Consider the following 72,089-nt stretch of genomic DNA (forward strand, 5'->3'; position numbering starts at 1 on the left):
TTGACGAATGACGGAGGACATGGCTTTGTGGTAGGGCATCATTGCCTTGAGGAATTTGCGCTTGATCCAATTGTCATCCGTGTCCTTACTTCCATGATCCCGGAGTGAGACCGCGAGTTTGGTTACCCTCCGATAAAGCTCACGAGGTTCTTCATCTTCTTTCATTGCAAACTCATCGGCTTCATCTTGCACCACTTCATAGTTGGAGCGTTGAATGCTTGCGCTTCCCCGGTAGAGGGAAACAACTTGGTGCCAAGCATCTTTGGCCATGGAGTAGGGCCGGAGATGAGGAAGATCTTCGGGTGGGATTGCTTCTTGGATGATGAAGAGAGCATTCTCATTGAATTGATTATCCACAGCTTCTCTAGGAGTGAAGTTGCTTCGGTCATGCGGATAGAAACCTTCTTCAATGATTCTCCAAAGGTTAGTGTTCACATGATTTAAATGACGCTTAAAGCGATAGACCCAAGAATCAAATTCCACATTCTTCTCAATCTTAGGGGCCGGGCCGGCATGATTCAAATGAGTGGAAGGAAGCGGTCCACCATAGACAAGTGGGGGTTCCACATGGGCAAAGATGTCGGTGCCATTTTTACCACTAGAAGAAGGAGCTTTCTCGCTAGTAGCTTCCCCCTTGTCGGAGGTAGCATCCGTCACCTTGTTAGCGGGATCACCCACATTCAATGGTGCGGTGGAAAGTTTAAGCCCTTCTATGAATTTATTAAACATGCTTTCGACCTCGGTCGTCATGGAGGTTTTCAATGTGTCCAACGCCACATTGAATTCCTCACGAGAGACCGCGGTTCCCCCATCTCCCGTAGACGAGACCAGATTCGCACCGGAGTGCTCCTCCACACCGTCTACGACGTCAACCATACTCTTCGGACGGTAAAGTCCTTAATAAAGAGACGAGGCTCTGATACCAATTGAAAGGATCGATATAGTTGACTAGAGGGGGGTGAATAGGCAACTAACAATTTTTAACTTTTCTTTACCAAATTAAACTTTGCATCAAAGTAGGTTGTCTAGATATGCAACTAGGTGGGCAACCTATATGATGCAACAACAACAAGCATACAAGCTAGAAAGGTATATAACACAAATAAGCTTGCACAAGTAAAGGGATGAAATAACCAAGAGTGGAGCCGGTGAAGACGAGGATGTGTTACCGAAGTTCCTTCCTTTGAAGGGAAGTATGTCTCCGTTGGAGCGGTGTGGAGGCACAATGCTCCCCAAGAAGCCACTTGGGCCACCGTATTCTCCCCACGCCCTCACACAATGCGAGATGCCGTGATTCCACTATTGGTGCCCTTGGAGGCGGCAACCGGACCTTTACAAACAAGGTTGGGGCTATCTCCACAACTTAATTGGAGGCTCCCAACGAAACTGCGGAGCTTCACCACAATGGAATGTGGCTCCGAGGTGACCTCAACCGTCTAGGGTGCTCAAACACCCAAGAGTAAAAAAAATCCACACAAGAAAGTATGGGGGAAGCGAATATCCTTTGGTGGAAGTGTAGATCTAGGTCTCCTCCTTCAATCCCTAGCAAATCAACAAGTTTGAGTGGCTAGAGAGAGAGATCGGGCAAAGAGAGCTTGAGTAGCATTAATGGTGGAGTGGGAGAGGTAAGAGGTGAATGTGGTAGGTGGAAGAAGCACCCTTATATAGCAACCCTAAAAATCCAACCGTTATTGCGTTTTCTGTACTGCAGCGGTACAACCGCTCCTTGTCCCGGTACAACCGGGACTCATGGTTGACGTGCAGAACCCTACCAAGCGGTACAACCGGGCGACCAGGCGGTAGTACCGGTTTAAGAGGTCAACCGGACCAACCGCCCAGCCACCGCTCAACTACCACATAGAAACAGTAGAGAATCATCCCTGAGTGCGGTAGTCGAGCGGTACAGGACTGGTGCAACCGCTTGGCCTTGAGCGCTCGGGGCGGCTAAGTCTTGAGCGGTAGAACCGCTCCGGACACCGGTGGTACCAGTACGATCGGACCAACCGGGCCACCACCGCCCGAGTACCGCATCAAAACAGAAGTCTGACCGGTACTTGGGCGATACTTGGCCGAAACAACCGTCCTAGTCTTTGCTGAGCATGGTGGCGGTACCACCGCCCGGAAGCAGCGGTACAACCGCTCGAACAAAGCTGGTGAGCGCCAAGAACCAACGGTACAACCGCTCCGGAGAGCGGTACAACCGCTGGGAAGCCACATGAAGCAGTAGGATAAGAAGGGAAGAGCTCTCTCTCGCAACTAAGGAAGGCAAGAGAGGGGTGAGATAAGTGTACGTGAGAAGATTCCCCCAACTCTTTCCAATGTGGATTCCCTCTTGATAGTACGGGTTCCCTACGACCAAGGAGATAAAAAGCGTAGAAAACTCCGTCTTCGATCTTTTCCTTCCAGAGATAATAGCAATCCGATGAAAGCCTAACCACCGACAGCCTGAAGCACTTAGCACACGATTAGACCAACAAAGGGTTGTCATCATCATCCAAAACACTAAGTAGGGAAATGCCCTAACAACTGCGTCATTAGAAACGTTTAATCACCGATCCCACATGTGCGAAAGAATTTAGTGTGTGCTGCATCGCACACGATTACACTTTGCAAGGCCTCTAGATCATGGCTCCATATCCCCGACGGTTTCCGGGTCGTGTGGGAAGGACCCCCTATCGCCCACACTCACTTGGCGACAGTTCATATAATTGTAATGATTGATCATCTTCCTGAGCGCTGTGAATTTCTCCTTCGAGAGTAGGGGCAACTTCCAATATGTTGGCAAGACGGGCATCGGTAATCACCAAGTTGACTTGAGTGATTTCTTTATAAAGCTCAGGAGGCAAGGAATCCATTAGAGCATTTAGGTTGGCTGGTTTGCGGCTGAGGGTGTCAGCCACCACATTAGCTTTGCCCGGGTGATAATTTATACTGAGGTTGTAGTCCTTAACCAACTCGAGCCATCTTCGTTGTTGAAGGTTCAAATCGGGCTGAGTGAATATATACTTGAGACTCTTGTGGCCAGTAAATATCTGGCACTTCTTTCCAATCAGATAGTGTCTCCAGTTCTTCAAAGCGTACACCACCGCGGCCAATTCCAAATCATGAGTGGGGTAATTTCCTTCATGTGGCCGTAGTTGTCGGGATGTATAAGCCACAACCTTGCCATCTTGCATAAGTACACATCCAAGACCTTTTCTGGAGGCGTCACAGTAGACATCAAAACTGCGGTAGATGTCTGGGAGAGTCAATACTGGTGCTGACGTCAGCCTGATTTTTAGCTCATTGAAACTCCGTTCGCAGTCCTCAGTCCATTCAAACTTCTTATCCTTCTTTAAGAGCTTGGTCATTGACTTGGCAATCTTGGAGAATCCTTCAATAAAACGGCGATAATATACGGCTAGTCCAAGGAAACTCCGGATTTCTGAGGCTGTCGTGGGTGCGGACCAATCAAGCACATCTTTCACCTTGCTTGGATCCACGAATATTCCTTCTGCCGAGAGTACATGCCCGAGAAATCCAACTTGCTGGAGCCAAAACTCACATTTGCTGAACTTGGCATAAAGCTGATGGTCGCGGAGCCTTTGCTAAACTGCTCGGAGGTGGTCCTTGTGTTCGTCTTTGCTTTTTGAGTAAATGAGGATGTCATCAATGAACACCACCACAAATTTGTCTAAGAAATCCATAAACACCTTGTTCATCATATGCATGAAGAAGGCCGGGGCGTTGGTGATGCCCAAGGACATAACGGTATACTCATAAAGACCGTACCGAGTGGTGAACGCGGTCTTGGGAATATCCTCCTTCTTTATTTTGAGCTGATGATATCCGGTCCTCAAGTCAGTTTTGGAGAATACTTTGGCCCCACTGAGTTGATCAAATAAATCATCAATCCTTGGCAGTGGATAATTGTTTTTGATGGTGACGTCATTCAGCTGTCGGTAGTCTATGCACATTCGTAGACTGCCGTCCTTTTTGTCCACGAATATCGCTGGTGATCCCCATGGTGAAGAGCTTGGGCGGATGTATCCTTTCTGCAGCATCTCATCCAGCTGTTTCTTCAATACCACCAATTTTGATGAAGGCATCCGATAGTATTTCTTGTGTATCGGTGCGGTTCCAGGCACCAAGTCAAATGCAAAATCTAGTTCTCTGTCTGGCGGCATGCCTGGTAGTTCTTCAGGAAATACATCTGGATACTCACTGACCACTGGAATTAGTTCCACCTCTTCTGCCATGGCTGTGAAAATCATATCCTTCTTGGGTATGCTTTTGCGGGCATAAAAACTTGTGGTGCGACCTTCCGTATTTCTCATGGTAACTTCTTTGGTCGCACAGTTGATGCATACTTGGTATTGGGTTAACCAATTCATGCCCAGAATAATATCCAATTTGCTAGAATCGATGATTATCAGAGATGTTGGAAACTTGATGCCCTTGATGTCAATTTCCAAATTGCGGCAGACCAGATTGCTTCTGAGAGGGATCCCGGGGATTGTACCGGCATGTGTTTTCCCAAAATCGAGCAAGAAAATTTGTTTTGGGCAGCAAAACTCCGCGAAATAAAAGAGTGGGAAGCCCCAGAGTCAAATAAAATTATGGCGGGTATGTCATTAACAAGAAACATACCAATGACGACTTCTGGGTCCTCTGGGGCTTCGTCTGCGGAGATATGATGGATTTGCCCTTGGATGGTACTTGGGGTGGAATACGGCTCGATGTAGTTGACTTGCGGATGGAATGGAGTTGTTTGTTTGTAGTTCTTGGGGCACTGTCTGGTGTAACGTCCTGTTTGCCCACAGCTGAAACAGGAATTGTTGTGCTGACAATCTTCGCGCACCGGGCTGGTCACAACATTCTTGACTTGGGTGGTGGTCTTGTTGACATTTTGCTGCCAGTTCGGTTTGTACTCAACCTGAGTCTGTTGCCAAGTACGAGCCTTCTGCACCGGTTGCATATCCTTCTTAGGCTCGAATTTGCGCTTGTGGTCATTAATAGCTGGCTTGTTATCGTGTATGAGCTTGTGTTCCCTTTCTGCGATGAGGGCCTTGTTCACCAGAGTTTGGAAGTCCAGAAAATCAAACATGCTAAGAGTGCACCTGAGATGCTAATTCAGTCCTCCAAGAAATCTGTCGACTTTCCGTTCTTCTGTGTCCACATCGTAGAGAGAATAGCGGGCCAAATGGTTGAATTTATTCAGGTACTCGCTGACTGTCATGCTTCCTTGAGTGAGGGTGAGGAATTCGCGCTGCTTGATTTTCATAATCCCGGTGGGAATATGATACTTGCGGAAATGATCCTTGAATTTAGTCCAAGTAATTTCCTCGTCCGCGGGCCACATGGCCTTAGCATTATCCCACCATATAGCGGCAGCTCCTTCGAGATAATGCGTTGCGAAGGGAACTTTGTCTCCCTCTTCAGTGCGAGCAATTTCCAGTTTCTTCTCAATACTCCTTAACCAATCATCGGTGTCTAATGGATCAATAACTTGGCTAAAGCTGGTAGGCTTGGTTCGCTGAAAATCTGATAGCTTGGAGCGATGACCATTCTGATTTCCATTCTGCCCAACCATAACTTGCACACTTTTCAATATTTCCAGCAGATCATTGCTCCTTCTTTCTTCAAACATTCACAGGTTTTGCTCAGTGGAAGGCGGATGTGGCGATGGAGACGGAGGTGGCTGGTATGGCTCGGGGGAATGTCCTGCCTGCCTTGCGGAGCGACGGACAGGGACATCCTCACAATCATGGCTGCTGCTGCCTCCCCGCGTCATCCTATTATTTATTTTCCCAATACATTGCAACCGTGATGAGAAAAATCCAACATGGGCGGAAAGCCATTGACAAATCCCGGAAGAAAACAACGAAAGAAAACCAAAGCGAATAAAAGGTTCCAACATAATTATACATAGACTCAACATGAAAGTAAACATCACAACGGGTCTACTACCCTCATACATGAAACTAAGCATCATGACACGTGCGATTACACCCATACATCATACTCATGATGAAAGCGATACTCTAACGGTCTACTGCTCGGATGGTGCTGCTGCGGGCTTCTCTCCTGAGCCGGACCCAGATCCTGAACTGATAGTAGAGACCTCCGGGTTAAGAGAGACGCGACGGCGCTGCCTCGAGGGCTCTCCCTCAGGGGCAGGCGCGGGATGGGAGCTAAGCATAGGAGCTGCAGGAGTAGCAACAAGGGAAGCCCACGCAACAGGAGCACTGCGAGGGGTCACTGCCAGAGGGTTACCGGTACCCTGCAAAGTCACTGGAGGAACTGGAGGAGCGAAACCAACAGTAGGGAGAGGGTTCCTATTATGAGCAGCGGCGAGAGCTGTCCGGGCGCGGGTAAGCTCCCGAGCTAACTCGTAGTTTAGGAGATAACTGGCAGTGATATAACGAGAAAGGTGGCTAGTGGGACGATCGCACGCCGGATTAATCAAAGGATAGCGGATACGCCCATTCTCGTGCAGAGATGGGTAGTAAAAGAGACCTGGGTGGGTGTGCATGTGAACCTCGTTGTACCGCAAATCTACAAGAGCCTCGATAGCAGCGAACTAGACCGCGTGAGATGGCGTAGAAGCGAGACCACCCTTAGTAGAACAAGTATAACCGACGGAAGGGGAACTGTGGTGTAGAGTGACCTCAGCATAATACTCATACAATGCACCGGCCAGATGCTCCCGATACACCCAATACTCTGGATCAGCACCCTCTGGGTAGAGTCGTCGCCACATGTTTTGAAGCAGGTGCGGCGATGTGTACGGAGCTGGCTCAGGATGGTACAAGATCGGTACTAGAGTGTCAGGACCGGATTTTCGGGATATTAATTTCCCAGAAAACGGTCTTTGTGCTCACCAGCCCCAGGATTACTGTTAGCTGATGAGGCACCAACTTGATACAAGAATTCCAAGCAAAGTACAAAATATGTAGTACAAGACCATTGTGGCCTAGGAGTACAACACTTGGTTTCTAGTGGTTGATGGCGGAAGCGGTTTGTGGTACATCTGCGTCTATGGGACTCCATTTCCCACAAGAACAGCTGACCAGGATAACTCCTATCTTTGCGAGGCTGCTATCACCTTTACATGGGTTCCGGCCTGTCGTTGCAATGCTCTCTCCACGCAAGGAATCTGGCCAAGACAATAGGCAGGGACAAGCCAGTGAGTACGTTTGAATGTACTCGCAAACATTAAGAACACGGGTATAATATAGCAAGGGATAATCATGCTCTGAAATATTTATGATGATAACGTCTGTCACGAAATAAATGAAATCCGTGATGCACGCATGCGGGTAAAATATGAACATGTAATACGGGAGTAGGAATAGAATGCACTGATTGAGTGTCTGAAATGACTCCTCGAAAGGGTGCAAATAATTATATAACAAGCATGCCGCGGTCGGGCGTCTGAGCGACACCACATAAAGGGCTTATAAAGAATAATTAAATAACAAGCATGCCGCAGTCGGGAGTCTGAGCGACACCACATAAAGGGCTTATAAAGGATAAATAAATAACAAGCATGCCGCAGTCGGGCGTCTGAGCGACACCACATAAAGGGCTTATATAAGAATAATCACAGTGAATATCCAGGAGGTAGAACCGTCCCAGGGATACTCAATAATTCAAAATAAAGTAACTGGTTAGTCCACAATAATAATAATCATCATCCTCATATGTCATAGGTCATAATCAAAGTTCTAGTCTAGCCGTTTCTCCATCCGAAGACCGTCACTAGATTCTAGTTTAGCCGTTTCTCCATCCGAAAACCGTCACTAGACTCTAGTTTAGCCGTTTCTCCATCCGAAAACACCCATGCCCCCGGACCAAGTGGCATGCCTACCGGATGCATCCGGTATCTTCCACCATGGCCTCTATGTATGGTGTGTGCTTTGGTAAGGGGTTGCCAACTTACTAAACCATACCCTACCTGTGGCAGGGACTAGTGGTAGTACAAAACAAGTAGGGGAAGTGACTGAACAAGACTCGACCTACGACCGACTCAGGTGGTCCAAGTATTCTCCGAATGATTAGCATAATCAGAATGTTTCCATTAACAGACAGAATCACCGCTCATCAAACCCCATCATGCCACACCGGACACACTCATCCCGACGAGGAACTAGGGACAAGCTCGTGCCTACCCAAGACCACGACTTTCCCGGCTTCCTGCCGGTATGCATGAAAAGTTCACGAGGGTGATTACTATTACCAGCATATCCATTCCACCAGTAAAGCATTTCCAATATGCACTCATGCGCGTGACTTTATCGTTACATAAAAATAACGTATGCTCCAAGTCAAAATGGTGTTGTAACCGTACCAAAACACCACACAAAAATATTATGCCAGAGTTCGGAATGCTTGCCTTCAAGAGTATGCAAAGGGTGCACTTTTTGAAAGTTTTCTTCTCTCTCCATATCCTATTTTGAAAAATATTCAAATAACAAATATTTCAAAAACAGTACAAAAAATTGTCTCAAATATTTTTGAAATAAATCTTAAAATAAACTAGATGAAATTTGAGAGAGGTAGGAAAAAGAATCAACTCATTTGGAGTTTTATTTTTAAAGATATAGCCAGTCAAAGTTCTGTTTTTAATAAAACCAGAAAAAGAAAACGTTTCGATACAGAATACGCTTTCGAAGCAGAGGAAACGTACTCGGCCATTTACGTGACCACTTAAGCCAGCGTGGGTGGCGCGGGGGTCACTGACAGTGGGTCCAGAGGGCCCACTGGTCAGGTTTGACCATTCCCCTCTCTCCCTCCTCTTCCTCTGTCCGAACAGGGCGGGGCTCCGGCGATCGCCGTCGACGAACAGCGGCTCCTTGAGCGCACCTGAGGGCAGGGATGGACCCGCCAGACTGGGGCGGTCCTCTCGGTGGTCGCTGGGTCGACGGTGGTGGGAGGAGTCGCCGGCGGCGAGCTCCGCGGCGGAGGGGGCTACGGGAGTGAAGGGGGTTTTGGGCTCCGGTGGTTTCCGATCGAGGCTGTGGCGCTGGGCAGCTCCGCAAGAACAAGGGGAAGTGAGTGGTGGCGCTGGATGGGCGAGGGAGTGCCTGGTTGTGATGAATGGCACCGGAAGGCGGCTAGGGGAGCTCTAGGGGGGAGGCATGAGGTCGCCTGAGCGCTCGGAGGGGCTCGAGGTTTCCTTTTATAGGCGTTCGAGGCTGGTCCTGCGGCGGCCGTGGATAAGAACGCCGGTGACCATCGTTCTGTAGCCGCAGGGCGACGTGGCGGTGACGAGCGCGTGCTAACGGCCTCCAGGATAAGCTCGAGCTGTTCACAGGGGCAGCTGGCGCGCGCGGGTGGCTTGGGCGGCGCCGACCATGGCAGGAGCTCACTGCCGACGCCGGCGTCCCGCCAAAGGCCCTGACGGCGGCGCTGTAGGGCGCCAGGGGCGGCTTGGCTGGTACTGGCGAGTGGGCGAGTGTAGTGCGCGGCTCTACAGGCGAGCAAGGGCCAGGGGCGGGACGCGGCGAGGGCGGCAGTGCAAAACGTGCGCTCTGGGCGCGCCCAGAGCACGCACGGGACGTGCTCGACGAAATGCCAGGGCAGCCTAGAGTGCGAGAGGGAAGCTGGCATTTAACAGAACTAGGTTAGGAGTAGCTAGGGTCTTAGTGGACAAGGTTGCTGGGTCAGTGGATCAAGTACATAGTGCATACTAAAACTCATGTCAAAACTGACTGTGCACACCAAGTGTTCGACAGAATGCCAAGTGCATTTAGGCAACTCTTGGAGTGGCCAAAATCTCCAGATCAGGGTCTCTCTAGATGTAGATGATGATGGCAAGATCATATGGGCAAAACCAGAAACTTGCTAGTGCAAGTTTTGCAAAACTACAGTTTTGGACAGAAAGAAAAAGGTCTCATTGCATGCACTTAAAATCCTCCAATGGGTCCACTCTCCTGGACTTAAGGGTTTTGTAGGGAGGGCTACAAGCAGGAGAAAGCTCATGGGCACTAGAGCAAAATAAAATAGGGTTGCAGTACAAATCACCAAACTGGACCAGAATGAAAAAGAGGTTGATTCACTCAAATTTCTCAAAGAACAACACTGGGTTTTTGCATGAAGTTGAATTATATGCATCTACTGACATCTCCAAACACTTGGAATAATTTTTAAAGAAATATTTAAATAGGTTGTAGTGCAAAAATGCCTACTGGACTAGATTTGAAAAGTTGATGTAGAGCTCAAAATCTCCAATAACCAAAATATATTTTTGCATAAAAGTGATGTGGAGACATCACATGACATCCCCAAATTTTGGTGGAAATTTTAAATGCATTTGTCAAATGGTTGTAGTGCAAAACAGGCTCCAAATCTATGAAAGATCATTTCAAAAGAGTAAAGCTCAAGAAAAGGCAAACCTTGCAATTAAATCCACTGATAAAGAATTGTTCCATAGAGAGAACATACAAGTCCAATAATACTTTTTTTTGGAAAGTTTTCCACTTGAGGTACAAACCCACAATATCAAAAGGGTAAATCTTGACAAATGGAAAAGTTTAATTTCCTGGCAAAAATTTTAATTAATAAAACAAGGTAAAAATTTTGGGGTGTCACAACACTACCCCCCTTAAGAAAAATCTCGTCCTCGAGATTTGTTAAAAGCTGTTTTGAACAAACATTGCTCTTACCAAAAGCAATCATTCTACTGTGCAATAAAAAAATGTGGCTACAGTGAGCGGGCAATTAGTGGTGTAAAACCATAGTGCGGTCTACTGGCGTTGCGTGGAAAAATCCATGGTCGGGAAAAACGAGATATTTCTACGTTGATATAGTAATTCGGAATAAATTCTAAATTACTAAAACACGTTGGTCGTACCCGAGAGCACAGTGCTCTCTCTGGCTGACAGGTGGACCTGGGGCCCACTGTCGGCCTCTTCTTCTACCTCTGGTTCTCTCTTCTCTCTCGCATGCTCTCCCGCGCTTCCTCCACCGACGACGCCTAGCGCGTAGGGCATCTAGGCCGTACTGCGGTAGTGCGCGGCGTGCTAGCTGCCGGTGCAGCGTGCACTCACCTCGCGGGCCAGTGCACTGTCGGCACTGCTCGCGGACTCGCCTCCGAACACCGGCGATCGAGCGACGAGTGGCGCTGGTGGACCTCGCCCACCGTACACCGATCTCGAGCTATAAAACGATCGCGGTGCTCCTCTCTTCTTCCTCACACCTGGCCTCGCTTCTACTTCTCCTTCCTTCTCCTCCAGTGCTGTTAGAGGAGCTCGAGACGGGGCTCTAATGGCGGAGGCGATGCCGGACTGGTTCGTGGTCCTGGTGTGTGGACGTTTGGCGACGCTGCTGGGGTTATCCGTGCTCTTGTGCGCGATGATCCTGGATGATCGTCATGATGCTGCCGCTCGAGTGTTAGCTCTTCGCGGTGGCGGCGATCACGAGGATTAGGCGCGGCATCGAGTGCTAACTGTTGTCGGTGCACTGGGGCGACTCGCGCCCGAATGATTTCTCACAAACCTCTCTTACTGAGACTGTGGTGTCCTCGAGTGTGCGCAAAAATGTGTGCGAGGATTTGTAATTGGCGCACGAGGTCGAGTGGTTGTAGTTGTGAGTCTGCTGTTATGGTGCTGCGCGAATAAAAATCTATGCCGTGAAGATATATGCGCTGCAGCCACTCGGGGAAAGAAATCTCATTACAAAATTTATCGTGAGTGAAAATTAGTTAAAACAAAATTAACAGCAGTAAAACTGCTCACCTAATTGAAAACCAAATATCCGGTCCGCCGCACAAATTTTTGGATACCACGTACAAGTTACAGCACAAAAATAAATACTGGGATAATAAACACAGCGGTGACGTTTACAAGGAAAACGACAAAAGGACAGGGTCTTGAGAAAATGCCTCTGGTACTGGGGCACACTCCTCTTCTATCGGGGGAGCGGGTTGACCAGTCGATGAATGCGCCTCTCCTGGTCAGGCCTCAGTGGTCTGCCAATAGCGATCCGAGGATTTAAATCAGCGAGGCTCTGGAGATAACCCATTACTCGCTGAGTCAAAAGCTCCTGAGCGATAACGTACTGGGCAAGGTTGGCCAGTACTGGATCTCTCTCAATTCGTCCATCGGGAAAAGATGCTACTTCTCCGGGTGCTGCACGACTCGGAAAATAATAATATCCTCGTTCGCTGGCATAGGGTACCGCAAATCAAAGACGAGCGAGCGCTTCGTACGCAGCAGCTTCTATGGCCATATGCGGAGTCGGCATGGATTTTCCCACGAAGGATACCTCCGTTGGGTCTTGGTTTGGGTTTGAGGGAGGGATGTGCACCACTGCCCAATATTTCGAGGTGGAAGGGGTGATCCTCGATTTGAGCAACTCGTACTGGGGTGGATGGATGGCACTCATGGTACTACAGGTAAAGTCCCACAATAATTTAACAAAACTACCCGGGGTTGCGTCTGGGGTTCTCAGATAAATACTGGGGGTCGGCATGGCAAAGAAATGGCTGTGAGTGTTGCGCACAAGGTGAGGGGTACTAGGCAAGGTCACGAGGTGGCCTTTTATATAGCATTGGGGCTGGGTTATCTACCGTGGTGAAGGGTAACTGGTTGTCGATCATGTTCTTGGGTCAAAGCCACAGATATACATATCTCATAAAAGTGACGCATTACTGTGGGTGCCGTTGAGGTTGGTCTTGGTAGCCGCGCCCGAAATCTAAAAAAAATGCAACTGTACGCCAACGTACATATGCATAGCTACTACTCCAAAAATAGGGGCGCTCAAGCAGACAGCATTTAATAATAGCGATACAGGACCACACAGTTACAAAGCGTAGGAATACTAAGGTCGACATTACTTGAGCGACTTAGTCCACCTCGTTAATGTCTAAGTGGGCTGGCCTGGCGGATGCCGAGGTTTCTCCACGGGTTTCACCATCGGGATTTGCTGGTTGAGGTTGAGGGGCTGCAGGGTCGGGGTAGTGGTGGTGACCATCGCGGGGGTTGCTGGCCACAATCCCATTGGAACGGGTTCCCAAAAGGCGACGAAGCGCTTCTGGGGACACCAAGGCACCCCGGTTGATGGCTGGGGCAGACCTCAAGGGATCGATTGGGTGTCCGAACAGCACGACTGGGTTGTCGGTGTTGGGCTCCACTTCTCCTCTCGCCAGGGCTCGGCGAACCAGTTCTCCACGAGCTGCGATCAGATCAAGGGTGACCTGATCGAACAGTTGCTCTAGTGCGCTTACATAGCGCACCAGATGCAATAGTGCAGGATCTGTCTCGTGATCTCCGTTGGCAACCTGGGGCGGCCTACCATACCCGTCACGACTGGGGTAGTAGTAGAACGAGCGACATTTAACTCTGGGCGACAAGTGCCGGAGTTGAACTATAGCTTCTCGAGCTGCCAGTTGGATGGCTTGTGGCTCAAAGGAAGTTGTCCTTCCAGTGAACCTGTAGGGGCGTTCTGGCGACAGACCCCTACCATAGATGTGCACAGTGGCCCAGTACTGATGGCTCTCACCGTACATGGGTCCTTGGTACACAACATATTCAGGAGGCTCTTCTAATGGGTAGGCACGGCGGGTGAGATTTGCGAGCTCGGTCACAAAACCTCCAAGGTTGGTTGCTGTGGTCTCATTGTGAACAATGGGGCCAGGCATCAAGGCTTGGTTTTGGGAAAGAGGCTGTGCTGTGCTGGGTTGAGGCTAGCGTGCCCTTTTTATAGGAAAAGGGGACGGAGTCTTCCTTCGCACGCCTGCGAGTGAGACGTGTTAGGTGTTGGTCACTGGCGCGCGATCGACGGGCTAGGCGGATAGGTTGGGCACCGTCTGCCGAAAGGCGTCCGGTCACTGTGGGGCTACCTTACGCGAGAAGCTCGGCCGGGATTAGGTTAAGGTCTGGTGGTTTGGTTAACCTAGGTTTATTTACCTGGCTAAGATAGGATTAGCCAATGGTCAGCCTGGCTCTGGTACCAAGTCTGTCAGGACCGGATTTTTGGGATATTAATTTCCCAGAAAACGGTCTTTGTGCTCACCAGCCCCAGGATTACTGTTAGCTGATGAGGCACCAACTTGATACAAGAATTCCAAGCAAAGTACAAAATATGTAGTACAAGACCATTGTGGCCTAGGAGTACAACACTTGGTTTCTAGTGGTTGATGGCGGAAGCGGTTTGTGGTACATCTGCGTCTATGGGACTCCATTTCCCACAAGAACAGCTGACCAGGATAACTCCTATCTTTGCGAGGCTGCTATCACCTTTACATGGGTTCCGGGCTGGCGTTGCAATGCTCTCTCCACGCAAGGAATCTGGCCAAGACAATAGCCAGGGACAAGCCAGTGAGTACGTTTGAATGTACTCGCAAACATTAAGAACACGGGTATAATATAGCAAGGGATAATCATGCTCCGAAATATTTATGATGATAACGTTTGTCACGAAATAAACGAAATCCGTGATGCACGCATGCGGGTAAAATATGAACATGTAATACGGGAGTAGGAATAGAATGCACTGATTGAGTGTCTGAAATGACTCCTCGAAAGGGTGCAAATAATTATATAACAAGCATGCCGCAGTCGGGCGTCTGAGCGACACCACATAAAGGGCTTATAAAGAATAATTAAATAACAAGCATGCCGCAGTCGGGCGTCTGAGCGACACCACATAAAGGGCTTATAAAGGATAAATAAATAACAAGCATGCCGCAGTCGGGCGTATGAGCGACGCCACATAAAGGGCTTATATAAGAATAATCACAGTGAATATCCAGGAGGTAGAACCGTCCCAGGGATACTCAATAATTCAAAATAAAGTAACTGGTTAGTCCACAATAATAATAATCATAATCCTCATATGTCATAGGTCATAATCAAAGTTCTAGTCTAGCCGTTTCTCCATCCGAAGACCGTCACTAGATTCTAGTTTAGCCGTTTCTCCATTCGAAAACCGTCACTAGACTCTAGTTTAGCCGTTTCTCCATCCGAAAACCGTCACTAGACCCATCTCAGACTGAAGTCCTTACCCATGAACATGGCTATCCAAATAGACATGACCTCTGCAGAGGGTGTACTCTTTACCCACGAGTAACGGATTTATTTAGCCCATCGGGGCTAATTCCACCTACGGCCTTTTAATTGAAAACACGCCTGACCTGCACACACCAGCTTAACTTACCGGTGTCTAGAATCACCCACGACACCTGTCAAGCAAAACTCTAAGTGGGGAGGCTACAACCTCGACGTAGCATGGGATAAAATTTATATCGCGCGCTCTAAGGGGTGCCCCCCTCTCGGTCCCAACCGGAAACACCCATGCCCCCGGACCAAGTGGCATGCCTACCGGATGCATCCGGTATCTTCCACCATGGCCTCTATGTATGGTGTGTGCTTTGGTAAGGGGTTGCCAACTTACTAAACCATACCCTACCTGTGGCAGGGACTAGTGGTAGTACAAAACAAGTAGGGGAAGTGACTGAACAAGACTCGACCTACGACCGACTCAGGTGGTCCAAGTATTCTCCGAATGATTAGCATAATCAGAATGTTTCCATTAACAGACAGAATCACCGCTCATCAAACCCCATCATGCCACACCGGACACACTCATCCCGACGAGGAACTAGGGACAAGCTCGTGCCTACCCAAGACCACGACTTTCCCGGCTTCCTGCCGGTATGCATGAAAAGTTCACGAGGGTGATTACTATTACCAGCATATCCATTCCACCAGTAAAGCATTTCCAATATGCACTCATGCGCGTGACTTTATCGTTACATAAAAATAACGTATGCTCCAAGTCAAAATGGTGTTGTAACCGTACCAAAACACCACACAAAAATATTATGCCAGAGTTCGGAATGCTTGCCTTCAAGAGTATGCAAAGGGTGCACTTTTTGAAAGTTTTCTTCTCTCTCCATATCCTATTTTGAAAAATATTCAAATAACAAATATTTCAAAAACAGTACAAAAAATTGTCTCAAATATTTTTGAAATAAATCTTAAAATAAACTAGATGAAATTTGAGAGAGGTAGGAAAAAGAATCAACTCATTTGGAGTTTTATTTTTAAAGATATAGCCAGTCAAAGTTCTGTTTTTAATAAAACCAGAAAAAGAAAACGTTTCGATACAGAATACGCTTTCGAAGCAGAGGAAACGTACTCGGCCATTTACGTGACCACTTAAGCCAGCGTGGGTGGCGCGGGGGTCACTGACAGTGGGTCCAGAGGGCCCACTGGTCAGGTTTGACCATTCCCCTCTCTCCCTCCTCTTCCTCTGTCCGAACAGGGCGGGGCTCCGGCGATCGCCGTCGACGAACAGCGGCTCCTTGAGGGCACCTGAGGGCAGGGATGGACCCGCCAGACTGGGGCGGTCCTCTCGGTGGTCGCTGGGTCGACGGTGGTGGGAGGAGTCGCCGGCGGCGAGCTCCGCGGCGGAGGGGGCTACGGGAGTGAAGGGGGTTTTGGGCTCCGGTGGTTTCCGATCGAGGCTGTGGCACTGGGCAGCTCCGCAAGAACAAGGGGAAGTGAGTGGTGGCGCTGGATGGGCGAGGGAGTGCCTGGTTGCGACGAATGGCACCGGAAGGCAGCGGCGGCCGAACTCTAGGGGGGAGGTGGGGGAGATGGCCTCTTCCGGTCAATCCACGGCTAGGGGAGCTCTAGGGGGGAGGCCTGAGGTCGCCTGAGTGCTCGGAGGGGCTCGAGGTTTCCTTTTATAGGCGTTCGAGGCTGGTCCTGCGGCGGCCGTGGATAAGAACGCCGGCGACCGTCGTTCTGTAGCCGCAGGGCGACGTGGCGGCGACGAGCGCGTGCTGACGGGCTCCAGGATAAGCTCGAGCTGTTCACAGGGGCAGCTGGCGCGCGCGGGTGGCTTGGGCGGCGCTGACCATGGCAGGAGCTCACTGCCGACGCCGACGTGCCGCCAAAGGCCCTGACGGCGGTGCTGTAGGGCGCCAGGGGCGGCTTGGCTGGTACTGGCGAGTGGCCGAGTGTAGTGCGCGGCTCTACAGGCGAGCAAGGGCCAGGGGCGGGACGCGGCGAGGGCGGCAGTGCGACGCGGCGGCTCGGTGCGCGTGCGTGCAAAACGTGCGCTCTGGGCACGCCCAGAGCACGCACGGGACGTGCTCGACGAAATGCCAGGGCAGCCTAGAGTGCGAGAGGGAAGCTGGCATTTAACAGAACTAGGTTAGGAGTAGCTAGGGTCTTAGTGGACAAGGTTGCTGGGTCAGTGGATCAAGTACATAGTGCATACTAAAACTCATGTCAAAACTGACTGTGCACACCAAGTGTTCGACAGAATGCCAAGTGCATTTAGGCAACTCTTGGAGTGGCCAAAATCTCCAGATCAGGGTCTCTCTAGATGTAGATGATGATGGCAAGATCATATGGGCAAAACCAGAAACTTGCTAGTGCAAGTTTTGCAAAACTATAGTTTTGGACAAAAAGAAAAAGGTCTCATTGCATGCACTTAAAATCCTCCAATGGGTCCACTCTCCTGGACTTAAGGGTTTTGTAGGGAGGGCTACAAGCAGGAGAAAGCTCATGGGCACTAGAGCAAAATAAAATAGGGTTGCAGTACAAATCACCAAACTGGACCAGAATGAAAAAGAGGTTGATTCACTCAAATTTCTCAAAGAACAACACTTGGTTTTTGCATGAAGTTGAATTATATCCATCTACTGACATCTCCAAACACTTGGAAGAATTTTTAAAGAAATATTTAAATAGGTTGTAGTGCAAAAATGCCTACTGGACTAGATTTGAAAAGTTGATGTAGAGCTCAAAATCTCCAATAACCAAAAGATATTTTTGCATAAAAGTGATGTGGAGACATCACATGACATCCCCAAATTTTGGTGGAAATTTTAAATGCATTTGTCAAATGGTTGTAGTGCAAAACAGGCTCCAAATCTATGAAAGATCATTTCAAAAGAGTAAAGCTCAAGAAAAGGCAAACCTTGCAATTAAATCCACTGATAAAGAATTGTTCCATAGAGAGAACATACAAGTCCAATAATACTTTTTTTGGAAAGTTTTCCACTTGAGGTACAAACCCACAATATCAAAAGGGTAAATCTTGACAAATGGAAAAGTTTAATTTCCTGGCAAAAAATTTAATTAATAAAACAAGGTAAATTTTTTGGGGTGTCACATAGAGCCATCTACACTCACAAACCATACGGTTAGTAATAACAACAGATAAACATGCATGCAATGTAGCAACCAATTTCTAAGACTACTGGCACTCAGACGAAGCTATCTACCGTTCCACTAACGCACTAACGGTCTAGCGTGTCCTACAATCAGCGCGGCTCTGATACCAAGCGTTGTGGCACCCCGGCTCAGAGCAACCGGTTTACCTTGCATTGCCAGCCCAGAGATCAAGTCTTCTAGCAATACACAACAACATGGTATAGAAACAACCGCTTTATTGAAGCTAGCGGATTACATAAGTTTGATATTACATCGAGATACGAGGCCAAGCGGCACACTCGGTGCGGTTGGACAGTATGTACATTATTTAATGAACATGACGAGGGCCTCAATCACACGAACTACGCGGCAGCGGAAGAATGACGAAATGGAAACCCCATAGCACAGGGACACCGACGTGGACACGGCCTAGACGCGAGATGTGCTCTGATGCGAACCGACTTGCCTGAAAGCTGGCATGACACGCCAGGTCAGTACATTGAATGTACTTGCAAGCTCACAACAAACATAAGCATGATGACAAACAATATCATGACAATTAATCAGGTTAATGCAATACAAGAAATACTAGTAATGCGGTGAAACCAACATGTGCACCGAGTCTCGCGTACTCGCTTACCAGACGAGTTACCTTCTAACCAAACGGTGACCATACCTGGGTCACAACTGAAACCAATCACTCGTGATGCAACTCATGAGTTCATGAATCATCATGAAACCAGGGTCAACAACAATCATTTAGTGTGCAAGATTAATTATAAGAGTTGATCCATGGTGTGACTTACTTCCGAGCTATGCCCATGACCGAGGACGCGGCTATCGATAGATTAAATACACTCTGCAGAGGTAGCGCACTTTACCCACACCACGGAACCCATGGCCTCGCACTCCCATTCGGGTGGACCAACGTCGTTCTGACGAAACCCTCCCCTTGTCGTGACACTCTCCCGGCCACTCCGACCAACTCCCTCTCAGGGCTAGGTCTTGGGTGGCCCCTTGCCTACCAAAGGCAGCAACGACTACCGTCGTGGCAAAAACGGTCCCAAACAGGGACAAGGTACCATAAAAATAAAAACGAGCACACAAGGTTATGTCTGCTTACCGGGCCAGGGTATGCACGCCCATAACCTTCCCTCGCGGGAGACACCGGTGAGAGGCACAACAAAGGACCGAATCAAGACCCCCCCATATGGTAAATGTGGTCGCACTGAGTAAAACCCGATTCAGTGGAACCATGACGTGATCAACATCATATTCAAGTTGGACTTAATCAGGTTTAACTTTGAAATAAAAACTTTATATAAAAACCCATACTATGCCATGGTCATGCAACTAATCGACATGCAAAGCTAGCAACTCATAGATACGGATCAACATAATTATCTTGCACTACTCAGGATCGAAAACTTTACTGGTTCTACCTCATTTTTATTATCATGCAATATTTTGATTAACTCATAATTCATATGAATATATCACTTAATAAAAGAACTATCATTATTTTATCATAGCACTATAACGAAGGCAAAATTTTATTCTACTTGACCAAACTAGTCCATGCATTCAAGCAGTAACTTAAACAAGCATTTCAAGCATGATAAAGTAACTAGCACCTAACAAAATTTATTTAACAAATTTTTAAATGCAAATAAGAACTCATATTCAAATAGAAAATCATAGATATTGAAATAACACCATCCAAATGCTGGTGTGGCTTGCCTTAGTGCAGAGGAGGATCACACTCCTCCTGGTTGGCTTCAAGACAAGTCTGTCCTTCTAAAAATATTTAAAAACCACAAAAACAAATATCAAAAACCAATCTGAAAACCACCAGAAATTCTAGACAACAAGGAAAAATCCACATCTTGGGGTGCTGCTAGAGCTTTCTGAAATAAAGACAATGCAAAAAAGAATCAACTCATTTGGACTTATAGGCTAGAAGTTGTGGCTGGTCAAAGTTTTAGTCAAAATCTAATTAAATTTGAATAATGCAGAAAATCCTGGGGGGTGACGTCGAAGGCGTAAAGAGCGAGTACGCCTCCACTCGTACCGCTTCGGGCGTGAGCGGTGAGGCTGACGCTGGGCCCCACCCGTCAGGAGAGAGAGAGAGAGTGAGGGAGAGAGAGAGATCAGAGAGCGACGGTGCTTCGCCGGAGCTTACGCCGGTGAGGAGTGGGTTTAGGGCTAAACCAGAGGGATAGAAACGAAGAAGGGTTCACGGCGCACCTGCCCATACCCGTGGCTTGCCGTGGGATGGCCGGAGCTGCTCGTAGTCAAGCTCGCAAGCGACGATGGCGGACGGGACTTGCCAGAGAGGAAGAAGGCGACGGTGAGAGGCGGCTCCGAGGGCTCAGCAACATCCAGGCGGCACCAGAGGATCCCCAATGCCACGCCCGAGAGGTTGGTCGAGCTCGAGGGGCACCAGAGCGAGGTGCCTGGGCTGCAGAGGTCGCCGGATATCTCTGGTTGGGGTCGATGGCCAGAGGCCTGCTCGGCCGGGCTACGGTGCTCCTACGTGGTCGTGGCGGTGGTGAGGAGTGGTGTGAGGCTTGGAAGCGAGGAGAGGGGCGCTATTTATAGCCGGAGCGAGAGGGGGTAACGTGGCGCCGCCGGAGTGCTCTGGAAGCCGGCAAACTGCGCTGAAAGGCGCCAGTGCGAGGGGGCAAGGTTTCAGTGTCAAGGCAGAGGCTATCCACGCTCACGGACGAGCACAGGGAGCAAGGGAGAAGAGGACAAGGGCACGAGTGCACTGTGGCGTTTGGCCGCGATGTGCCCATGCTCGCTGCGACGTCTCCGGCGTCGGCGAGCGCCAGGGAGGGGTCAAGGATGATGGGTCGAGGCTGGTGGCGCGGTGCGGCAGTCGTCGGCGAGCTCTGGCTCGAGCACGCGCCAAACAGAAGCGTTGGCGCTACCCAGAGCGCGTCGAACGCGTGCCAGACGTCATGTCCTCACGCGGTCACCGCCCTGGCATGGTCAAAACGGTGCCCACGTGCGGCCAAACCATGTCTGGGCTAAAGTCCACGCAGTGTTTAGTCTAGAGGAGCTGAGGACACATCATCAGGCCGACCAGATTTGACGCAACTAACTTGGCAAGTTTCTGACCAAGAACTTGGTCGCCAAGTTTGGCTAGCTTCTATATGGCCATTAGGGCTTATCTCCTGGGGTTAAGGGTTTCTTAGGAGGGTAATTAGGCTCAAGAAAAATCATGGCCAAAATATCAAGGAAAAATGTACTTGCTGTACAAACTGAAATTTTGGGCCAGAAGAGAAATTATTTTCTATAGAAAAAATATTACAAAAAGTCATGCAATATTTTTGCTTGGGAAGTTGTGCCAAGGTCCAAAGAATATTCAGGAATTATTTCAGGATTATTGGAGCAATAAAAATGAGGGTTTCTTTGGAGCACTAGTTTCTGAAAAGAGTTTCAGAGAGGAAAGTGAATATTTTTCTTTTATGAAAAATATTTATTTGATTATTTTGGGGATTTATCAGAGAAATAAGGTTGAATTAGAAGTAGATAGGTCACTTTGGTGAAAGTCAAGGGCATGCCCAAGTGACAAGTCCATTTGAATTGATTCCAAAAATCCAAATCAAGGCAAAGGCAAAAACCAGGTCCGAAAAAAGAGAGAAGGAAAAATCCAGGCTGTCACAAACCTCCCCCACTTAGGATGAATCTCGTCCTCGAGATTCGGTTGCTTGGGAAAACAATTTTGGGTATGCAGTCCTTAAAAATTCCTCTCTTTCCCATGTTGCTTCCTCCTCGGTGTGATGCTCCCACTGAACCTTGTAAAACCTTATTTCTTTGGCGAGTGACTCTCTCTGTCTTATCCAATATTCTGATTGGCTTTTCCTCATATGTCAAATCCTTAGCCAATTCTATCTCTGCCATATCAGTCCATTTCTCCGGTGGCGAGATGCATCTCCTTAGCTGCGAGATATGAAACACGTTGTGTACTTCTGACAATTCGGGTGGCAATTCCAACTGATAGGCAACTGTTCCGACTCTGGCCATGACTGGAAACGGACCAATGTATCTGGGTGCCAAATTTTCCGCGGGTCTGAAACCTCTTGACTCCTTTCATAGGGGTAACTCGGAGATACACATGCTCTCCGGGTTCGAAGCTGATCTGGCGGTGTTTGGCATCATAATAACTCTTCTGCCGCGATTTGGCCAGCTGCAGTCTGTCTCGGATTTCCTTGACTTGCTTCTCGGCTTCAAGCATTAAATCAGTCCCGAAAATATGGCAGTCTCCGGTTTGAGACCAGTTCAGTGGAGTGCGACATTTACGGCCATACAGTGCTTCATAGGGTGACATCTTTAAGCTGGTCTGGAAATTGTTGTTGTAGGAAAACTCGGCGTAGGGCAGGCAGTCTTCCCACTTGGGTCCTTGGGCCAATGCACATGCCCGGAGCATATCTTCGAGCATTTGGTTTACTCGCTCAGTCTGTCCATCTGTCTGGGGATGATAAGCCGTGCTGTACTTCAGAGCAGTCCCCAAGGCTTGATGTAGTCGGGACCAAAGTGCTGAAGTGAAGAGAGATCCCCTGTCTGAAGTGATAGTCTTGGGTACTCCATGCAGACTGACGATTCGTGACACATACAATTGTGCAAGCTGATCGGCACGGTAGGTGGTCTGGATGGGAAGGAAATGTGCCACCTTTGTTAAGGTGTCCACTATGACCCATATTGCATCATTTCCTCGGTGAGTCCTTGGTAATCCGGTGATAAAATCCATGCAGATATTGTCCCATTTCCATTGGGATACGGGCAGAGGTTGGAGGAGTCCGGCGGGTTTTTGGTGTTCCGCCTTTACCTTGTTGCATATATCGCAACAAGCCACACAGTAGGCGATGTCTTTCTTCATTCCATCCCACCAGAATACCTGACGAAGGTCTTCATACATTTTGGTACCACCGGGGTGAATTGAGTATGGCGATTCATGTGCTTCTGTCAATATTTTCTTCCTCGGTCCTTCGTGGTTGGGTACGCAAATCCTTCCTCGGAACCTTAGTGTCCCTTGCTGATCTCTAGAGAAATCCGGTGTACGCCCCTCGTGCATCTTCTTGGCATATAATTGTAATGATTGATCATCTGCCTGAGCGCTGCGAATTTCTCCTTCAAGAGTAGGGGCAACTTCCAATATGTTGGCAAGACGGGCATCGGTAATCACCAAGTTGAGCTGAGTGATTTCTTCATAAAGCTCAGGAGGCAAGGAATCCATTAGAGCATTTAGGTTGGCTGGTTTGCGGCTGAGGGCGTCAGCCACCACATTAGCTTTGCCCGGGTGATAATATATACCGAGGTCATAGTCCTTAACAACCTCAAGCCATCTTCGCTGTCGAAGGTTCAAATTGGGCTGAGTGAATATATACTTGAGACTCTTGTGGTCGGTAAATATCTGGCACTTCTTTCCAATCAGATAGTGTCTCCAGATCTTCAAATCGTGCACCACCGCGGCCAATTCCAAATCATGAGTGGGGTAATTTCCTTCATGTGGCCGTAGTTGTCGGGATGCATAAGCCACAACCTTGCCATCTTGCATAAGTACACATCCAAGACCTTTTCTGGAGGCGTCACAGTAGAAATCAAAACTGCGGTAGATGTCTGGAAGAGTCAATACTGGTGCTGACGTTAGCCTGATTTTTAGCTCATTGAAACTCCGTTCGCAGTCTTCAGTCCATTCAAACTTCTTATCCTTCTTTAAGAGCTCAGTCATTGGCTTGGCAATCTTGGAGAATCCTTCAATAAAACGGCGATAATATCCGGCTAGTCCAAGGAAACTCCAGATTTCTGAGACTGTCGTGGGTGCGGACCAATCAAGTACATCTTTCACCTTGCTTGGATCCACGGATATTCCTTCTGCCAAGAGTACATGCCCGAGAAATCCAACTTGCTGGAGCCAAAACTCACATTTGCTGAACTTGGCATAAAGCTGATGGTCGCGGAGCCTTTGCAAAACTGCTCGGAGGTGGTCCTTGTGTTCGTCTTTGCTTTTTGAGTAAATGAGGATGTCATCAATGAACACCACCACAAATTTCTCCAAGAAATCCATAAACACCTTGTTCATCATATGCATGAAGAAGGCTGGGGCGTTGGTGAGGCCGAAGGACATAACGGTATACTCATAAAGACCGTACCGAGTGGTGAACGCGGTCTTGGGAATATCCTCCTTCTTTATTGTGAGCTGATGATATCCGGTCCTCAAGTCAATTTTGGAGAATACTTTGGCCCCACTGAGTTGATCAAACAAATCGTCAATCCTTGGCAGTGGATACTTGTTTTTGATGGTGACGTCATTCAGCTATCGGTAGTCTACGCACATTCGTAGACTGCCATCCTTTTTGTCCACGAATATCGCTGGTGATCCCAATGGTGAAGAGCTTGGGCGGATGTATCCTTTCTGCAGCATCTCATCCAGCTGTTTCTTCAATTCCACCAATTCTGATGAAGGCATCCGATAGTATTTCTTGTGTATCGGTGCGGTTCCAGGCACCAGGTCAATTGCAAACTCCAGTTCTCTGTCTGGTGGCATGCCTGGTAGTTCTTCAGGAAATACATCTGGATACTCACTGACCACTGGAACTAGTTCCACCTCTTCTGCCACGGCTGTGAAAATCATATCCTTCTTGGGTATGCTTTTGCGGGCATAAAAACTTGTGGTGTGACCTTCCGTATTTGTCATGGTAACTTCTCTGGTCGCACAGTTGATGCATACTTGGTATTGGGTTAACCAATACATGCCCAGAATAATATCCAATTTGCTAGAATTGATGATTATTAGAGATGTTGGAAACTTGGTGCCCTTGATGTCAATTTCCAAATTGCGGCAGACCAGATTGCTTCTGAGCAGGGATCCCGGGGATTGTACCGGCATGTGTTTTCCCAAAATCGAGCAAGAAAATTTGTTTTGGGCAGCGAAACTCCGCAAAATAAAAGAGTGGGAAGCCCCCGAGTCAAATAAAATTATGGCGGGTATGTCATTAACAAGAAACATACCAATGACGACTTCCGGGTCCTCTTGGGCTTCGTCTGCGGAGATATGATGGATTTGCCCTTGGATGGTACTTGGGGCGGAATACGGCTCGATGTAGTTGACTTGCGGATGGAATGGAGCTGTTTGTTTGTAGTTCTTGGGGCACTGTCTGGCGTAATGTCCTGTTTGCCCACAACTGAAACAGGAATTCTTGCGCTGACAATCTTCGCCCACCGGGCTGGTCACATCATTCTTGACGTGGTCTTGTTGACATTTTGCTGCCAGTTGGGTTTGTACTCAACCTGAGTCTGTTGCCAAGTACGAGCCTTCTACACCGGTTGCATATCCGTCTTAGGCTCGAATTTGCGCTTGTGGTCATTAATAGCTGGCTTGTTGTCGTGCATGAGCTTGTGTTCCCTTTCTGCGATGAGGGCCTTGTTCACCAGAGTTTGGAAGTCCGGAAAATCAAACATGCTGAGAGTGCACCTGAGATGCTGATTCAGTCCTCCAAGAAATCTGTCGACCTTCCGTTCTTCTATGTCCACATCGTAGAGAGAATAGCGGGCCAAATGGTTGAATTTATTCAGGTACTCGCTGACTGTCATGCTGCCTTGAGTGAGGGCGAGGAATTCGCGCTGCTTGATTTTCATAATCCCGGTGGGAATATGATACTTGCGGAAATGATCCTTGAATTTAGTCCAAGTAATTTCCTCGTCCGTGGGCCACATGGCCTTAGCATTATCCCACCATATAGCGGCAGCTCCTTCGAGATAATGCGTTGTGAAGGGAACTTTGTCTCCCTCTTCAGTGCGAGCAATTTCCAGTTTCTTCTCACTAGTCCTTAACCAATCATCGGCGTCTAATGGATCAATCACTTGGCTGAAGCTGGGAGGCTTGGTTCGCTAAAAATCTGACAGCTTGGAGTGATGACCATTCTGATTTCCATTCTGCCCAACTGTCGGTGTGGAATGACACCTATGGGATCACAAGAATCCCTACTACGGTTGCCGGGGCGCAGGGTTGCGAGAAGAGCAGGATTAGTAATCAGCACAAGGATCGTTTACCCAGGTTCGGGCCGCGAGGATGCGTAAAACCCTAGTCCTGCTTTGGTGGGTGTATTTCAGTGAGTTCTTGAGCTCTCGAACTAGCTATGGTGGGGTGTCTGGTCCCAAAGAGCCGAATCCTCCTCCAGTATGCCATGGGCCTCCTTTTATAGTCGAAAGGGGCTGCCACGGTGGCATACAGGAGGTGGAAAGGCGTATAGTATTGCGAGCTTATCGCTCGTATTACAGGACAAGGCGCATTTAATGCGCCGCTGAGGTGTCTTCTAGCTTTATTGGGGACGAGGACGAGGCCCGTCCCGTCCGTCGCCGCTCCTCCTCACTTCGACACGCGCCCCGGCTAGTGATGCGTGCGGCGCCATGTAGGCAGGCAGGCAACTGAGGTGGCGCGCTGGTGGAGCCTCTATGAAGATCCGCATGCCGCCACACAGGCGCTTGATGAGTTGGCCTGGGAGCTGCATGTTGCCACGCAGGTGCCTGCTCGGCTGGTTGGGCTGGCAGCTGCATGCGAATGACGGTGGAAACTTGGTTGGTGCGGGCCTGGTAGTGGCCCTACTGGAGCCCTTGGCGTGGGCCTTGCCGGGTGGCCTGGCAAGGGCCTTGCCGTGTTGCGCTGTCGTCCCCGGCAAGGATCTTGCCGGGGGTCTTGTGGTTCCCCTCGGCAAGGATCTTGCCGAGGATCGTTGTCTTCTTATCCTCATCTGATCTTGAATATTCCTTGTCTTCACAAAGATCTATATGCCACCACAGAGGAGCCTCCCGAGCCCTGGCCCAACGTGGTTGATGGTGTTGGGGACGTGGGATCAAGGGTGGCTCGCTCTGTTGGTGTTTGGGCGAGCTGCCCCGGCAAGGGTCTTGCCGGGGTGGCTGAGGCCGTCCCCGGCAAGGGTCTTGCCGGGGTTGCTGAGGCCGTCCCCGGCAAGGGTCTTGCCGGGGGAAACTGCTCCGCCCCTCTGCTTCTTTGCGTCCTTGGTCTTGGCGTTGCTCTGGTTGTCTTGGGCTTTGGTTTTACCTCGGTTCACCTCGCCTGTTCTGCTTGGTGTGATCGTGGGCGCGGCTCCGACTGCCCGTGCACAGGTAAAGGGGTACAAAAGTGCGCCCCTTCTTTTGTACACCGACAGGAGCCCCCGGGCCTGGGCCACACATAAGCGCGACGCATTGTTGGGCCAGGCCCAAAACGGTGGGCGGGCAGGCGGGGCGGTTTTTACCGCGGTAAAATTTTCGCGCGCTGCGCTTCCCATGACTCGCGCGCGGCGTGACGTGGGCGGCATGCGTGGGGCAGTTTCCGCATGCATGCGTCACATCGTGGTAAAGAGGCGGCTCGCGCCTTCCCATAAAAAGAGGGAGGCGTGGAGGCGCGACTCATTTACTGCGCGGGGGTGGGTCGCGGTCTTCAAGGCGTCCACACCCCACGATTACGGGGTGGGGAGAGGTCGCTCCACCCTTCCCCTCGATTCTGCATGTTTGCCACGCGTCCTCCATGCGCTTGGGGTGGCAAGCGGTGGAGGCGGGAAACCGGGCCGTCGCTGATTGAGGCAGCGGGTCGGTCTCGATTCCCTGCGCCTCTGGTGGCTGGATTGGCCGAGCGGGGCAGCCGAGCCCCGACCCCGCCCCTTTATAAGGAGGGGGAAGGGGGAATGTCACCCCGCACTCCTCTGTCATCTATCTCCTCCTGCTTCTGCTTCTTCCTTTCACTCACCATGGAGAAAGGGAATCCCGGTCCCTCGACGGTGGCGGCGAGGGTCGCCGCTCGACCGTGCGTCCCTCCTCCTCCTGAGCCCGCGGTGGTGGAGCCGGCCGCGAGGGGAAGGGGGAGGGAGCGAGGCCGTGGGCGAGGCCGGGGCAGAGGTCGTGGTGCTCGGGGAAGAGGAGGACGGGGCGGCACGCCGACTTCGCCCCCGCCAATGATGCCTTTTCTGATGGAAGGCCATGTTGGAGACCAGCCCCGCGAGTTCTTCATCAGGCTGCGCCGGCCTCCGCGTCGCCGTCTTCGTCTTCCCGCCCTGTTTGCTCGGGAGATGGAGCGTGACCTGCCCCAATCCCTCAGATTGCACATGAGGGGCTGTGGGAATGGGGGCACGCGGGTCGACGTCGACTTCCTGGCTCCTCGGGTCATGTACCTCCACCGTGGATGGAAGACGTTCGCTCGCATCCACAGCCAGACGGCGGGGCTTGTCCTCTACTTCAAATTAATGGAGGACGGCCTGCTCTCCGTCAAGGTCTTCGGAGACTTCGGGACTCGTCTGAAGTGCTGCATGGAGAGCTCCTCCGACGGAGATTCCGACGATGGAAGCTCTTCCTCGAGCGAAAGTGATGAGGAGGACAGCGAGGCAGATGACGGGGACGAGTCCGACTAGGCGTCGGAGGCCCCGCGCCTGGGCGGGTGCGGCAGCAGCAGCATCTGCACCTGGCCACCCCTCTGGCAGAGTTTTGCTTGGGGAGGGGCCAGCTCCTTGAACTTCTCGGGGCCGTCTCCTTGGGCGGCTGGCGTCGGGAGGCTGCGGAAGAGGAATAGGGCGGGCGACATGGCCGTCAACTCGGAGTACGTGAGCACCGACGCCTTCATCGCGTATTGCCGGTCCTGCCGCCTCGTCTTCCAGCTCCTTTCCCGGCACCGTCATCACGGGCCCACCCGTGGGCGGCCACCGTGGTGTTCTCTTGGTGCTTTGTGCTGCTCGTAGCTCGCCTAGGCGCCCCTTTTGCCCTTTCGCCTCCTTGACCTGCCTCGTGAGGAGAGGGACAAGAAAGGGATTACGGGCATCTCACCTCTTTTTTAATCTGTAAGCCTTCGGGCCTTGTTAAATTTAAAGCTTGTAATCCCCCTTGCTCATGTCTTTCATTTCGTATGAACTGTACCTGTACGGGATGTTTTTAATGAAAAAGGGTGTTTGCCGGGGGTTTTCTTCGTGGATGGAACCCACGACAAGGAGTGAATCCTTGTTACTATTTAAGATAAATGTTTCCCGCCCGGCAATAGGCCTTGCCGTCCCCCCACTTCGCTCGACCATTCTGGTGCCCTTGGCGGAGGCAGGGATGAAGCGGGCTTAGGCTCCTCGTTCTATTTCCTTGCCGTCGCGGACTACAACCAAATCCGGGCCCAGGAGATAATCCTTGGGTATAGAAAAAGGGGAGCATGGTGGCCTAGAAATAAAATGAGGTTTCAGATATCCCAGTTTCATAACAAAATGCATGATGGAGGATTAAAGACTTATCTGGATCTACAGCCCCCGGCAACCTCATCTTGCCGCGGTTGTATCCTTGTACCCGCAGCCCCCGGCAACTTTGGTTTGCTGGGGTTAGGACGCCGGTCCGTGCCTTTTCTTCCAAGTAGCTCAGCAGAAGTGCTCATGTGCCCTGCGAACCAAAAGAGGACAGAAAAGAACAGAGAGACGCGCACTCGACCTCTAGGCTAGGGGTTAGTCACTGCTAGGCACTATCAACCCTAACCAAGGAAGAGACTCGACCTAGCATGCATGCTATAACTTAGGGCGCTAGCACTTCATTTATTTATGCTCAGGGTCTGCGCCTGGCTTTGTACAAAGGGTTACATGCCTTGCCGGCGAAGCTTGTACAAAATGTGGCTTGTCGGGAGGCCCGGCAAGCCGCACCTTATGGGTAAAACTTGCGAAGATGCTCGATGTTCCAGGAGTTGCTCACTGGGACAACATCTTCAGTCTCCAGGCGGACTGCGCCGGGCCTGGTGACTCGTATTACCCGATAAGGGTCTTCCCACTTTGGTGTCAACCTTTTTGGAATTCTTGGCCGACTGAACGCGCCGAAGAAGAAGGTCGCCTTCCTCAAAGCTTCAAGCATGAACCTTGCGGCTATGGTAGCTTCGCAAGGCTTGCTGGTAGCATGCTGCTCTCACTGCCACCCGAAGACGATCTTCCTCAAGGAGCATCGCGTCATCTTGGCGCAACTGCTCTTGCTCAAGCTCATCATAAGCGAGCACTCGAGGTGACCCGTATATGAGTTCCGTGGGGAGAACTGCTTCTGCCCCGTATATCAGGGCAAAAGGTGTCTGCCTGGTGGCTCGATTTGGCGTCGTCCTGATCGACCAAAGAACCGCTGGCAATTCATCAATCCAGCGCCTTCTGCTCTTGCGCAGCTTGTCAAAAGTCTTTGTTCTCAGGCCTCGCAACACTTCAGCATTTTCCCTCTCCGCTTGGCCGTTGCTCCGTGGGTGTGCCACGGAAGCAAAACAGACCTTGTTGTCGAGGTCTTGAATGTATTGCATGAAGGTGTGGCTGCGTGCCGTTGTCGGTGATGACTCTGTTTGGCACACCAAAACGGCAGACCAGTCCCTCGAAGAACTTGACAGTAGACTGAGCAGTCACCTTTCTCACTGCTTCCACTTCCGACCACTTTGTGAACTTGTCGATTGCACATACAAGTACTCAAAGCCCCCGACAGCGCGGGGGAAAGGGCCCAGTATATCGAGCCCCCAGACTGAGAATGGCCAGGAGAGAGGGATTGTTTGAAGGGCTTGAGCTGGTTGATGAAGCTTCTTTGAATGGAACTGACACGCTTCACACTTGGTTACTAGTGTCGTCGCATCCTGGAGGGCGGTGGGCCAGAAGAAACCTTGCCGGAACGCCTTTCCGGCAAGGGCCCTCGACCCTATGTGGGAGCCACATATGCCTCCATGTATCTCTGCCAATAGCTCCAGTCCTTCCTCCCGGGGGATGCACTTCAATTTCACGCCATTCGGCCTTCTCCTGTACAGGACGTCGTCGACGAACTGGTACAGGGCAGACTGGCGGGCTACTTTTTCCGCTTCTTCCCGCTCCTTAGGAAGTTCCCCTATTTGGAGGAATCGGACAGTATGCTGTGCCCATGCCGGAGCCTGGGGCTCGACGGCAAGGACCAAAGGCATTTCCTCAGCCATGGGTGCGGCTGTCTCCATGGCCAGGGCTTGACGCCCTGCCGGAGCCAGTTGCCCTTTGGCAGGCTCAGCGTTCGCGGCAGCACCCTTGCCGGCAGCCCCAGGGGGCTCGGTAGGAAAGTACTTGCCGGGACCTGACTTCCTCCGCTTATTCTGCCCCGTTGATGGTTCGACGGATGGTTGAGTTAACCGGAGCAAAAAGGTACCTGGTTCCACAGATAGCTTGAATGCAGCACGCTTCGACAGGTAATCAGCGATGTCGTTCTCCACTCGGGGGACGTGCTCCGCTTGGATACCGTCAAATCGCTCCTCCAGCTTCCTCACCTCATCTACGTAAGCCTCCATCAATGGGCTCTGGTAATCCTTGTTGACCTGTCTGACAACAAGCTGCGAGTCACCCCTAACGATGAGCTTCTTAACCCCGAGGTCTGCCGCGATCCTGAGACTGGCAAGCAGCCCTTCGTACTCTGCAGTGTTGTTGGTGGACATCTCCCTGGGAGAGTGCATTTGGACCACGTACTTGAGGTGCTCTCCGGTGGGTGCGACGAGCAGCACGCCGGCACCGGCGCCTTGCGGCGAGAAAGCCCCATCAAAGTACATGATCCAGTCGCGGTCTGCTTCCTTGCCGGGGAGAGCGGTCTACTGGATTTCTTCGTCGGGCGTTGAGGTCCATTCTGCAATGAACCCTGCGAAGACTCTGCTCTGGATTGTCGAGGTACTTTCAAACTTAAAACCAAAACTTGACAACTCCAAGGCCCATTCCACAATCCTCCCGGTTGCATCTGGGTTATGGAGTATCCGTTGCAATGGGAAGCGGGTGACGACAGTGATCTCGTGGGCTTGGAAGTAATGATGCAGCTTCCTCGAGGCCATAAGGAGGCCGAAGAGCAATTTTTGCACACCGGAGTACCTCGACCTAGCCCCCTGCAAGAGGGAGCTGACAAAGTAAACCGGGTGCTGCATCATCTTCTTCTTCTGCACCACCTCACCTGACTGCGCAAGCACTGTCTTGGTGGCGCCAGATCCTGCCGGGGGCCCTGTTTTGCCGGCACCAGGCCCTGCCGGGGGGATCTTTGGCTTGCCATCCGCTGGTTCTGCCGCCGCCACTGCCTCTTCGTCGACCTCCCTCTGCGCCACCAGTGCGCCGCTGACCACTTGATTCGTCGCCGCTAGATACATCAGCAATGGTTCTTGTGGTTTAGGCGCAACCAGTATTGGCGTGGAGGAAAGGTATTTCTTCAGATCTTGCAACACCGCCTCGGCTTCCGGGGTCCACTCCATTGGGCCTGCCTTCTTCAAGATTTTTAAGAAGGGAAAGGCATGCTCGGCGGACTTGGAGATGAATCGGCTCATGGCGGCGACACAGCCAGTGAGCCGACGCACGTCTTTGATCCATTTGGGTGATTCAATCTGCTCAATAGCTTTGATTTTGTCTGGGTTTGCCTCGATCCCGCGCTGCGACACAAAGAATCCGAGAAGCTTGCCGGACGGAACGCCAAAGACACACTTCTCAGGGTTCAGCTTAAGGTTGATCTTGTGCAGGTTGGCGAATGTCTCTTCCAGATCTTGCACAAGAGTTGGCCTGTCCTTGGTTTTGACCACTATGTCATCCATGTATGCCACCATATTTCTATGGAGCTGAGGTTCAAAACCAATTTGGACTGCTCTTGTAAACGTCGAGCCAACACCCTTCAACCCGAAAGGCATCCGTAAAAAGCAATACGTACCACATGGGGTGATGAATGTTGTCTTCTCTTCATCCTCTCTTGTCATGAAGATTTGGTGGTAGCCCGAGTAGGTGTCGAGGAATGATAACAGATCACACCCAGCCGTGGAGTCAACAATCTAGTCGATGCGCGGCAACGGGAAGGGGTCCTTAGGACAATCCTTATTGATATCTGTGTAATCAATACACAGCCTCCACTTCCCATTCGCCTTGCGCACGACTACCGGATTGGCCAACCACATCGGATGGAGCACTCCTCTCACCAAACCTGCCGCTTCCAACTTCCTGATCTCCTCTGTGATGGACTCCTGCCTCTCTAGAGCCTGCTTTCTGACCTTCTTCTTAACGGACCGCGCATGAGGGCAGACAGCTAGGTGGTGCTCAATCACCTCCCTGGGAACACCGGGGATGTCGGATGCTTGCCACACAAACACGTCGACATTTGCCCACAGGAAGGAGACGAGTGCGCCTTCCTATTTGCTGTCAAGGGTGGAGCCTATGGTGAAGGCCCCTCCCGTGCCATCCTCCCTGGCGGACACGTTCTTGGTCTGTGGTGGCTCGGCTCTGGATTTATTGATCTTGCCGGTAGAGCTCTCTGGCACGTCCTCGATGGTAGCGCAGCACTCCAAAGAGGCGTGCTTGCCGGAGTGGGTGCGAGAGGTCTTGCCGGGCTTCTTCTTCCCTCCCGGGCCTTCAGCGGCAGGAGCAGGTGCCTTGACGGCAGCTGCTACAACTGCTTCCCGGTAGAGTTGGTCGGCGCAGATCAGCGCGTCCTTCTTGTCAGAGGGGACGGAGATGATGGTCAACGGCCCGGGCATCTTTAACATGTTGTAGGCGTAGTGTGATGCCGCCATGAACTTGGCTAGTGCCGGGCGGCAGAGGATCCCGTTGTAGGGCAAAGGGATCTCGGCCACGTCGAAGATGATCCCCTCCGTCCTGTAGTTCAACTCTCCTCCAAACGTCACAGGCAGTGTGACCTTCCCCTTCGGCTGGCTCCTCCCCAGATTGACCCCTTGAAACGTGCCCATTTCCTCGAGGTCTCCATCAGGAATTTGTAGCCTTTTGATCACGAAAGGCGAGATCAAGTTCAGGCCGGCCCCACCGTCAACCAACATCTTGTTCACCTTGAGGTTGTGTGTCGTTGGTGAGACCAACAATGGCAAACACCCGACCGCGGTTGTGTGGTCAGGGTGGTCCTCGGCGTCAAAGATGAGGGGCGTGCTGGACCACTTCAGTGGCTTCTGAGCGTCGAACGACGGCTCTGCTGCTGTAATCTCACGCGCCCACTGCTTGAGCTGGCGGTGAGAAGTATGCAGTGGGGCGCCACCATCGACGTACATGGCCTCCATAGCCTTCTGGAACTCCTGCTCACCGGACTCGTCGTCCTCGTCGTGATCATCGTATTCTTGTTTCTTGTCACGGCCCCGGGCGGGCCTCTCTTGCTGGTCGTCCTTGCCGCGGCGGCCTCCTTGGCCGCCACGCTTCTTGCCGGATCCCTCGGCACCATCCTGGTCCTTCTCCTTGTCCCGCCTCTTGTACTCAGCTTTTTGCTTCACAGCAAGCAGCTCGACTTGCTGGCAGTTCTGGAGGTCGTGGATCTTGCAGTATTGCTTGCCGGAGCTTCCTGGCTTGTCGGTAGCCGCCAAGGCCCGGCAGGCGGCGCACCCGGCAATCTCCTTGCCGGGGGCGTCTGCCTTGACCTTCTTGGCAGCGCCGATGTCGTCAGATCCTTCAACGGCAAGCACGGCCTTGCCTTTGCATTTCCTGTTGCAACGCCGGCCCTTCTTCGTCGGGGTGGCGGCGTCTTCGTCGGTAGAGTCGGTTTCCGCACCGGCGCCTTCGTCGGGGTACTTCCTTCCCTCTTCAGCCCGGGCAAATCTACCGGCCAGAACGTAGAGCTCGGCCACATCCTTAACCTTCATCATCGCCAGCTCTTCGCGCATCATGCGGTTGCGCACGTTCTGATGGAACGCGCTGATCACAGCGGCGGGATGAACGTCTGGGATGTTGTACTGCACCCGGCTGAACCTCTGGATGTACTTGCGCAGGGTTTCCCCTTCCTTCTGGGGAATGATATGTAGATCACTGGCATGGCCATGAGCTTGGTGGCCTCCTGTGAAGGCGCCAACGAACTCATGGCACAGATCCGACCAAGAAGAAATGGATTCCGCCGGCAAGTGCATCAACCAAGACATAACATTGGGCTTCAGTGCCAGCGGGAAATAATTGGCAAACACCTTGTCGTCGCGAGCTCTGGCAGCCTGCATCGCGATGGTGTAGATGCTGAGGAACTCGGACGGATGGGTCTTGCCAGTGTACTTCTCACCGATGTCGGGCTTGAACGTGCGGTGGGACGGCCACTCGAACTGCCGCAGCTCGCGGGTACAGGCCGGGCAGCCCACCTCGTAAGGTAAGCCACCGGAGCCCCCCGGTGTTGGGTGGTCCATAGCGGGTCCCGCCCGCTTGTCCGACTGGTGGCATGTCTCGCGCTGGCGCTCGATGGTGGTCCGAGCATCTTCGTGAGCTCGTTCCCAAAGAACTTGGCGCTGGTCACGGAGGGTCCGTGGGTCGGACGATGCTATGGAGATGTTATCACAAGCGTCGTCACGATGGGCCAACGCCTGCGGCGGCTGGCGAGGAGGAGGAGAGTGCACCGTGGCCGCAGCTCCCCCGGTCCTCCCAGCGCCAGCATGTGGTGGCTCGGTGGAGCGCCGACCCGAGGGCCCCGCCGGTCGCGGATCGTCTTTGTTGGCGACGGCGATGAGGCTCCGGATGGTGACCCTCCACTCGTCGAGCTTCTCTACTGCAGGAGGGAAGTCGAGGAGCAGCTGCGCGTGCGCCAAAGCTTTTGCTGGCGTGGGCGGCGGCGACAGCTGCATGGATCGCGGCGCGCTTCGACTTCTAACCACGTTAGAAGGAGCTCCGTTATGACCCAGCGGCTACGTGCCATTTTTGCCAGCACTTCGGCGGGCATGCTGAACTCCTTCATCCCGCGGACGACGCACATGGCTCTTCCCACGGCGGTGCCCAGGGTCACCGGCATGGTGACGCTGCTCGTCGCGCACACCATGGGAAGAGCGCGCAGTGGTCGCCGGCGTGGGCATCTTGGAGGTCGCTGCGCCGCCCGGGGGTGGCACAACGACACTCCTGGAGGGCCCTGCGCCACCTGCGGGGGGCCCAGCTCTGTCTTTGGATCTGGCGACGTGCGGCTGGTCGTCTGGCGCGCGAACGATGCCTCTCTCCAGGCTCTGACTACCAGGGCGATGCTGGTGCTCGCGGACCGCGGCCCGGGTCCTGTCCGCGACCGGCCCGCTGCTCGCCCGCACTGGCATGGGCCGTTCGGCTCCCAACGAGCCGATCGTCGTGGCCGTCTTCTTCTTGGGAGCCATGGCGACGAAGAACTGCTAGGCTAACTACTAGACTAGATTCTCACAATTGCGCCCCCTACCTGGCACGCCAAAGATGTCGGTGTGGAACGACACCTATGGGATCACAAGAATCCCTACTACGGTTGCCGGGGCGCAGGGTTGCGAGAAGAGCAGGATTAGTAATCAACACAAGGATCGTTTACCCAGGTTCGGGCCACGAGGATGCGTAAAACCCTAGTCCTGCTTGGGTGGGTGTATTTCAGAGAGTTCTTGGGCTCTCGAACTAGCTATGGTGGGGTGTCTGGTCCCAAAGATCCGAATCCTCCTCCAGTATGCCACGGGCCTCCTTTTATAGTCGAAAGGGGCTGCCACAGTGGCATACAGGAGGTGGAAAGGCGTACAGTATTGCGAGCTTATCGCTCGTATTACAGGACAAGGCGCATTTAATGTGCCGCTGAGGTGTCCTCTAGCTTTATCGGGGACGGGGGCGAGGCCCGTCCCGTCCGTCGCCGCTCCTCCTTGCTTCGACACGCGCCCCGGCCAGTGATGCGTGCTGCGCCATGTAGGCAGGCAGGCAGCTGAGGTGGCGCGGTGGTGGAGCCTCTACGAAGATCTGCATGCCGCCACACAGGCACTTGATGAGTTGGCCTGGGAGCTGCATGTTGCCACGCAGGTGCCTGCCCAGCTAGTTGGGCTGGCAGCTGCATAAGAACGGCGGTGCAAACTTGGTTGGTGCGGGCCTGGCAGTGGCCCTGCTGGCGCCCTTGGCGAGGGCCTTGCTGTGTCGCGCCGTCGTCCCCGGCAAGGATCTTGCCGGGGGTCTTGTGGTTCCCCTCGGCAAGGATCTTGCCGAGGATCGCTATCTTCTTATCCTCATCTGATCTTGAATATTCCTTGTCTTCACAAAGATCTGCATGCCACCACAGAGGAGCCACCCGAGCCCTGGCCCAACGTGGTTGATGGTGTTGGGGACATGGGCTCAAGGGTGGCTTGCTCTGTTGGTGTTTGGGCGTGCTGCCCCGGCAAGGGTCTTGCCGGGGCTACTGAAGCCGTCCCCGGCAAGGGTCTTGCCGGGGGAAACTGCTCTGCCCCTCTGCTTCTTTGCGTCCTTGGTCTTGGCGTTGCTCTGGTGTCTTGGGCTTTGGTTTTACCTCGGTCCACCTCCCCTGTTCTGCTTGGTGTGACCGTGGGCGCGGCTCCGACTGCCTGTGCACAGGTAAAGGGGTACAAAAGTGCGCCCCTTCTTTTGTACACCGACACCAACCATAACTTGCACACTTTTAAATATTTCCAGCAGATCGTTGCTCCTTCTTTCTTCAAACATTCGCAGGATTTGCTTAGTGGAAGGCAGATGTGGCGATGGAGACGGAGGTGGCTGGTATGGCTCGGGGGAATGTCCTGCCTGTCTTGCGGAGCGACGGACAGGGACATCCTCACAAGCTTGGCTGCTGCTGCCTCCCCGCGTCATCCTATTATTTATTTTCCCAATACATAACAACCATGATGAGAAAAATCCAACATGGGAGGAAAGCCATTGAAGAATCCCGGAAGAAAACAGCGAAAGAAAACCAAAGCGAATAAAAGGTTCCAGCATAATTATACATAGACTCAACATGAAAGTAAACATCACAACGGGTCTACTACCCTCATACATGAAACTAAGCATCATGACACGTGCGATTACACCCATACATCATACTCATGATGAAAGCGATACTCTAACGGTCTACTGCTCGGATGGTGCTGCTGCAGGCTTCTCTCCTGAGCCGGACCCAGATCCTGAACTGATATTAGAGACCTCCGGGTTAAGAGAGACGCGATGGCGCTGGCTCGAGGGCTCTCCCTCAAGGGCAGGCGCGGGATGGGAGCTAAGCATAGGAGCTGCAGGAGTAGCGACAAGGGAAGCCCACGCAGCAGGAGCACTGTGAGGGGTCACTGCCAGATGGTTAGCGGTACCCTGCGAAGTCACCAGAGGAATGGAAACTGAAGGAACTGGAGGAGCGAAACCAACAGTAGGGAGAGGGTTCCTATTACGAGCAGCGATGAGAGCTGTCCGGGCGCGGGTTAGCTCCCGAGCTAACTTGTAGTTTAGGAGATAACTAGCAGTGATATAACGAGAAAGGTCGCTAGTGGGACGATCGCACACTGGATTAATCAAAGGAAAGCGGATACGCCCATTCTCGTGCAGAGATGGGTAGTAAAAGAGACCTGGGTGGGTGTGCATGTGAACCTCGTTGTAGCGCAAGTCTACAAGAGCCTCGATAGCAGCGAACTGGACCGCCTGAGATGGCGTAGAAGCGAGACCACCCTTAGTAGAACGAGTGTAAGCGCCGGAAGGGGAACTGTGGTGTAGAGTGACCTCAGCATAATACTCATACAATGCACCGGCCAGATGCTCCCGATATACCCGATACTCTGGATCAGCACCCTCTGGGTAGAATTGTCGCCACACATTCTAAAGTAGGTGCGGCGATGTGTACGGAGCTGGCTCAGGATGGTACAAGATCGGTACTGGAGCCATCTACACTCACAAACCATATGGTTGGTAATAACAACAGATAAACATGCATGCAATGCAGCAACCAATTTCTATGACTACCGGCACTCAGACGAAGCTATCTACCGTTTTACTAACGCACTAACGGTCTAGCGTGTCCTACAATCAGCGCGGCTCTGATACCAAGCGTTGTGGCACCCCGGCTCAGAGCAACCGGTTTACCTTGCATTGCCAGCCCAGAGATCAAGTCTTCTGGCAATACACAACAACATGGTATAGAAACAACCGCTTTATTGAAGCTAGCGGATTACATAAGTCTGATATTACGTCGAGATACGAGGTCAAGCGGCACACTCGGTGCGGCTGGACAGTATGTACATTACTTAATGAACATGACGAGGGCCTGATAACACAAACTACACGTCAGCGGAAGAACGACGAAATGGAAACCCCATAGCACAGGGACACCAACGTGGACACGGCCTAGATGCGAGATGCGCTCCGATGCGAACCGACTTGCCTGAAAGCTAGCATGACACGCCAGGTCAGTACATTGAATGTACTTGCAAGCTCACAACAAACATAAGCACGATGACAATTAATCAGGCTAATGCAATATAAGAAATACCAGTAATGCGGTGAAACCAACATGTGCACCGAGTCTCGCGAACTCGCTTACCAGACGAGTTACCTTCTAACCAAACGGTGACCATACCTGGGTCACAACTGAAACCAATCACTCGTGATGCAACTCATGAGTTCATGAATCATCACGAAACCAGGGTCAACAACAATCATTTAGTGTGCAAGATTAATTATAAGAGTTGATCCATGGTGTGACTTACTTCCGAGCTATGCCCATAACCGAGGACGCGGCTATCGATAGACTAAATACACTCTGAAGAGGTAGCGCACTTTACCCACACCACGGAACCCATGGCCTCTCACTCCCATTCGGGTGGACTAACGGCGTTCCGATGAAACCCCCCCCCCCTTGTCGTGACACTCTCCCGGCCACTCCGACCAACTCCCTCTCAGGGCTAGGTCTTTGGTGGCCCCGTGCCTACCAAAGGCACCAACGACCACCGTCGTGGCAAAAACGGTCCCAAATGGGGACAAGGTACCATAAAAACAAAAACGAGCACACAAGGTTATGTCTGCTTACCGGGCCAGGGAATGCACGCCCATAACCTTCCCTTGCGGGAGGCACCGGTGAGAGGCACAACAAAGGACCGAATCAAGACCGCCCGATAAGGTAAATGTGGTCGCACTGAGTAAAACCCGATTCAGTGGCACCATGACGTGATCAACATCATATTCAAGTTGGACTTAATCAGGTTTAACTTTGAAATAAAAACTTTATAAAAAAACCCATACTATGCCATGGTCATGCAACTAATCGACATGCAAAGCTAGCAACTCATAGATACGGATCAACATAATTATCTTGCACTACTCAAGATCAAAAACTTCATTGAAATATTTAAAAACAAGTGCAGAGGATAAAAAACTCATTGAAATAACACCATCCAAATGTTGGTGTGGCTTGCCTTAGTGTACAGGAGGATCACACTCCTCCTGGTTGGCTTCAAGACAAGTCTCTCCTTCTGAAAATATTTAAAAACCACAAAAACAAATATCAAAAACCAATCTGAAAACCACCAGAAATTCTAGACAGCAAGGAAAAATCCACATCTTGGGGTGCTGCTAGAGCTTTCTGAAATAAAGACAATGCGAAAAGAATCAACTCATTTGGACTTATAGGCTAGAAGTTGTGGCTGGTCAAAGTTTTAGTCAAAATCTGATTAAATTTGAATGATTCAGAAAATCCTGGGGGGGTGACGTCGAAGGCGTAAACAGGGAGTACGCCTCCACTCGTACCGCTTCAGGCGCGAGCGGTGAGGCTGACGCTGGGCCCCACCCATCAAGAAAGAGAGAGGGAGAGAGAGATCAGAGAGCGACGGCGCTTCGCCAGAGCTTACGCCGGCGAGGAGTGGGTTTGGGGCTAAACCAGAGGGATAGAAACAAAGAGGGGTTCACGACACACCTGCACGTACCCGTGGCTTGCCGTGGGATGGCCAGAGCTGCTCGCAGTCAAGCTCGCAAGCGATGGTGGTGGACGGGACTTGCCGGAGAGGAAGAAGGCGACGGTGAGAGGCAGCTCCGAGGGCTCAGCAGCATCCAGGTGGCACCAGAGGATCCCCAATGCCACGCCCGAGTGGTTGGTCGAGCTTGAGGGGCACCGGAGCAAGGTGGCTGGGCTGCGGAGGTCGCCGGAGATCTCTGGTCGGGGTCGACGGCCAGAGGCCTGCCCGACCGGGCTACGGTGCTCCTACGTTGTCATGGCGGTGGTGAGGAGTGGTGTGAGGCTTGGAATGTTGGATATATGCCCTAGAGGCAATCATGTGATGATGATATTTCCATATGTATTCATGAGTCCTTTGTATTGTCCTTGAACATCATCAATGATATGTATCAATAAGTATGTGACTTGTTTGTGGAACTATGTATTGTATGATGATTGTTTTAATGGTCCCTAGTTGATAAGGTTATGCGGACACATAATCTTGACTAGTATACGACTCAGTTGATGACTATGTTTCACAAGTCATGTGCATGGAGATTCTAGACCGATAGTATGGACTCGGGGATGGAGATCACCGAGTCGGACAGACCCACTTTGAGACGCAGCAAGAGATTGTCATCTGTTAGTCTCAAGTACAATGTCTATGTCATGTCCTAGACCTGAGGTCCTCACATGTTCTCGGGATGAGGATCGACTCACTTAGGGTCTATCAAACGCTACTCCGTGACTGGGTAGTTATAAAGTAGCTTTCGGGTGAGTCGTGAGACATGCCGCGAGACATGGTTGACCAACATGGGATTTGCCCCTCCTATTTGGAGAGATATTCTCTGGGCCCTCTCGAGTGATCAGATTCAGAAAGCATGGCCATGCGACTTGGGTTAAGTGTTAACCTAGTTCGGGAATCTGTATCACGGTTTCGAGAAGAGAGGTCGAGCTATCACAAGGGTGACAAGTACTCGCCTTGAGATCGACAACAAATATCGTGAGGCAAAAGGAATGTTGCATATGACACATTGTCGGGGTTCATCAAACGACTTTACACACACATGGGAGTTGGCACGTTCTGCTAGGAGCCGCTACCAACTATCGACTTGGTCGTGTCCATGCGTACGTGAACCTATAGGGTCGCACACTTAAGGGGTTGTAGCCCATTCGGATTGGATCCGAGTGGAAAATGGATGTGGACTCCTAGTGGGCTCAAGTGTTGAGCCCACCTCGGAGGTCTATATAAAGGGGAGTGGTTGCACCACTTAGGGTTGATTTTTGAACCCTGGTTAGCCACCGCCACTGTAACGCCCGGATAATCAAGCTACAGTAACCTCTGCTAATGATGCCACGTCACTTCCGTTACTATCGCTAATCTCGCGTTAGTTCAAAACGATTCGAATTCATATTTGAATTTTTGTCAAACGTCAAAGACTTTCAAACATTAAAAGAAAAATGTTCGGTATGTGACTTAATTAAGTTTACTAAATTAGGTACAACCTATGTATTTTTACAAAACTAAAATGTTAGGTAAATAAAGAGAAAACATAAAAGAAAATAAAGAAAAAGGAAAGTATAAAAAACAGAAACAAAACTAAAAAAGAAAAAGGCCCCCTGGCCAACTGGGCCAGACGGCCCAGCTAACAGGCCAGGCCGGCCCACCTGGCCTAGCCGGCCGACCCACCCCCCTCCATATCCCCACCAGGGGAAACCCTAACCCACTACCGCTCTCCCACTGCCCCCCACGACGCCACTCTCTCTCCCCCCTCTCCTCTCGATCCCATCTGGATCGGGGAGGGGCCCGACCCCGACGCCGCCCGGATCGACCGCGCCCACCGCTGCCCGCGGACCGCGACGCCGTCGCCGGACTGCCTCCCCGTCGTCCTCTCTGTCACCTACTCGTCCCCGTCGTCGCTCACGTCGTCCCCGTCGTCCTCCCCGCGCCCCGCTGCCACTCCCCTACGGCCACCGTGAGCACGCGCCCCCTCCTCTCCTCCTCCTATCTCCCTCGCGCACGCGCTCACGGCCACAGCCACATCCAGCACATGCGCGCGCACGCACCCTCCCGCGCGCGCACACCTGCAGCTCGCTGCACGCCCGCCATGGCCTGCTGCTGCTGCTGCCGTTCGCAGCTGCGGCTCCCCCTTGCTGCCGTGCCCGCTCGCAGCCGGCCCCGTAGTCGCCGCGCTCGCCGCCCGACTCCGCACTCGTCCGCCTCTGCTCCGCCCCGCCTCCGCCCGGTGGAGGCTGCACCGCGCCCGCCATGGCCTTGTTCGGCCATCGCCGACCCCGCGCCACACCGCCCTGGCCTCGCCACCATGCCGTGCGTCTTCCTCCATGCCGTCCCGCGGTTGCGCGCTGCTCGCGCCCTCGCCAGCGCTGCTCTCCTCCGTGCCGCGCCCGATCACTGGCGCCTGGCCTTGGCGCGCACGTCGCCCCGCGCCCGGCTCCACCGGGCGAGCCCTGCATCCCTGCGTCGCTGGCGCCCCGCCGCGCCTCGCCAGTTCCGCCCCCGCGGCCTGCCTCGGCAAGCGGCATAACGGGCTGGCGCCCACGCGCCCACGCCCGCTTGCCCGTCGCCTGCTATGGCCCCTAGGGCCAATGACATGTGGGGCCTAGCCCCCAGAACAATTTTATATATAAAAAAAGATTTAAAAGAATAATAATAATAAATTTAATTAATAAATCAATTAATTAACTTAATTAATCCTATTTAATTATCCTAATTAGCTAATTAACTATTGTTAATTAACTAAACAATCAATGACATGCGGGACCCACACGTCAGTTTGACCCAGTCAACGCCCTGTTGACTGCTGACGTCATGTTGACATCATGATGACGTCAGCAAACACTATTCTGGATAATGTTGATTTAAAATAATTAAATAGATTCTAAAAATAATTCAAACTTTAGAAAATCATATAAAATAGACTGTAGCTCGGATGGAAAAACTTTGTACATGGAAGTTGCTCAGAACGACGAGACAAATCCGAATACGCAGCCCGTTCATCCGCCATACATCCCTAGCATAGCAAAGATGAAACTTTCCCCCTCTGGTCCATCTGTCTGAAAACACGAAACACCGGGGATACTTTCCCGGATGTTTCCCCCCTTCGCCGGTATCGCCTCTTTCTGCGTTAGGACATACCTGGCAGTGTTACTTGTCATGTCATGCATCATTATGCATCTGTTTGCATTGTATTCATTGTTTCTTCCCCCTCTTCTCTCCGGTAGACTACGAGACGAACGCCGCTACTGGTGCCCCGATCGACTACTGTGTTGACGACCCCTCCTTCTCGGCTGAGCTTCCAGGCAAGCCCCCCCTTGATCACCAGATATCGCATATTCCTTCTCTCTACTACTTGCATTAGAGTAGTGTAGCATGTTACTGCTTTCGTTAATCCTATTCTGCTGCAGAGCCTGTCATTGTTGCTGCAGTTGTTACCCTTACCTGCAATCCTAATTGCTTAGTATAGGATGCTAGTATTCCATCAGTGGGCCTACATTCTTGTCCGTCTGCCATGCTATACTACTGGGCCGTGATCACTCGGGAGGTGATCGCGGGTATATACTTACATACATATTATATGATACATGTGGTGACTAAAGTCGGGTCGGCTCATAGAGTACCCGCAAATGATTCCGATGTGGGGGGCTGAAAGGACAGGTGGCTCCATCCCGGTAGAGGTGGGCCTGGGTTCCCGACAGCCCCCTACTGTTACTTTGTGGCAGAGCGACAGGGCAGGTTGAGACCACCTAGGTGAGAGGTGGGCCTGGCCTTGGTCGGCGTTCGCGGATACTTCAATTAACACACTTAACAAGATCTTGGTATTTGATCTGAGTCTGGCCACTGGCCTATACGCACTAACCAACTACACGGGAATAGTTATGGGCACTTGACGTCGTGGTATTAGCCGAAGCCTTCTTGACGTCAGCGACTGAGCGGCGCGCGCCGGATTGGACCGTAAGCCCGCGCTTGTATTAAGGGGGCTAGGTCTGCTTTCGGCCGCCCACGCAACATGCAGGTGTGCAATGGGCGATGGGCCCAGACCCCTGCGCCATAGGATTTAGACCGGCGTGTTGACCTCTCTGTTGTGCCTAGGTAGGGCTGCGACGTGTTGATCTTCCGAGGCCGGGCATGACCCAGGAAAGTGTGTCCGGCCAAATGGGATCAAGCGTGTTGGGTAATGTGGTGCACCCCTGCAGGGAAGTTTATCTATTCGAATAGTCGTGTCCCTCGGTAAAAGGACGACCCGGAGTTGTACCTTGACCTTATGACAACTAGAACCGGATACTTAATAAAACACACCCTTCCAAGTGCCAGATATAACCCGGTGATCGCTCTCACACAGGGCGACGAGGGGAGGATCGCCGGGTAGGTTTATGCTATGCGATGATACTTGGCGAACTTACCATCTACTCTCTTCTACATGCTGCAAGATGGAGGCTACCAGAAGCGTAGTCTTCGACAGGACTAGCTATCCCCCTCATATTCTGGCATTCTGCAGTTCAGTCCACTGATATTGCCCCTTTACACAGACCCATGCATATGTTGTGTAGATCCTTGCTTGCGAGTACTTTGGATGAGTACTCACGGTTGCTTTTCTCCCTCTTTTCCCCCTTTCCTTTCCTCTCGGTTGTCGCAACCAGATGCTGGAGCCCAGGAGCCAGACACCATTGTCGACGACGACTCTTACTACACCGGAGGTGCCTACTACTACGTGGAGGCCGCTGACGATGACCATTAGAGTAGTTTAGGAGGATCCCAGGCAGGAGGCCTGCGCCTCTTTCGATCTGTATCCCAGTTTGTGCTAGCCTTCTTAAGGCAAACTTTTTTAACTTATGTCTGTACTCAAATATTGTTGTTTCCGCTGACTCGTCTATGATCGAGCACTTGTATTCAAGCCCTCGAGGCCCCTGGGTTGCATTATGATGCTTGTATGACTTATTTACGTTTTTAGAGTTGTGTTGTGATATCTTCCCGTGAGTCCCTGATCTTGATCGTACACGTTTGTGTGTATGATTAGTGTACGATTGAATCGGGGGTGTCACAGCCACTCCCCATGCCCATGCCGCGCGACCGGACCTAGCAGTCCGCCGCTCGACGCTGCCCCCCGTACGTGTGGATACCTTGGAGGCATCGCATCTGCGGTGCTTGGACGAACCGTTCGAGGGAACCGCGAGGTGCCGTTCGCGGGAGATCACCGTTCGTGGGTCTTCGCTGTTCGCGGGAGATCGGAATGCGAGGAGGAGACGGGCTGAGAGATCGGCTACACGCATCACCAACTCTACTTCCGCTGCGATGACTGCGCGTCTAGTGGTAAACCCGACCTCGTAATCTATTTCCAGCAGCATGATCTTGGGTGCGCGGTAGAAAATTTTATTTGGCGCTAGCCTAGCGTACCACGTGTTCCAACAGTGGTATCAGAGCCTCCGCTGTGTGGTGATAGATTCGATGATATGCATATGAGATATGTAGATCGGTTCAAGTGCGGGTCAATGAGATCAGTCGCGCACGTCAGTGTTGAAGGTTGGTTTCGTGATCTTGTTTCCGTGATCGTGACGCAGAGGTCATGACACGACTTACCCCTACCGGTCGGTTTATGCCATTGGGGTAGACAGTGGAACGTAAATCCGGATGCAGCACACGAAGATCAATGAGATTGATCGAATTGGAACATAGATCAACACCTTGGAAATGTGATTTCCGCGGTGCTGAAATCTGTTGGAGCGGTCTCGGTAAAACGGCTGTAACTTTTGCATACGAACTCCGATTTTGCTCCACGACCTGTCAAACTGAAGCTAACGAAAAGTTGGATTAGCGGCGAAATGTCAGAATGAGATTTCGGCACTTCTAGCTAGGCCTAAATCCGCTTGGAAGAAAGAGTTTCAGGAGGTTTTATCTTCGGCGGTAGAACGTCTGACTCGTTTTTGCAGGGAATGACTGTGATTTGGTATAGCCCATGTATGTTGCTTGTATATTATTGTTTCATGACCTGCGTGTCATGAGTGCGGCAACCGGCAGGAGCCATATGGTTGTCCCATTATTGTATTAATGACCTGCGTGTCAACATCAGAAGCCATGTAATGTAATTTTACTTTCGGTAGCTATTAGTTTTTAATAGTATAGTATCTTATGTAACACTTGGCGGTTGACACCATGGCGTGGAGATGGAGATCACCATGAGGATAACCATGCATGGGCAGACCGTGCACGTGGAGATGGAGATCACCATGCGCTGTGAAAAGGGGCTATACCATATCACACATATATATAAACTGCCTGTGAAAGTTTATCCCTTTTATGCACCCTTCTTTTGCATGGTAGATGTTTTAAGTAGGGTGATCGCTCAAAGAATGTCAAGTATAAATGCCTCCCCAATTGCTGCACCTTCACATGTCAAGTATATTTAGTGGCGGGCCTATGAAATTAGGATGCCACTAGATCTCCTTGAAGTGATGGGTTTGTGTCGGACACTTACACGCGAAGCATTGGTTGACTTGTCGTGGCTATCAAAACAGTTTTGGGCCACGAGGCATAGGAGTTGGCGAGGCATGAGATGTCCCCAACAACAAGAGTCGTATGGAGGTACAATTAGCAAGAGTTGCTTACCGAGTGATCTTGTCCTCTAGCGGTGATGCAAAAGCTCACTAGTTGACATATTGATCTTGGATCTTGAATCACTAAGTATCAACCGAGGGATGTTGATTTTAGTGGGAGTAATGCTCTTATTAAAATGTTTAATATGAATTACTCTTCATGAATACATGTCTTAGTGTTTTGCATATTTCTGTTGTAGATCAATGGCACCACCTGCTCAAGTTACCCCTTTTGCGTTGAAATCAATCCTGGAAAAAGATAAATTGAATGGAACAAACTTTACCACCTGGTATAGAAACCTGAGAATTGTTCTTAGGCATGAGAAAAAGGAACAAGTTCTAGAGAATCCGCTTCCAGAGGAACCTGCCGATAATGCTAATGCCACAGCCAGAAATGCCTACCAGAAACTCGTTGATGAATCAAACGAGATCAGCTATCTCATGCTGGCTTCTATGGAGCCCGATCTGCAGCAGCAGTTCGAAAATATTGAGGCTTTCGATATGATCGAGAACCTTAAGAGCATGTTTCAAATGCAGGCTAGGACCGAAAGGTTCAACGTCTGGCGATCCTTGATGGATTGTAAGCTGAAAGAGGTTGATCCACTGAGCCCGCATGTGATCGAGATGATCGGGTACATGCAAGCTCTGGATAGGCTGGGCTTCCCACTTGGGGATGAGTTGTCCATAGATACAATTTTGGGTTCTCTTCTGGATAGCTATGGGCCGTTCATCTTGAACTACCATATGCATGGGATGGAAAAGAAGCTCACTGAATTGCATGGGATGCTCAAAGTGGCAGAGCAGGATATCAAGAAAGGTACGCATCGTCAAGTGTTGATGGTGCAGAACTCGGCTAAGTTCATGAAGAGTTGGTCCAAGAAAATGGCTAAGGCAAAGGGCAAGGAGAAGGAGGCAATTCCAACTACCGCCGCTGCGCCTAAGTCAGGGACGGCCTCGGGGAGTATTTGCTTTCATTGCAAGGAACCCGGACACTGGAAAAGGAACTGCAGCAAGTGGCTTGCTGAGAAGGGCAAGAAGACTGGAAGTATGACTTCTTCTTCAGGTACACTTGTTGTATATGTTATAGACATTTATCTTGCTGATGTTTCTAGTAGCTCTTGGGTATATGATACCGGATCGATTGTTCACATATGCAACTCGATGCAGGGGCTAAGCAGAACTAGGAATGTCGCAAGAGCAGAAGTCGACATACGCGTCGGGAATAAAGCAAGAGTTGCTGCATTGGCCGTCGACACTATGCAACTTAATTTACCTTCAGGATTTGTAATGGAACTCGATAATTGTTATTATGTTCCTGCTTTGAGTCGAAACATTATTTCTACCTCATGTTTGATGAGACAAGGTTATGAATTCAGTATTAAGGACAATGGTTGTTCTATTTACTTGAATAATATGTTTCATGGCTTTGAACCCATTGTGAATGGGTTATTTATCCTAGATATTGAAGGTGAATCAGTCTATAACATAAATGTCAAGAGGCATAAGCCTAATGAGATAAATCCGACTTACATCTGGCATTGTCGACTAGGACACATTAGTCAAAAGCGCATGAAGAAGCTCCATGATGATGGAATTCTAACTTTGTTTGAGCTTGAATCATTCGAGACATGCGAGTCTTGCCTACTCGGTAAGATAACTAAGACTCCTTTTGCAAAGAGTTGCGAGAGGGCGTCCGAGCTGTTGGAACTTATACATAGTGATGTATGTGGACCAATGAGCACGACAACCAGAGGTGGTTTCCAATACTTCGTGACTTTTACCGATGACTTGAGTAGATATGGATATGTGTACTTGATGAGGCACAAGTCAGAAACTTTTGAAAAGTTCAAGGAGTTTCAGAACGAAGTGGAAAATCAACTCGGCAAGAAAATAAAACTTCTACGATCTGATCGTGGCGGTGAGTATATGAGCCAGGAGTTTGATGATCATCTGAAGAGTCATGGAATAGTTCCACAACTGACTCCTCCGGGTACGCCACAGAGAAGTGGTGTGTCGGTACGGAGGAATCGGACCCTGTTGGACATGGTCCGATCGATGACGAGCCAGTCGGATTTACCCTTGTCATTTTGGGGATACGCTCTAGAAACTGCAGCTTTCACACTAAACAGGGTACCATCTAAGTCCGTAGATAAGACACCATATGAGATATGGACTGCGAAGAGTCACAGTTTGTCTTTTCTGAAAATTTGGGGATGTGAAGCATATGTCAAGCGACTCCAGTCGGATAAGCTCACACCCAAATTGGACAAGTGCATATTCGTGGGATATCCAAGGGAAACCTTGGGATATTACTTCTACAACCGTGGAGAGGGCAAAGTGTTTGTCGCTCGACATGGAGTTTTCCTTGAGAAAGAGTTTCTCAATCGGAAGGCTAGTGGGAGGACGGTCCGACTAGAAGAAATTCAAGAACCACACGGGGACGTTCCGGTAGGTGATACTGTCACACCGGAGTTAGTCAGGGAACCCGTAGTGGAGTAGACACCGGTTCCACGGAGGTCGGAAAGGTTACGCAATTTGCATGACTGCAATGTGTTGTTCTTGGAGAACAACGAGCCGACTACGTATGCGGAAGCGATGGAGAGCCCTGATTCCGAGTTATGGGTTAAGGCCATGAGATCCGAATCAAGTTTGGAACTTGGTTGACCTACCAGATGGCGTTCGAGCCATAGAGTGCAAGTGGATCTTTAAGAAGAAAACCGATATGGACGGAAATGTCACAGTCCATAAGGCTCGACTTGTCGCTAAAGGTTATCGACAAGTTCAAGGAGTTGACTACGATGATACTTACTCACCGGTAGCGATGCCTAAATCAATTCGGATCATTCTTGCTATAGCAGCATATTTCAACTATGAGATATGGCAGATGGATGTCAAAACGACTTTCCTTAATGGAAATTTAACCGAGGATGTGTATATGACACAACCCGAGCGTTTTGTCGATCCAGAGAAGTCTAGCATGGTATGCAAGCTTCAGAGACCCATTTATGGATTGATCTCAGAATTGGAACATTTGTTTTAATGAAGCAGTCAAAGAGTTTGGCTTCATCAAGAACGATTCTGATCATTGTGTATACAAAAAGGTTAGTGGGAGCTCAGTCGCATTTCTGATCTTATATGTGGATGACATATTATTGATTGGAAATGATGTTCAAATGCTTGAATCTGTCAAGGACTCATTGAAAATAGTTCTTCGATGAAGGACTTGGGAGAAGCAGCTTATATTTAGGGAATTAAGATCTATAGAGATAGATCGAGAAGGCTTATTGGATTAAGCCAGAGTGCATATATTCACAAGGTGTTGAAGCGGCTCAACATGCAAGATGCCAAGAAGGGTTTCTTGCCCATGTCACATGGCATTAGTCTTAGCAAGACTAAGAGTCCTTCGACTCTTGATGAGCGAAGACACATGGATGGGATTCTGTATGCTTCGGCTATTGGGTCCATCATGTACGCTATGGTATGTACTCGTCCCGATGTTAGCTTTGCTCTTAGTGTTGTGGGAAGATACCAGGCTAATCCAGGTGAGGGTCACTGGACAGTGGTTAAGAACATCCTTAAGTACTTGAGAACGACTAAGGATATGTTCCTGGTTTATGGAGGTGAGGATGAGCTCGTTGTAAAGAGTTACACCGATGCTAGTTTCCAAACCGATAGGGATGATAGTCGATCGCAATCTGTTTTGTGTTCATTCTGAACGGGGGAGCGGTGAGCTGGAGGAGCTCCAAGCAAGATACGGTAGCTGATTCTACAACAAAGGCCGAGTAGATTGCGGCTTCTGAAGCTGCAAAAGAAGGTGTTTGGGTGAAGAATTTTATTTCTGATCTTGGTGTGGTTGAGGGCGCGTCTAATCCATTGGACCTCTATTGTGATAATAGTGGTGCCATTGCGCAAGTCAAGGAACCACGGAACCATCATAAAACCTAACACATACTCAGGAGTTTTAACCTTATTCGCGACATTGTCAAAAGAGGTGATGTAAACATATGCAAGGTACACACGGATGCAAATGTTGCTGATCCATTGACGAAGCCTCTCCCATGTCCGAAGCATGAGGCGCACATGAGCTCCATGGGCATACGATGCCTAAATGATTGACTCTAGTGCAAGTGCGAGACTGTTGGAGATATGCCCTAGAGGCAATCATGTGATGATGATATTTCCATATGTATTCATGAGTCCTTTGTATTGTCCTTGAACATCATCAATGATATGTATCAATAAGCATGTGACTTGTTTGTGGAACTATGTATTGTATGATGATTGTTTTAATGGTCCCTAGTTGATAAGGTTATGCGGACACATATCGTTGACTAGTATACGACTCGGTTGATGACTATGTTTCACAAGTCATGTGCATGGAGATGTTAGACCGATAGTATGGACTCGGGGATGGAGATCACCGAGTCGGACAGACCCACTTTGAGACGCAGCGAGAGATTGTCATCTGTTAGTCTCAAGTACAATGTCTATGCCATGTCCTAGACTTGAGGTCCTCACATGTTCTCGGGATGAGGATCGACTCACTTAGGGTCTATCAAACGCTACTCCGTGACTGGGTAGCTATAAAGGTAGCTTTCGGGTGAGCCATGAGACATGCCGTGAGACATGGTTGACCAAGATGGGATTTGCCCCTCCTATTTGGAGAGAGATTCTCTGGGCCCTCTCGAGTGATCAGATTCAGAAAGCATGGCCATGCGACTTGGGTTAAGTGTTAACCTAGTTCAGGAATCTGTATCACGGTTTCGAGAAGAGAGGTCAAGCTATCACAAGGGTGACAAGTACTCGCCTTGAGATCGACAACAAATATCGTGAGGCAAAAGGAATGTTGCATATGACACATTGTCAGGGTGCGTCAAATGACTTTACACACAGATGGGAGTTGGCATGTTCTGCTAGGAGCCGCTACCAACTATCGACTTGGTCGTGTCCATGTGTACATGAACCTATAGGGTCGCACACTTAAGGGGCTGCAGCCCATTCGGATTGGATCCGAGTGGAAAATGGATGTGGACTCCTAGTGGGATCAAGTGTTGAGCCCACCTCGGAGGTCTATATAAAGGGGAGTGGTCGCACCACTTAGGGTTGATTTTTGAAACCTGGTTAGCCACCTCCACTCCCCACGCCCATGCCGCGTGACCGGACCTAGTAGTCCGCCGCTCGACGCTGCCCCCCATATGTGTGGATACCTTGGAGGCATCGCATCTGTGGTGCTTGGACGAACCGTTCGAGGGAACCGCGAGGTGCCGTTCGTGGGAGATCACCGTTCGCGGGTCTTCACCATTCGCGGGAGATCATCGTTCGCGGGTCTTCGCTGTTCGCGGGATATCGGGAACGTGAGGAGGAGACAGGCTGAGAGATCGGCTACACGCATCACCAACTCTACTTCCGCTGCGGTGACTGCGCGTCTAGTGGTAAACCCGATCTCATAATCTATTTCTAGCAACATGATCTTGGGTGCGCTGTAGAAATTTTTATTTGGCGCTAGCGTAGCGTACCGCGTGTTCCAACATGGAAGCGAGGAGAGGGGCGCTATTTATAGCCGGAGCGAGAGGGGGTAACGTGGCGCCGCCAGAGTGCAATAGAAGCCGGCGAATGGCGACGAAAGGCACCAGTGCGAGGGGGCAAGGTTTCAGTGTCAAGGCGGAGGCTGTCCACGCTCGCGGACGAGCACAGGGAGCAGGGGAGAAGAGGAGAAGGGCACGGGTGCACTATGGCGTTTGGCCGCGACGTGCCCGTGCTCGCTGCGGCGTCTCCGTCGTCGGCGAGCGCCACGGAGGGGTCAAGGATGATGGGTCGAGACTGGTGGCGCGACGCGGCAGTCGTCGGCGAGCTCTGGCTCGAGCACGCACCGAACATAAGCGTTGGCGCTACCTAGAGCGCGTCAAACGCGTGCCAGATGCCGTGTCCTCATGCGGTCACTGCCCTGGCATGGTCAAAACGGCGCCCACGTGCGGCCAAACCATGTCTGGGCTAAAGTCCACGCAGTGTTTAGTCTAGAGGAGCTGAGGACACATCACCAGGCCGACCAGATTTGACGCAACCAACTTGGCAAGTTTCTGACCAGGAACTTGGTCGCCAAGTTTGGCTAGCTTCTAGATGGCCATTAGGGCTTATCTCCTAGGGTTAAGGGTTTCTTAGGAGGGTAATTAGGCTCAAGAAAAATCAGGGCCAAAATATCAAGGAAAAATGTACTTGCTATACAAACTGAAATTTTGGGCAAGAAGAGAAATTATTTTCTATAGCAAAAATATTACAAAAAGTCATGCAATATTTTTGCTTGCGAAGGTGTGCCAAGGTCCAAAGAATATTCAAGAATTATTTTAGGATTATTGGAGCAATAAAAATGAGGGTTTCTTTGGAGCACTAGTTTCTGAAAAGAGTTTCAGAGAGGAAAATGAATATTTTTCTTTTATGAAAAATATTCGTTTGATTATTTTGGGGATTTATCAGAGAAATAAGGTTGAATGAGAAGTACATAGGTCACTTGGGTGAAAGTCAAGGGCATGCCCAAGTGACAAGTCCATTTTAATTGATTCCAAAAATCCAAATCAAGGCAAAGGCAAAAACCAAGTCCAGAAAAAGAGAGAAGGAAAAATCCAGGCTGTCACATGAGATATATCGGTATCCTCTTGATTCATACACATGCTCACTATATCGGTCTCGTTGTTAACAAACTTTCTCATTGACATATTCCGACATCCCCGTGACCTAGTCAATTGTGTCTTGTTAGACGATGATGGATGCTGTCATACCGAGAGGGCCCTAAGAACATCTCTTCATCGTCGGAGGAGAAAATCCTACTCTTGAGTTATCTAGTACCTTGTCAAACTTTTTTATGAATTTTTAAATTGTCGTTATGATCACCGTGTTACAGATAACGTTTGATCAACCCCAAAGTTCATTGTACGATAAGAAGTGACTACGATACTCTCATGGTCAAAGGAACTAAATCACATATTAACTCACTGTGTTATAGCAATTGACTTCTGATGATTGTATATCAAAGTATAACAAACAAGTTTAGGTCGATTCAGTATGATCGTTCTTCTAAGGTCATATTCTCAAAGTTGTTTTATGACTGTTGTTACACTTAATCATATCCTAAGATCCGAAAAATATGATCACCAACAAATTTTGAGTTAGTCTTAGAGGCGAGACTAGGAATCTTATTTTATCGTTTATCATTCCATGCGTGCATATGAGTTTTGCACTGAGTCGCACATTCCAGGATCATAGCAGTTATAGCATAGAGTATAAACTCTTACTTATGAATATGGAAATATAATAATACAATATTATTTCCTCGGGCATATTTCCAACACACTCCCACTGCAGTAGAGTCAATTATCTAGTTACATGGTTTCTTTAACACCTATGGCTATCCGGTGTTGATCATGCTTTGCTCGTGGTAGAGGCTTCATCATCGGGTCTGACACATTCAAATCCGTGTGAATCTTGAGTACTTTCACAAACCCCTTATCGACATACTGTCGGATAATGTGACATTTCCGCTTGGTATGTCTGGTCTTCATCTGGTATCTTGCTTACTTTTCTTGAGCAGAGGCACCACTATTATCACAATCTAGTGCCATTGGGTACATTGCACTTGGGACCACACCAAATTCTTCAAGAAACTTCTTGATCTAGACCGCCTCCTTTGAAGCTTCTGAAGCCGCAATATATTATGCTTCCACCATAGAATCTGCAACAGTGTTCTGCTTGAAACTCTTCCAAACTATTGCCCCTCCATTGGCGGTGAAAACATAGCCTGGTTGAGATTTATAGTCATCTATATCAGCCACAAAGCTAGCGTCTCTATAATCATTTACGACGAGCTCTTCATCTCCTCCATAGACAAGGAGCATGTCCTTTTGTCCTTCTGAGGTACTTAAGAATTTTTTAGCTTCCCAGTGAGCCACTCCGGGATCACTTTGGTACCTGCTACTAACACTTAGTGCATAACAAACATCTGGTCTTGTACATATCATATCATACATGATGGATCCAATTGTCGTGGCATATGGAACTCCACTCATCTGCACAGGCTCGTCAACTGTCATAGGACATTGCTTTCTGCTAAGTCTCGTGCCATGTGACATTGGGAGAAAACCATTCTTTGCATTCTACATTTTGAACCTTTTTAAAAACATGTCAATGTACGTGCGCTGGCTTAGCGCAATTAGACGTCTTGATCTATCTCTATATATCTTTATGCCCAATATATAAGCTGATTCGCCTAAGTCTTTCATGGAAAACACATGTTCTTCAGTGAATCTTTAATTATGCTAAGAAACTTTACATCATTTCTAATCAACAATATGCCATCTACATATAAGATTACAAATGCTATCGAGCTCCCACTAAACTTCTTGTATACACAAGCTTCTTCATCATTTTAATGAAGCCAAACTCTTTAAACACTTCATCAAAACGTTAATTCCAGCCCCTTGATAGTTGCTTCAAATCATACATGGACCTTTGAAGCTTGCACACCTTTCCGGCATCCTTAGGATCGAAAAAACCTTCTGGTTGTACCGTATCTACATCCTCTTTGAGAGTTCCATTTAGCAAAGCAGTTTTGACATCCATCTGGCATATCTCATAGTTGAAATATGCAGCAGCTGCCATCATAAACCGCACAGACTTTAGCATTATTACTGGTGAGAAAGTTTCATCATAATCAAATTCCTCTACCTGCCTAAACCCTTTCACAACTAGCCTTGACTTATAGATAGTACTCCCTCTGTTCCTAAATATAAGTCTTTTTAGAGATTTCAGTATGGATTGCATATGAATGTATATAGACATACTTTAGAGTGTAGATTCACTCATTTTGCTCCGTATGTAGTCCGTAGTGGAATCTCTAGAAAGCCTTATATTTAGGAACGAAGTGGCAGGATTACCATCTGCATTTGTTTTTCTCTTGAAGATCCATTTACATTGTATGGGTTTCACACCCTCTAGAGGATCAACCAAGTTCCAAACTTGATTCTCGTACATGGAGTCCATTTCGGATTGCATTGTGATACGTCTCAAACATATCTATAATTTTTTATTGTTCCATGCTGTTATATTATCATTCTTGGATGTTTTACATTCATCTTATAGCAACTTTATATCATTTTTTGGGACTAACCTATTGACATAGTGCCCAGTGCCAGTTGTTGTTTTTTTGCTTGTTTTTTACTTCGCAAAATATCAGTACCAAACGAAGTCCAAATGCGGAAAAACTTTTTGGAGATTTTTTTGCCCAGAAGACAACTTGGGAGCCAAGGAAGTGCACGAGGGGAGGCCAATGGGGCCCACCACCCACCTGGGCGCGCTAGAGGCCCCTGGCACGCCCTGATGAGTGGTGGGGCCCATGGAGGTCCTTTCCAATGCCTCTCAGCTCTATAAATACCCAAATATTCCAGAAACCCTAGGGGAGTCGACGAAACACAATTCCAGCTGCCGCAAGTTCCAGAACCACAAGATCCAATCTAGAGCCCTATTTCGGCACCTTGCCGGAGGGGAACACGATCACAGAGGGGTTCATCATCCTCATTGGTGCTCCTTCGATGATGCGTGAGTAGTTTATCATAGACCTACAGGTCCGTAGGTAGTAGCTAGATGGATTCTTCTCTCTTTGATCTTCAATACAATGTTCTCCTTGATGAGATCTATTTGATGTAACTTCTGCGGTGTTTTTGTTGGGATCCGATGAATTGCGAGTTTATGATCAGTTCTATCTATGGATATTATTTGAGTCTTCTTTGATCTCTTATATGCATGATCTTTATAGCCTCGTATTTCTTCTTCGAAACTTTGGTTTGGTTTGGCCAACTAGATTGATTTTTCTTGCAATAGGAAGAGGTGCTTTGTGATGTGTTCGATCTTGCGGTGTCCTCACCTAGTAATAGAAGGGGTAGTGAGGCACGCATGTATTGTTTCTATTAAGGATAAAAAGATAGGGTCTATTCCTACATGAATAGATCTTGTCTACATCATGTCATCGTTCTTATTGCATTACTCCGTTTCTCCATGAACTTAATACACTAGATGCATGCTGGATAGCGGTTGATGTGTGGAGTAATAGTAGTAGATGCAGGAAGGAGTCGGTCTACTAATCTTGGACGTGATTCCTATATACATGATCACTGCCTTGGATATCGTCAGAATTATTTGCTCTTCTATCAATTTCCCAACAGTAATTTGTTTACCCACCGTATGCTATTTTCTTGAGACAAGCCACTAGTGAAATCTACGCCCCCCGGGTCTATTTTCTATCATATTATTTTCAGATCTATTATCCCAAAAACCCAAAAACACCTTGCTGCACTTTTTCTTTATCTATTTTTTTTTGCAAGATCTATTTATCCAATCTTATACAATTTAATCTATCTCTATATCATGGAGGGATGGACAACCCCTCATACGCGTTGGGTTGCAAGTATTTGTTATTTGTGTGCAAGTACCGTTTACATAATGTTGCTTGGTTCTCCTACTGGATTGATACATTGGTTTCATAACTGAGGGAAATACTTACCATTGATGTGTTGTATCATCCTCTCCTCTTCGGGGAAATACCAACGCAGATACAAGCAATCACATTGCCTTAAGCCATCCTTTGGAGTTGGGCGCCGCCATCGCTCCTTTGTAGTGCGCAGGTTCATCTTCCTCTAAGATGAATATTTCATCGTGAAACCATTCAGGAGGTCCGATAAACCCTTCCTGACCTACGCGGTTCAGTTAAAGTCTTAACTGGAGTTTCTACAGCTGGTGTAGTAACTTCTGGTTCAGTTGTGCGGATGCTACTTGTGATAGGCGTTGGATTTCCCGGAAGAGGAAGGGTGATGTAGTATAGTAGCAGAAATTATTTCCCTCAGTTAAGAACCAATGCTTATCAACCAGTAGGAGACTCACGCAAACAAAGGTAAACGGTACTTGCACACACACACAAAACAAATACTTGCACCCAACGCGTGCAAGAGGGTTTTCAGTCCCCCATACTCATTACTTGCAAGGATTAATTCTGGCAATGATAGATAGATAATTTGCAAAACAAAATGAAAGTAAATAAATTGCAGCAAGGTATTTAGGGCTTTAGTAATATGAAGTGAATGGACACGGGGGCCATAGTTTTCACTAGAGGCATCTCTCTCACGAGCATAGCGACAGTCGATAAAATTACTGTTTGGCAATTGATAGAAAAGCACATAGTTATGACGTTATTCATGGCATGATCAATATATAGGCATTACGTCCGTGACAAGTAGACCGGAATGATTCTACATCTACTACTATTACTCCACCCCTCGACCGCTATCCAACATTAATATTAAGGTATTAAGTTCACAACAAACAGAGTCATGCTTGGACCATGATGATGTAATGTAGACAAAGTAAGAACAAACAATATGTTTGAACCCCCATCGTTCTACCCTTAGTAGCAACAATACAAATACGTGCCTCACTACTCCTATCACAGAGTGAGGACACCGCAAGATAGAACCTACTACCATGCGCCTCCCCCACTGGAGATAAATCAACCTAGTTAGCCAAACTAAACGGATTGATCGGAGAGAAATACATAGCTATAAAATCACACATAATAAAGTTCAGAAAAGACTCAATTACTTTCAATGAATAATCTGATCGTAAACCCAATATTCATTGGATCCCAACAAACGCACTGCAAACAAATTACATTGAATCGATCTCCAAAGAGAACATTGTATTGAAGACCATAGAGAGAGAGAGAGATCTAGCTACTGCCATGGACCTGTAGGCCCTGTGGGAACTACTCACGCATCATTATGGAGGCAGCAATGTTGATGAGGATGGCCTCCATGATCGATTCCACCTCCGGCTGAGTATCTAGAAGGCCTCCAAATGGGATATCGGAAGAACAGAGGCTTGTCGTGGCGGAAAAATTGTATAGGGACCTCTCCTAGGGGTTTCTAAATATTGGGAATTTATAGGTCAGTAATTAGGGCAAATGGAGCAGCAAGGGACCCACAAGGGGGCAGGGCGCGCCCCTACCTTGCCGCCTCCTAGTGTATCATCTGGACCCCCCCGAAGCTTCTAGGGTCTCTTTTGGTCCAGAAATTTTTTTCAAAAAGTTTCATCGTGTTTGGACTCCACTTGGTAGGTTTTGTTATAAAACCAAAAACAAGCAGAAAACAACAACTGGCACTTGGCACTGAGTTAATAGGTTAGTTCCCAAAAATGATACAAAATGGTGTATAAAGCATGCAAGATTGATAATATAATACCATGAAACAATCAAAAATTATAGATACGTTGGAGATGTATCAGCGAACAACTTTTGGAGCAAACTCCGGTTCGGTAGTCCAGCTTACTTTCGCAGGAGATTCAATAATCTCATGAAGCTGTATTGTCCTCCCACTTACTTATTTAGTGAGAAAATCCTTGAGAAAGTGTCCATTTCTTGACAAACACTTTGTCCTCACACTTCTGGTAGAAGGAATACCCAATTTTCTCTTTGGTATAACCTACAAAGTAACATTTGTCTGCTTTGGGATAGAGCTTATTTGGTTGTAAATGCTTTACATAAGTTTCACAACCCCAAATCTTGATATGCGACAAATTGGGTTTCTTCCCATTCCATAACTCATATGTTGTCGTCTTGACAGACTTAGATGGTGCTCTCTTTAGTGTATATGTTGTTGTTTCAAGTGCATATCCCCAAAATGATAAAGGCAAATCGGTAAGGGACATCATGACCTCATGCTACTTGTGAACTGTGTTGGGATTTCCTCAAAGAGGAGAAGATGCTGCAGTACCATAGAGATAAGTATTTCCCTCAGTTAAGAACCAAGTTTATCAATCCAGTAGGACAACCACGCAACACCTCGTTAGTAGCACCTACACACAAAATAATAAATCCTTGCACCCAACGCGAACAAGGGGTTGTCAATCCCTCCGCAGTTACTTGCAAGATTAAATTGTATGGTGATAGATAGATAGAACAAAAATACAAAATAAAATAAATAAATTAAAATTGCAGCAAGGTATTTTTAGGATTTTTCATATATGATAAGAATAGAACTGGGGCCATAGTTTTCACTAAAGGCTTCTCTCTTGAAAATAGCATATGGTGGGTAGACAAATTACTGTTGGGCAATTGGTAGAAAAGCAAATAATCATGTATATATGCATCACATCCGAGACAAGTAGACCGACTCCTTCCCGCATCTACTATTATTACTCCACACATTGACCGCTATCCAACATGCATTTAGAGTATTAAGTTCATAAAGAACTCAGTAACGCCTTAAGCAAGATGACATGATGTAGACAAAGAATACTCACGCCTGAATAAACCCCATCGTTTTATCCTTAATGGCAACGATACAAATATGTGTCATGTCCCTTGTCACTGGGATTGAGCACCAAAAGATCGAACCCATCACAAAGCACCTCTCCCATTGCAAGAAAAATCAATCTAGCTGGCCAAACCAAATCAATAGATCGGACAGAAATACAGAGCTATAACAATCATGCATAAAAGAGTTCAGAGAAGACTCAAATAACATGCATGGATAATCCGATCATATACTTACAATTCATCGGATCCCAACAAACACACCGCAAAAAGTCATTACATCGAATAGATCTCCAAGAATATCAAGGAGAACATTGCATTGAATATCAAAGAGAGAGAAGAAACCATCTAGCTACTAGCTATGGACCCGTAGGTCCGTGGTAAACTACTCACACATCATTGGAAGGGCGGAAAGGTTGATGTAGAGCCCCTCCATGATCGATTGCCCCTCCGGCAGAGTACTGGAGAAGGCCTCCAAATGGGATCTCACGAGAACAGAAACTTGCGGTGGCGAAAAACGTATTTTGGGTGGCTCTGTGATGTCAGGGGAATATTTGAGAATTTATAGAGGCAAAATTAAGTCAAGAGGTGCCACGAGGGGCCCACAAGCCCGGGGAGCACGCCTCCCGAGCTTGTCACTCCCTCGTGACTCTTAGGTCTTCTCCCAAACCTTCTAGGGTCTCTTTTGGTCCAAAAAATTAATCTAAAGTTTTTTCTCCGTTTGGACTCTGTTTGATACCGATTTCCTGAAAAGCCAAAAATAAGCAAAAAACAGCAACTGGCACTGGGAACTAGGTTAGTCCCAAAAAATGATATATAATTGCATATGAAACATCCAAGATTGATACTATAATAGCATGGAACAATCAGAAATTATAGATACATTGGAGACATATCAAGCATCCCCAAGCATAATTCCTACTGGTCCTCGAGTAGGTAAATGATAAAAAATGAATTTTTGATGTGGAATGCTACCTATCATGTTCATCATGTAATTTATCTTTATGGCATCAATATAAAGATCCGAATGATTCAAAGCAATAGTCTATAGTTTGACATAAAACAATAATAATAAGGCATACCAACATACAATCATGTCTTTCAAAATATCAACGCTAAATAAAGTTATCCCTACAAAATCATATAGCCTTGTCATGCTCCATCTTCTTAACACAAAGTATCTATCATGCACAACCCCGATGACAAGCCGAGCAATTGGTTCATACTTTTTAACACGCTTCACCTTTTTCAACTCTCACACAATACATGAGCACAAGCCATTTATATAGCACTATGGGTGGAATAGAGTATGATGTTGGTTGTGTTGTGGAGAAGACAAAAAAGAAGAAGGTCTCACATCGACGAGGCTAAAACGGGCTATGGAGATGCCCATCAATTGATGTTAATGCAAGCAGTAGGGATTGCCATGCAACAGATGCACTAAGAGCTATAAGTGTATGAAAGCTCAAAAATAAAACTAAGTGGGTGTGCATCCAACTTGCTTGCTCATGAAGACCTCGGGCATTTGAGGAAGCCCATCATTGGAATATACAAGCCAAGTTCTTATAATGAAAAATTCCTACTAGTTATATGAAAATAAAGCATAGGAGACTCTCTATATGAAAACCATTGTGCTACTTTGAGCACAAGTGAGGAAAGGATAGTAACATTGCCCCTTCTCTCTTTTCTCTCATTTTCTTCTTCTTTTTCTCTTTTTTTTGTTGAGCTCTTTTTGGCCTCTTTTTCTGTGGGCTCCTTTTGGCCTCTTCTTTTATTTCCTCACTTGGGACAATGCTCTAATAATGAATATGATGATCATCACACTTCTATTTACTTACAACTCAAAAGAAAAATTACAACTCAATACTAGAACAAAATATGACTCTATATGAATGCCTCCGGCGGTGTACAGGGATGTGCAATGGTCTAGCGTAACATGTATAAAAAATATTAACAGTGGCTGAGCCACAAATACTATGTCAGCTATATGATCATGCAAAGTAATATGACAATGATGACATGTGTCATAATAAAATGGAACGGTGGAAGTTGCATGGAAATATATCTCAGAATGGCTATGGAAGTGCCATAATAGGTAGGTATGGTGGCTGTTTTGAGGAAGATATAAGGAGGCTTATGTGTGATCGAGCGTATCATATCACCGGGTTTGGATGCATCAGCGAAGTTTGCACCACATCTCAAAGTGATAAAGGTAAATGCACGGTACCGAAGAGGCTAGCAAATTGCCGAAAGGTGAGAGTGCGTATAATCCATGGACTCACATTAGTCATAAAGAACACACATACTTATTGCAAAACTTTATTAGCCCTCAAAGCAAAGTACTACTACGCATGCCCTAGGGGGATAGATTGGTAGGAAAAGAGCATCACTCATCCCGGACCGCCACTCATAAGGAAGACAATCAATAATAATTTATGCTCCAACTTCTTAGAATAACGGGAGACTATATGTGCATGCTTCGGGAATCACAAACCTTAACACCAATATTGTTACTATACCACCATTATTCACTCGCATAGCTCGCATATTACCACCTTTATATCGGAACAATCAAACTTATCATATTCATTGATCTACATGAAAGTTTTTATTATATCCCTCTTGGATACCTATCATATTAGGACTAAATTCATAACCCACGCTAATTTCCATTACTATTATCAACTCTCAAAAGGATATAGGTGGACCATGAGAGTGCAACTATTTCTTTAAAATATAGCCATCGTCGTGCTCTAAATGATACTCCCTCCATTCCTTTATATAAGGTGTATATGTTTTTTGATAAAATTCCACAATGTAAGGTGCATTTCTTCTAATTTCTCATAATCCCTTTTTTAGCCCTCCAGAATAAAGGAAATAATCCCTCTTCTGATTGCATGTATCTCTTTTTCTAGAAAAAGAAGGAAAGTATATCTCCCCTGATTGTCAGTGTCTCTTCATTGCATAGCCTAACTGATTTACTTGCCACTAACCAACAAATTTGCCAAGGGTAAATTTGTCCTCAATTATCTATAATTTGTTGCCTTGGTCACCGCGCCCAAAAAATACACCTTAGATAAAGGAACGGAGTATAAGTGAAGCACTAGAGAAATTGCCTAGCTCAAAAGATATAAGTGAAGCACATAGAGTATTCTAACAAATCACGAATAATGTGTGTCCCTCTCAAAAAGGTGTGCCCAGAAAAGATGATCGTGACAAACTAAAAGGCAAACAAAGCAAAGACTCATATAATACACGATGCTCCAAGCAAAACTCATAGTATGTGATGAATAAAAATATAGCTCGAAGTAAAATTATCGATAGTCGATAGAAGAAAGAGGGGATGCCTTCTGGGGCATCCCCAAGCTTACATGCTTGGGAGTCCTTGAATATTACCTTGGGGGTGCCTCGGGCATCCCCAAGCTTAGGCTCTTGCCACTCCTTATTGAAAGTGCAATCATGCCCTTAATCATATTTTGATATTGTTCACAACATACATATAGGGAACTAATAATTTCTGTCAAGTACATCTCAGGTTTTGTTCCCAAGAGATTTTAGTGTGGATCATAACTGACATTTTCAAGATGCTCAAAGGAAGGTGAAACAATACACAAAGCTTTAGATCTGTCTCGGTTTTATTTTCTTTGAGTATAGGGATCCAGCGCTATTAAGAGGGGGTCGCTGGCTCTCGCAAAAGACTTGCTCAAAATCGAGGAAAAAAATCTTAGGAGGAGTTCTTATCTTAGCTATGCTTTTTGGCCTCTGCTTTATCCGGACGACCAAAGGTCTCCGGACGTCCGGTGCTTCCCAGTCTCCGGCTGTCCGGTGTTCTCCGGATGCCTGGTGTCATGCCACAAAACATATATTCTCGGATCTCTGGTCCTTCCGGACGACCGACTTCCGGACGTCTGGTGGTGACCGGTCATCCGGTGCCACTTCACTGAGCCAAAATTAGCGGAAGTCTGTCCTCTCCAGACGGCCGTGCACCGGACGACCGACGTTCTCGGACGTCCGCTCCCTGTGCTCCTTCCCTCTCTACTGATGCGCTAGATCACTGCATTTCCTAATTGCCGGACGACCGATGCATGTCGAATGTCCGGTCCAACTTTTTGTCCGGACGTCCGGTACCTGTCGGACGTCCAACGACTGTGCAGAATAAGTGACCTCCAATGGCCACATTTGTACTATGACTATAAATATCCTTCTCCCACCTTGTGTGGGGGTTGTCCAACACAGTGCAAAGATTCCAAGAACACCTTTCTCTCTCACTCTCTCTTGCTTTCAGCAAATCCTAGATCCCAAGAGCATTAGTGAGGATTCTTGAGTGTTGTTCCAATCAAAAGATATATCGTCCCTCTATCCTCCTCTCAACCAAAGGAATTTGTGATTTGAGCAAGTTTTGAGCGTTTCCCTTGATCTTGTTACTCTTGGAGGTTGGCGCCTCCTACGCGGTAGGAGTTCTACAGTGAGGAATCAAACCATTGTGATTACCACTGGAAAGTTTGTGAGGGTTTGGAGACCACCCCAAGGTCTACCACTAGTGGTTGGGAATCGCCTTCGTGGTGATATCTCAAAGAGAGAATAGGGTGAGCCTTCGTGGTAACATCCACCTCTCTAAACGGAGACGTAGCTTCCCTCCAAGGAAGTGAACATCGGCATACATCCTCGTCTCGAAGTTGTGGTTATTATCAACCCTAGCTCCCTACTTGTGGTTACTTGTCTCTTAGTCTTTACTTGCTCATATTGTGCTTACTTACTCATATACTTGTGGTACTTGTTTGCCTTGCTTAGCTCTTAGCATCATACTTACAATTGTTAGGCTCATCCTCATATTCTGCAATATTGCCTAAAATTGCTAAGTAAGAATTAAAATTTGTAATTGTACCTAATTCACCCCCCTCTAGGTCCATCTCGATCCTTTCACTCATTCCTTCATCCATCGCGATCTCACCCAAAACTTGAAAACTTCAGCACACAAAACTCAACAAAACCTTTGTGAGATCCGTTAGTATAATAAAGAAAATCACCACTTTAAGTAGTATTTTAAACCCATTCATATTTTATTATTGAATTATACCTACTGTATTCTAAATTCACCATGGCTTATACCCCCCGATACAATCCATAGATTCATCAAAACAGGCAAACACAACAAAAACAAAATCTATCAAAAACAGAACAGTCTATAGTAATCTGAACATTGACCATATTGTTGTAACTCTAAAAATTCTAAAAAATTAGGAAAACGTGGGAAATTTTTATATCAATTATGTGTAAAAAAATTCAGAGGAAAAGCATGTTTCTGTGAATTTACAAAATTCCATAACTGGCGCAAAAGTTTCTATTTTTTCACAGAGTCAAATCAATTATCATCCAAATCATCCCCGAAGGCTTTACTTGACACAAACACTAATTAAATCACAAAAACACAACCATAACAGTAGCATAATTGTGTGCACACAAAAAAACAAGAAACTTTAAGATAACTATTCGGTTGCCTCCCAACTAGCGCTATTGTTTTATGCCCCTACCTAGGCATAATGCACAGTTTCAAGTATTGTCGTCTTTGATTTCTAACTCCTCGATCACACATACATATTGCCCAGGAGTTCTAGCATGCATATTTTTAATGATCACACTCCTTGGAACAAAATTTAGGAATCTATCTTCATATATAGGTTCTTTTACCAAATCAATAAAATTGGGGTGAACACTAATCATTTTAAGATCTTCGTTGTTGTTGCTAGATGTAGCACCCCTGTTTTTAGGAACATATATAAACTTGCAATTCTTTCTATGAGGAGTCTTTTCAATAGTTTTAACGAAAGAAAAAGCGGAGCCCAAATTGTTAATAATTTCTTCCAACTTATGAATCCTAGCGGGGCTTTGCTCCAGTCTTTCATTAATTATTGGTTCTTTCTGTTTTAGCATCTTAAGAGTAATCCCTACCTTTGTTCCAAATTGAGTAACATGACTGTGAATCTTTTTATCCAAAATTTTAATAAGCTCTACGGTAGGCATTTTATTGTCAATAGCATCTAGCCTTTACATAACATGTTCCAAAGTTAAAACCATTTCATTAATAGTGATAGGTGCGGATCCCACTAAATTTCCTTCATAGAGTGACTACTCAAGATATTCCCTCCAGTAATAGTGTGACTACTCAAGAAATTTCTTGAAAGCATCCATAGGGTGACTACTCAAAACATTCCCTCCAGTAATAGTGTCTAGCACAAATCTATATCAAGTAGTAACACCCACATAAAAATTGCGAAGAAGAACGGTAATGGATTGCTTACGAGTTGACCTATTTTGAGCATCACAAATCCTATACCAAGCATATTTTAAATTCTCTCCGCCCCTTTGTTTAAAGTTGAGAACCTCATTTTCAGGGGTACACGTAACAAGGGAAGAATTAGCCATAATGATGAAGAGAGTAAACAAGTGAAAAGGCGAACCGAAAATATTTTTGTATTTTTGTGAAAATGTTTCAGAAGTGGGGGAGATGAAAACGAGAGGAAAATGGCAAATAATATAAATGCAAGGAGATGAAAGTTTATGCGATGGTACTTGATAGATGTTGATGATGTCTCCCGAGCAACGGCGCCGGAAATTCTTCCTGCTACTTTGTGAGCTGCCTTGGGATTTCCTCGAAGAGGAGAGGATGATGCAGTGCAATAGAGATAAGTATTTCCCTTAGTTAAGAACCAAGGTTATCTATCCAGTAGGAGAACCACGCAATACCTCGTTAGCAGCACCTACACACAAAATAACAAATCCTTGCACTCAACGTAAACAGGGGTTGTCAATCCCTTGGCGGTTACTTGCAAGATTAAACTGTATGGTGATAGATATATAGGTAGAACAAAAATAAAATTAAAATAAATAAAGTGAAATTGCAGCAAGGTATTTTTAGAATTTTTAATATATGACAAAAGTAGACCCGTGGGCCATAGTTTTCACTATGGACAAATCTCTTGAAAATAGCATACGGTGGGTAGACAAATTAGTGTTGGGCAATTGATAGAAAAGCAAATAATCATGATGATATCCAAGGCAATGATCATGTATATAGGCAACACGTCCAAGACAAGTAGACTAACTCCTGCCTGCATCTACTACTATTACTCCACACATCGACCGCTATCCAGCATGCATCTAGAGTATTAAGTTCATAAAGAACGGAGTAACACCTTAAGCAAGATGACATGATGTAGACAAACAATACTCACGCATGAATAAACCCCATCATTTTATCCTTAATAGCAACGATACAAATACATGTCATGTCCCTTTCTGTCACTGGGATTGATCACTGCAAGATCGAACCCATCACAAAAGCACGTCCCCAATGCAAAAACATTCAGTCTAGCTGGCTAAACCAAATCAATAGATCAGAGAGAAATACAAAGCTATAACAATCATGCATAAAAGAGTTCAAATAAGACTCAAAAAATATATATGGATAATCTGATCATAAACTCACAATTCATCGGATCCCAACAAACACACCGCAAAAAGTCATTACATCGAATAGATCTCCAAGAACATCAAGGAGAACATTGTATTGAAGATCAAAGAGAGAGAAGAAGCCATCTAGCTACTAGCTATGGACCCCTAGGTCCGCGGTAAACTACTCACACATCATCGGAAGGGTAGCAACATTGATGTAGAGCCCCTCCGTGATTGATTCCCCCTTCGGCAGAGTACCGGAGAAGGCCTCCAGATGGGATCTCACGAGAACAAAAACTTGCAGTGGCGGGAAAAGTATTTCAGGTGGCTCTCTAATGTCAGGGGAATATTTGAGAATTTATAGAGGCGGAATTAGGTCAAGAGGTGACACGAGGGCCCACAAGCCTAGGGGCATGCCCCCTAGGGTGCGCCTCCCGAGCTTGTCGCTCCCTCATGACTCTTCGGGTCTTCTCCCAAACGTTCTAGGGTCTCTTCTGGTCCAGAAAAAATTAATCCAATTTTTCTCTCTATTTGATATTGATTTCCTGAAAAGTCAAAAACAAGCAAAAAACAGCAACTCGCACTGGGCACTAGGTTAATAGGTTAGTCCCCAAAAAATGATTTATAATTGCATATAATATATCCAATATTGATACTATAATAGCATGGAACAATCAAGAATTATAGATATGTTGGAGACGTATCACCTCACCATGTCTAACGAGGTCCGGTTATGACTCTCAGATACTCCATTCCTTCGTGGAGTTTCGGGAGGAGTAAGTTGTGAAACAATCCTGCGATCCGTTAGATGTTTGCTAAACTCATAACTTAGATATTTTCCACCATGATCTGATCGTAGAAACTTTATCTTTTTGCCACGATGATTCTCAACTTTGTTATGAAATTCTTTGAACTTTTCAAATATTCCAGACTTATGTTTCATCAAGTAAATATAACCAGATATACTCAAATCATCAATGAGGGTTACAAAGTATAAGTATCCATCACGTGCCAGTGTGCTCATTGGACCACATACATCACTATGTATTATTTCCAATAATTCATGTGTCCGTTCAGGATGGCCAATGAATGGTGTTTTAGTCAGTTTACCCATCAAACAAGCTTCACATGTATCAAATGATTCAGAATCAAATGATGTTAACACACCATCTTTATGAAGCTTTTGCATACGTTTCTTCCTGATGTGACCAAGACAGCGGCGCCACATGTAAGTGGTATTATCAGTCTCCTTAAGACCTTCAACATTAATGTTATAGATATATTTTTCACGTTCAAGATCCAAAAAGAATAAGCCACCAAGCATCGATACAAATCCATAAAACATATCCTTATAATATATTGAACAACCATTTCTCTCAGACTTATAAGAATAACCTTCATTTATCAAACATGATCCAGAGATAATGTGGAGAAAATATGCCCTAGAGGCAATAATAAAGTTGTTATTTATATTTTCTTATATCATGATAAATGTTTATTATTCATGCTAGAATTGTATTAATCGGAAACTTACTACATGTGTGAATACATAAACAAACAGAGTGTCACTAGTATGCCTCTACTTGACCAGCTCGTTAATCAAAGATGGTTAAGTTTCCTAAACCATAGACATGAGTTGTCATTTGATGAACGGGATCACATCATTAGAGAATGATGTGATTGATTTGACCCATCCGTTAGCTTAGCACTATGATCTTTTAGTTTGTTGCTATTGCTTTCTTCATAACTTATACATGTTCTTATGACTATGAGATTATGCAACTCCCAAATACCGGAGGAACACTCACTACAAAAAAAAGACACATCCGTGACATTTTGGGCCGAACGAAAAAAAAATCGGTCATACTTATGACACTTCTATGACGATAATTGTGACAAAACCCGCTATCATCATAGATGTGGTGGGGTCCTACTTCTATGACAAAAAATCATGACAGAAAATGGGCTTTTCGTCCTGGGCGAGCCGGAGACGCAGCTGCATGACATTCTTTGAGCCGTCCATGACGGAAAAAACCGTGGTAGAAGCAAGGGCGAGGAAAAATATCGGGGAGTTCCTGGTTACGGTGGGTGGTCGGGGGCCGAGCGATGCGCGTTTCTCTCGTACGTACGCGCATGTGTGCGAGGCGTTGGGCTCTAACTGAACCCGAGCGATTGCACTGGAGGCTACGCGTTACTGAACCCGAGCGATCGATCGATCCCTTGTTGTTAACTAAACCCGAGTGATTCCTTCGCTACTGCTGCTAACTGAAGCCGATCGAACACTGCTGCCTCCTTCCCTTGATGAACAGTGAGCGTTGTTGAGGGGGTTTGGATGAATAGTTCCCGGTGGGGGGTTGGATGAACAGGACCCCGTGGTAGTAGAGGCCGTTGCCGCTGGATGAACAGCAGCCCGATCGATTGAGCCGGTGGATGAACAGGGCCTCATGGAGGGTTGGATGAACAGGACCCCGTGGAGGGCTGGTTGAACAGTAGCCAGTGGAGGGTTGGTTGAACTGTAGCCGGTGGAGGGCTGGATGAACAGTAGCCCGTGGATGGGTGGTTGAACAGGACCTCGTGGAGAGGGCTGGCTGAACAGTAGCCGGTGGAGGAGCGGTGGAGGCTGGATGAACAGGAGCCCGTGGATGAACAGTCGCAGGTGGAGGCTGGAGGAGGTCGACGGTGGATGAACAGGAGCCCGTGGAGGCAGTCGACGGTGGATGAATAGTAGCCCGTGGAGGCAGTCGACGGTGGAGATGAACAGTACCCCGTGGAGTCCCGTTTTGCGGTACGCCACACCCCTCCCGATGAACAGGACCCCCATTTCGACAGTAGCGCTCCAACACAAGTCCGTTTCCTCCGTTTTGTGGTACGCCACACCCCTCCCGATCAACATGATCCCATTTCGACCGTGGCCGGTTGAACACAAGGCCGTTTCCTCCGTTCTGCGGTACGCCAGGCCTCGTTTCCATCGGCTGTTCCATCCAAGCCGGTTGGCTCCCGATGATCAGCACGTGTTCCGTTGCCTCCCGATGAACATGGCGCATTCCATTGCCTCCCCATGAACACGACGACGACGCAGTTTCTCTGTTCCGACCCAGCCACAGCCATGTACACGAGCCCTAGCCGTACGTATGCGCGAGTAGGCGTTCGAGACCCCGCCCGTATGTACGTACGTGGCCGTATTTTATTTCTTGCACCCTGGCCGTTGTACGTACATGTACATGCTACGTGCGCGCCTCTACTACGACACGTGGGCGCCTCTACTACGACATGTGCTCTTCCTTACACGGCCATGGTTCATCGCTGCAGCCTGCGGACAGACTGATCGTATGTACGTACACGTTCGCGACCAGAATGACAATGCTACGTACGCTTCGACCAGGTGGGTCCCAACTGTCAGGCACTTCCTTCCGTGCGAAGATGTAGCTGGTGGGTCCAAGCAGTCAGGGGGCGAATATTTTTTTGCCTGTAATATGGACGCACTTCCTTGCGTGTGAAGATATAGCTGGTGGGTCCCAACAGTCAGGGGGGAAACATTTTTTTCGTGAATACGGTGGCCCGTCCAGTGGGTCCCTGCTGTCAGGTGGAGGAATCATTATTTTCCGCGTAATAAGGAGTCACTTCCTTGCTGCGGCCGTGGACCCAGCTATCAGCCTCTCCACGTACAGTACACTTCCGATGGAAGTCAGTCGTTGACCACATTGACCACGCTGCGCCGAGAGCACCAAGGCGGTGGACGACGGCGAGGCCTAGGAAGGAGACGACGCGGAGCTGGGGAAGATGCGGCAGTGGATGCCCACGCAGAGGGTAGTACGTGGGTTGACTGCTTCGGCTGCGGTGTGAGGCTGCCGTCGCCGGAGAATAACAAGAGGTATGGGTGAGTATAGAGGGATGGCATGGCCAGCGGTGGCAGCACAGCCGGACACGGG

Source organism: Aegilops tauschii, chromosome 3 (assembly GCF_002575655.3).
Source record: "Aegilops tauschii subsp. strangulata cultivar AL8/78 chromosome 3, Aet v6.0, whole genome shotgun sequence".
NCBI lineage: Eukaryota > Viridiplantae > Streptophyta > Magnoliopsida > Poales > Poaceae > Aegilops > Aegilops tauschii.